At 48.8% G+C, this 56,444-nt stretch overlaps 1 protein-coding gene across 2 annotated transcripts; it reads left to right on the forward strand.

The window, feature by feature from the left end:
• The first annotated feature begins 12,242 nt into the window (after positions 1–12,242).
• On the forward strand, positions 12,243–54,555 carry LOC138666998 (zinc finger protein 665-like). Of its 2 annotated transcripts, none has more exons than XM_069755211.1 (7): positions 12,243–12,317; positions 18,680–18,828; positions 18,958–19,137; positions 19,220–19,343; positions 19,427–19,524; positions 25,605–25,695; positions 52,321–54,555. In XM_069755211.1, exons 2-7 carry the CDS (start codon positions 18,751–18,753, stop codon positions 54,162–54,164), a joined length of 2,415 nt encoding a protein of 804 aa, XP_069611312.1. In that variant the 5' UTR covers positions 12,243–12,317; positions 18,680–18,750; the 3' UTR covers positions 54,165–54,555. The 2 variants fall into 2 exon arrangements, with proteins under 2 accessions (XP_069611312.1, XP_069611313.1); XM_069755212.1 differs by having other exon boundaries at positions 12,253–12,324.
• Positions 54,556–56,444: the final 1,889 nt, after the last annotated feature.

A 56,444-nucleotide genomic window follows, 5' to 3' on the forward strand; every position in this document is an offset into this window, starting at 1 on the left:
ACCGGGGATTCGAGCTTGAGGAGGCTAATTTGCATATTCCAGGTGCCTTCCGGGAAGAGCGAAGCGTCTCCCTAAGCTAGAAGACCGTTGGGTACAGCCGGGACCAGCTGCTTGGAAAGAATCACCGAACCGGGGATTCGAGCTTGAGGAGGCTAATTTGCATATTCCAGGTGCCTTCCGGGAAGAGCGAAGCGTCTCCCTAAGCTAGAAGACCGTTGGGTACAGCCGGGACCAGCTGCTTGGAAAGAATCACCGAACCGGGGATTCGAGCTTGAGGAGGCTAATTTGCATATTCCAGGTGCCTTCCGGGAAGAGCGAAGCGTCTCCCTAAGCTAGAAGACCGTTGGGTACAGCCGGGACCAGCTGCTTGGAAAGAATCACCGAACCGGGGATTCGAGCTTGAGGAGGCTAATTTGCATATTCCAGGTGCCTTCCGGGAAGAGCGAAGCGTCTCCCTAAGCTAGAAGACCGTTGGGTACAGCCGGGACCAGCTGCTTGGAAAGAATCACCGAACCGGGGATTCGAGCTTGAGGAGGCTAATTTGCATATTCCAGGTGCCTTCCGGGAAGAGCGAAGCGTCTCCCTAAGCTAGAAGACCGTTGGGTACAGCCGGGACCAGCTGCTTGGAAAGAATCACCGAACCGGGGATTCGAGCTTGAGGAGGCTAATTTGCATATTCCAGGTGCCTTCCGGGAAGAGCGAAGCGTCTCCCTAAGCTAGAAGACCGTTGGGTACAGCCGGGACCAGCTGCTTGGAAAGAATCACCGAACCGGGGATTCGAGCTTGAGGAGGCTAATTTGCATATTCCAGGTGCCTTCCGGGAAGAGCGAAGCGTCTCCCTAAGCTAGAAGACCGTTGGGTACAGCCGGGACCAGCTGCTTGGAAAGAATCACCGAACCGGGGATTCGAGCTTGAGGAGGCTAATTTGCATATTCCAGGTGCCTTCCGGGAAGAGCGAAGCGTCTCCCTAAGCTAGAAGACCGTTGGGTACAGCCGGGACCAGCTGCTTGGAAAGAATCACCGAACCGGGGATTCGAGCTTGAGGAGGCTAATTTGCATATTCCAGGTGCCTTCCGGGAAGAGCGAAGCGTCTCCCTAAGCTAGAAGACCGTTGGGTACAGCCGGGACCAGCTGCTTGGAAAGAATCACCGAACCGGGGATTCGAGCTTGAGGAGGCTAATTTGCATATTCCAGGTGCCTTCCGGGAAGAGCGAAGCGTCTCCCTAAGCTAGAAGACCGTTGGGTACAGCCGGGACCAGCTGCTTGGAAAGAATCACCGAACCGGGGATTCGAGCTTGAGGAGGCTAATTTGCATATTCCAGGTGCCTTCCGGGAAGAGCGAAGCGTCTCCCTAAGCTAGAAGACCGTTGGGTACAGCCGGGACCAGCTGCTTGGAAAGAATCACCGAACCGGGGATTCGAGCTTGAGGAGGCTAATTTGCATATTCCAGGTGCCTTCCGGGAAGAGCGAAGCGTCTCCCTAAGCTAGAAGACCGTTGGGTACAGCCGGGACCAGCTGCTTGGAAAGAATCACCGAACCGGGGATTCGAGCTTGAGGAGGCTAATTTGCATATTCCAGGTGCCTTCCGGGAAGAGCGAAGCGTCTCCCTAAGCTAGAAGACCGTTGGGTACAGCCGGGACCAGCTGCTTGGAAAGAATCACCGAACCGGGGATTCGAGCTTGAGGAGGCTAATTTGCATATTCCAGGTGCCTTCCGGGAAGAGCGAAGCGTCTCCCTAAGCTAGAAGACCGTTGGGTACAGCCGGGACCAGCTGCTTGGAAAGAATCACCGAACCGGGGATTCGAGCTTGAGGAGGCTAATTTGCATATTCCAGGTGCCTTCCGGGAAGAGCGAAGCGTCTCCCTAAGCTAGAAGACCGTTGGGTACAGCCGGGACCAGCTGCTTGGAAAGAATCACCGAACCGGGGATTCGAGCTTGAGGAGGCTAATTTGCATATTCCAGGTGCCTTCCGGGAAGAGCGAAGCGTCTCCCTAAGCTAGAAGACCGTTGGGTACAGCCGGGACCAGCTGCTTGGAAAGAATCACCGAACCGGGGATTCGAGCTTGAGGAGGCTAATTTGCATATTCCAGGTGCCTTCCGGGAAGAGCGAAGCGTCTCCCTAAGCTAGAAGACCGTTGGGTACAGCCGGGACCAGCTGCTTGGAAAGAATCACCGAACCGGGGATTCGAGCTTGAGGAGGCTAATTTGCATATTCCAGGTGCCTTCCGGGAAGAGCGAAGCGTCTCCCTAAGCTAGAAGACCGTTGGGTACAGCCGGGACCAGCTGCTTGGAAAGAATCACCGAACCGGGGATTCGAGCTTGAGGAGGCTAATTTGCATATTCCAGGTGCCTTCCGGGAAGAGCGAAGCGTCTCCCTAAGCTAGAAGACCGTTGGGTACAGCCGGGACCAGCTGCTTGGAAAGAATCACCGAACCGGGGATTCGAGCTTGAGGAGGCTAATTTGCATATTCCAGGTGCCTTCCGGGAAGAGCGAAGCGTCTCCCTAAGCTAGAAGACCGTTGGGTACAGCCGGGACCAGCTGCTTGGAAAGAATCACCGAACCGGGGATTCGAGCTTGAGGAGGCTAATTTGCATATTCCAGGTGCCTTCCGGGAAGAGCGAAGCGTCTCCCTAAGCTAGAAGACCGTTGGGTACAGCCGGGACCAGCTGCTTGGAAAGAATCACCGAACCGGGGATTCGAGCTTGAGGAGGCTAATTTGCATATTCCAGGTGCCTTCCGGGAAGAGCGAAGCGTCTCCCTAAGCTAGAAGACCGTTGGGTACAGCCGGGACCAGCTGCTTGGAAAGAATCACCGAACCGGGGATTCGAGCTTGAGGAGGCTAATTTGCATATTCCAGGTGCCTTCCGGGAAGAGCGAAGCGTCTCCCTAAGCTAGAAGACCGTTGGGTACAGCCGGGACCAGCTGCTTGGAAAGAATCACCGAACCGGGGATTCGAGCTTGAGGAGGCTAATTTGCATATTCCAGGTGCCTTCCGGGAAGAGCGAAGCGTCTCCCTAAGCTAGAAGACCGTTGGGTACAGCCGGGACCAGCTGCTTGGAAAGAATCACCGAACCGGGGATTCGAGCTTGAGGAGGCTAATTTGCATATTCCAGGTGCCTTCCGGGAAGAGCGAAGCGTCTCCCTAAGCTAGAAGACCGTTGGGTACAGCCGGGACCAGCTGCTTGGAAAGAATCACCGAACCGGGGATTCGAGCTTGAGGAGGCTAATTTGCATATTCCAGGTGCCTTCCGGGAAGAGCGAAGCGTCTCCCTAAGCTAGAAGACCGTTGGGTACAGCCGGGACCAGCTGCTTGGAAAGAATCACCGAACCGGGGATTCGAGCTTGAGGAGGCTAATTTGCATATTCCAGGTGCCTTCCGGGAAGAGCGAAGCGTCTCCCTAAGCTAGAAGACCGTTGGGTACAGCCGGGACCAGCTGCTTGGAAAGAATCACCAAACCGGGGATTCGAGCTTGAGGAGGCTAATTTGCATATTCCAGGTGCCTTCCGGGAAGAGCGAAGCGTCTCCCTAAGCTAGAAGACCGTTGGGTACAGCCGGGACCAGCTGCTTGGAAAGAATCACCAAACCGGGGATTCGAGCTTGAGGAGGCTAATTTGCATAGTCCAGGTGCCTTCCGGGAAGAGCGAAGAGTCTCCCTAAGCTAGAAGACCGTTGGGTACAGCCGGGACCAGCTGCTTGGAAAGAATCACCAAACCGGGGATTCGAGCTTGAGGAGGCTAATTTGCATAGTCCAGGTGCCTTCCGGGAAGAGCGAAGAGTCTCCCTAAGCTAGAAGACCGTTGGGTACAGCCGGGACCAGCTGCTTGGAAAGAATCACCAAACCGGGGATTCGAGCTTGAGGAGGCTAATTTGCATAGTCCAGGTGCCTTCCGGGAAGAGCGAAGAGTCTCCCTAAGCTAGAAGACCGTTGGGTACAGCCGGGACCAGCTGCTTGGAAAGAATCACCAAACCGGGGATTCGAGCTTGAGGAGGCTAATTTGCATAGTCCAGGTGCCTTCCGGGAAGAGCGAAGAGTCTCCCTAAGCTAGAAGACCGTTGGGTACAGCCGGGACCAGCTGCTTGGAAAGAATCACCAAACCGGGGATTCGAGCTTGAGGAGGCTAATTTGCATAGTCCAGGTGCCTTCCGGGAAGAGCGAAGAGTCTCCCTAAGCTAGAAGACCGTTGGGTACAGCCGGGACCAGCTGCTTGGAAAGAATCACCAAACCGGGGATTCGAGCTTGAGGAGGCTAATTTGCATAGTCCAGGTGCCTTCCGGGAAGAGCGAAGAGTCTCCCTAAGCTAGAAGACCGTTGGGTACAGCCGGGACCAGCTGCTTGGAAAGAATCACCAAACCGGGGATTCGAGCTTGAGGAGGCTAATTTGCATAGTCCAGGTGCCTTCCGGGAAGAGCGAAGAGTCTCCCTAAGCTAGAAGACCGTTGGGTACAGCCGGGACCAGCTGCTTGGAAAGAATCACCAAACCGGGGATTCGAGCTTGAGGAGGCTAATTTGCATAGTCCAGGTGCCTTCCGGGAAGAGCGAAGAGTCTCCCTAAGCTAGGAGACCGTTGGGTACAGCCGGGACCAGCTGCTTGGAAAGAATCACCAAACCGGGGATTCGAGCTTGAGGAGGCTAATTTGCATAGTCCAGGTGCCTCCCGGGAAGAGCGAAGAGTCTCCCTAAGCTAGAAGACCGTTGGGTACAGCCGGGACCAGCTGCTTGGAAAGAATCACCAAACCGGGGATTCGAGCTTGAGGAGGCTAATTTGCATAGTCCAGGTGCCTCCCGGGAAGAGCGAAGAGTCTCCCTAAGCTAGAAGACCGTTGGGTACAGCCGGGACCAGCTGCTTGGAAAGAATCACCAAACCGGGGATTCGAGCTTGAGGAGGCTAATTTGCATAGTCCAGGTGCCTCCCGGGAAGAGCGAAGAGTCTCCCTAAGCTAGAAGACCGTTGGGTACAGCCGGGACCAGCTGCTTGGAAAGAATCACCAAACCGGGGATTCGAGCTTGAGGAGGCTAATTTGCATAGTCCAGGTGCCTCCCGGGAAGAGCGAAGAGTCTCCCTAAGCTAGAAGACCGTTGGGTACAGCCGGGACCAGCTGCTTGGAAAGAATCACCAAACCGGGGATTCGAGCTTGAGGAGGCTAATTTGCATAGTCCAGGTGCCTCCCGGGAAGAGCGAAGAGTCTCCCTAAGCTAGAAGACCGTTGGGTACAGCCGGGACCAGCTGCTTGGAAAGAATCACCAAACCGGGGATTCGAGCTTGAGGAGGCTAATTTGCATAGTCCAGGTGCCTTCCGGGAAGAGCGAAGAGTCTCCCTAAGCTAGAAGACCGTTGGGTACAGCCGGGACCAGCTGCTTGGAAAGAATCACCAAACCGGGGATTCGAGCTTGAGGAGGCTAATTTGCATAGTCCAGGTGCCTTCCGGGAAGAGCGAAGAGTCTCCCTAAGCTAGAAGACCGTTGGGTACAGCCGGGACCAGCTGCTTGGAAAGAATCACCAAACCGGGGATTCGAGCTTGAGGAGGCTAATTTGCATAGTCCAGGTGCCTTCCGGGAAGAGCGAAGAGTCTCCCTAAGCTAGAAGACCGTTGGGTACAGCCGGGACCAGCTGCTTGGAAAGAATCACCAAACCGGGGATTCGATCTTGAGGAGGCTAATTTGCATAGTCCAGGTGCCTTCCGGGAAGAGCGAAGAGTCTCCCTAAGCTAGAAGACCGTTGGGTACAGCCGGGACCAGCTGCTTGGAAAGAATCACCAAACCGGGGATTCGAGCTTGAGGAGGCTAATTTGCATAGTCCAGGTGCCTTCCGGGAAGAGCGAAGAGTCTCCCTAAGCTAGAAGACCGTTGGGTACAGCCGGGACCAGCTGCTTGGAAAGAATCACCAAACCGGGGATTCGAGCTTGAGGAGGCTAATTTGCATAGTCCAGGTGCCTTCCGGGAAGAGCGAAGAGTCTCCCTAAGCTAGAAGACCGTTGGGTACAGCCGGGACCAGCTGCTTGGAAAGAATCACCAAACCGGGGATTCGAGCTTGAGGAGGCTAATTTGCATAGTCCAGGTGCCTTCCGGGAAGAGCGAAGAGTCTCCCTAAGCTAGAAGACCGTTGGGTACAGCCGGGACCAGCTGCTTGGAAAGAATCACCAAACCGGGGATTCGAGCTTGAGGAGGCTAATTTGCATAGTCCAGGTGCCTTCCGGGAAGAGCGAAGAGTCTCCCTAAGCTAGAAGACCGTTGGGTACAGCCGGGACCAGCTGCTTGGAAAGAATCACCAAACCGGGGATTCGAGCTTGAGGAGGCTAATTTGCATATTCCAGGTGCCTTCCGGGAAGAGCGAAGAGTCTCCCTAAGCTCGAAGAACGTTGGGTACAGCCGGGACCAGCTGCTTGGAAAGAATCACCAAACCGGGGATTCGAGCTTGAGGAGGCTAATTTGCATATTCCAGGTGCCTTCCGGGAAGAGCGAAGAGTCTCCCTAAGCTAGAAGACCGTTGGGTACAGCCGGGACCAGCTGCTTGGAAAGAATCACCAAACCGGGGATTCGAGCTTGAGGAGGCTAATTTGCATATTCCAGGTGCCTTCCGGGAAGAGCGAAGAGTCTCCCTAAGCTAGAAGACCGTTGGGTACAGCCGGGACCAGCTGCTTGGAAAGAATCACCAAACCGGGGATTCGAGCTTGAGGAGGCTAATTTGCATATTCCAGGTGCCTTCCGGGAAGAGCGAAGAGTCTCCCTAAGCTAGAAGACCGTTGGGTACAGCCGGGACCAGCTGCTTGGAAAGAATCACCAAACCGGGGATTCGAGCTTGAGGAGGCTAATTTGCATATTCCAGGTGCCTTCCGGGAAGAGCGAAGAGTCTCCCTAAGCTAGAAGATCGTTGGGTACAGCCGGGACCAGCTGCTTGGAAGGAATCGCCAAACAGCGCGCCTTACGGCGCGCGAATTTTTGCCTGTAGGACATTAATGCAAGAAAGCTTGGCTGAGTAGATTACACAAGAAGGAAAACACACAGCAAGTCAGCAGGATCTAGGAGCAACATGGCAGATGTGACAACCTACATGGTGAGCTGCAGCATGTGCTACATGTTCACAGATCGACCAGAAGAAGAATTAAATTTCACCTGTCAGAAGTGTAGACTAGTGGCCCTTTTAGAAGAAAAGGTGCGGGGTCTGGAAGAAAGAATAGCAACTTTGAAACTCATCAAAGAGAATGAAGACTTTCTAGACAGAACAGAAGCATCTCTACTGGTCACAGAAGGTGAAAAAAGTGTCAGAGAACCTCCAAAAGTAGATGAGTGGAAGCATGTGACCAAAAGAAGCAAGAAGACCATGGAGAAATCACCAACCACACAACTGAAGAACCGATATCAAATCTTTGTAGAGGATGAAGATGGCACACCTAAGGATAAAGCAATACCAGCAAGCAAAAAAGAAAAGGGCACACAGCAACAAGTGACAGCAAAAAGTACAGCCAAGAAGCAACGAAGAGTGGTGGTGGTGGGAGACTCACTACTGAGAGGCACAGAAGCAGCCATCTGCAGACCGGACATAACTGCAAGAGAAGTATGCTGCCTTCCAGGTGCGATGATCAAGGATGTGACGGATAGGATACCAAAGCTCTTCAACTCCAAGGACGTCCACCCATTTCTTCTGATACATGTTGGCACCAATGACACGGCAAGGAAGGACCTACCGACAATCTGCAAAGACTTTGAAGAGTTGGGGAAGAAAGTAAAGGAACTGGATGCACAGGTAGTTTTTTCTTCTATCCTTCCAGTAGACGGGCATGGCACCAGGAGATGGAACAGGATCCTTGATGCAAACAACTGGCTAAGACGATGGTGCAGACAACAAGGATTCGGATTCCTGGACCACGGTGTGAATTACTTGTACGATGGACTCCTCGCCAGAGACGGACTACACCTCAACAAACCTGGGAAACACACATTCGCCAGAAGACTCGCTACACTCATCAGGAGGGCGTTAAACTAGAAGAAGAGGGGACGGGAAGAAAAACATTAGACTTGAACAAAGAAGATCCAGGAAAACATACTCAGAAGGGAGGTAAGAACATTTGTAAAACAATCCACAGCGAGGAGATTGGAACAAAACAAAATCCTCTAAACTGCATGCTCGCAAACGCCAGAAGCCTGACAAACAAGATGGAAGAACTAGAAGCAGAAATATCTACAGGTAACTTTGACATAGTGGGAATAACCGAGACATGGTTAGATGAAAGCTATGACTGGGCAGTTAACTTATAGGGTTACAGTCTGTTTAGAAAGGATCGTAAAAATCGGAGAGGAGGAGGGGTTTGTCTCTATGTAAAGTCTTGTCTAAAGTCCACTTTAAGGGAGGATATTAGCGAAGGAAATGAGGATGTCGAGTCCATATGGGTCGAAATTCATGGAGGGAAAAATGGTAACAAAATTCTCATTGGGGTCTGTTACAAACCCCCAAATATAACAGAAACCATGGAAAGTCTACTTCTAAAGCAGATAGATGAAGCTGCAACCCATAATGAGGTCCTGGTTATGGGGGACTTTAACTACCCGGATATTAACTGGGAAACAGAAACCTGTGAAACCCATAAAGGCAACAGGTTTCTGCTAATAACCAAGAAAAATTATCTTTCACAATTGGTGCAGAATCCAACCAGAGGAGCAGCACTTTTAGACCTAATACTATCTAATAGACCTGACAGAATAACAAATCTGCAGGTGGTCGGGCATCTAGGAAATAGCGACCACAATATTGTACAGTTTCACCTGTCTTTCACTAGTGGGACTTGTCAGGGAGTCACAAAAACACTGAACTTTAGGAAGGCAAAGTTTGACCAGCTTAGAGATGCCCTTAATCTGGTAGACTGGGACAATATCCTCAGAAATAAGAATACAGATAATAAATGGGAAATGTTTAAGAACATCCTAAATAGGCAGTGTAAGCGGTTTATACCTTGTGGGAATAAAAGGACTAGAAATAGGAAAAACCCAATGTGGCTAAACAAAGAAGTAAGACAGGCAATTAACAGTAAAAAGAAAGCATTTGCACTACTAAAGCAGGATGGCACCATTGAAGCTCTAAAAAACTATAGGGAGAAAAATACTTTATCTAAAAAACTAATTAAAGCTGCCAAAAAGGAAACAGAGAAGCACATTGCTAAGGAGAGTAAAACTAATCCCAAACTGTTCTTCAACTATATCAATAGTAAAAGAATAAAAACTGAAAATGTAGGCCCCTTAAAAAATAGTGAGGAAAGAATGGTTGTAGATGACGAGGAAAAAGCTAACATATTAAACACCTTCTTCTCCACGGTATTCACGGTGGAAAATGAAATGCTAGGTGAAATCCCAAGAAACAATGAAAACCCTATATTAAGGGTCACCAATCTAACCCAAAAAGAGGTGCGAAACCGGCTAAATAAGATTAAAATAGATAAATCTCCGGGTCCGGATGGCATACACCCACGAGTACTAAGAGAACTAAGTAATGTAATAGATAAACCATTATTTCTTATTTTTAGGGACTCTATAGCGACAGGGTCTGTTCCGCAGGATTGGCGAATAGCAAATGTGGTGCCAATATTCAAAAAGGGCTCTAAAAGTGAACCTGGAAATTATAGGCCAGTAAGTCTAACCTCTATTGTTGGTAAAATATTTGAAGGGTTTCTGAGGGATGTTATTCTGGATTATCTCAATGAGAATAACTGTTTAACTCCATATCAGCATGGGTTTATGAGAAATCGCTCCTGTCAAACCAATCTAATCAGTTTTTATGAAGAGGTAAGCTATAGGCTGGACCACGGTGAGTCATTGGACGTGGTATATCTCGATTTTTCCAAAGCGTTTGATACCGTGCCGCACAAGAGGTTGGTACACAAAATGAGAATGCTTGGTCTGGGGGAAAATGTGTGTAAATGGGTTAGTAACTGGCTTAGTGATAGAAAGCAGAGGGTGGTTATAAATGGTATAGTCTCTAACTGGGTCGCTGTGACCAGTGGGGTACCGCAGGGGTCAGTATTGGGACCTGTTCTCTTCAACATATTCATTAATGATCTGGTAGAAGGTTTACACAGTAAAATATCGATATTTGCAGATGATACAAAACTATGTAAAGCAGTTAATACAAGAGAATATAGTATTCTGCTACAGATGGATCTGGATAAGTTGGAAACTTGGGCTGAAAGGTGGCAGATGAGGTTTAACAATGATAAATGTAAGGTTATACACATGGGAAGAAGGAATCAATATCACCATTACACACTGAATGGGAAACCACTGGGTAAATCTGACAGGGAGAAGGACTTGGGGATCCTAGTTAATGATAAACTTCCCTGGAGCAGCCAGTGCCAGGCAGCAGCTGCCAAGGCAAACAGGATCATGGGGTGCATTACAAGAGGTCTGGATACACATGATGAGAGCATTATACTGCCTCTGTACAAATCCCTAGTTAGACCACACATGGAGTACTGTGTCCAGTTTTGGGCACCGGTGCTCAGGAAGGATATAATGGAACTAGAGAGAGTACAAAGGAGGGCAACAAAATTAATAAAGGGGATGGGAGAACTACAATACCCAGATAGATTAGCGAAATTAGGATTATTTAGTCTAGAAAAAAGACGACTGAGGGGCGATCTAATAACCATGTATAAGTATATAAGGGGACAATACAAATATCTCGCTGAGGATCTGTTTATACCAAGGAAGGTGACGGGCACAAGGGGGCATTCTTTGCGTCTGGAGGAGAGAAGGTTTTTCCACCAACATAGAAGAGGATTCTTTACTGTTAGGGCAGTGAGAATCTGGAATTGCTTGCCTGAGGAGGTGGTGATGGCGAACTCAGTCGAGGGGTTCAAGAGAGGCCTGGATGTCTTCCTGGAGCAGAACAATATTGTATCATACAATTATTAGGTTCTGTAGAAGGACGTAGATCTGGGGATTTATTATGATGAAATATAGGCTGAACTGGATGGACAAATGTCTTTTTTCGGCCTTACTAACTATGTTACTATGTTACTATGTGCGGCCATTAAACAGTATGGAGCATCATGTGTACCCATTATACAGTATGGAGCATCATGTGCGGTCATTATACAGTATGGAGCATCATGTGTGGCCATTATACAGTATGGAGCATCATGTGTGGCCATTATACAGTATGGAGCATCATGTGTGGCCATTATACAGTATGGAGCTTCATGTGCAGCCATTATACAGTATGGAGCATCATGTGTGGCCATTATACAGTATGGAGCATCATGTGCGGCCATTAAACGGTATGGAGCATCATGTGTACCCATTATACAGTATGGAGCATCGTGTGGCCATTATACAGTATGGAGCATCATGTGCGGTCATTATACAGTATGGAGCATTATGTGTGGCCATTATACAGTATGGAGCATCATGTGTGGCCATTATACAGTATGGAGCATCATGTGCAGCCATTATACAGTATGGAGCATCATGTGCAGCCATTATAGAGTATGGAGCACTGTGTGGCCATATTTTTTGGTTATAATTATTTTTTATGAAACAGTGTGATCAGCAGTGCTAAATCTGTGTGGTTGGGACGTGGATATGGGTGTGACTAGTTATGAATGGGTGTGGCCTAAAAGTGGCCGCGCGTTGCGCGCCGCAAACTTTATCCCTCTTTCCCGTCTTCAAAAGTTGGGAGGTATGCAGAAGATAGCAATCTTTGTGATACATATCTCCACTCACTTACATCGACAATGACCCTGTCACAAGGTATAAAAATCCACAGTGAATGTGCAATAACAAGAGAAGGGTAGTTGAATGAGGAAAATGTGCAGAAAAGGAAAAAAAAATGCAGTATTCACGATATTCACGGCCTTACAGACACAAAACGCCAAATGTCGTATAGTGAAGATTCTGGAACATGAGAAAGTTCTATCTGCTCCGACTGTGAATGATGAACACAAATATCTCCATAGATCCCAACCGTCCCGGAAACAGCGGACAGTCCTGGATTTGGGTCTCTGCCCTGCAGTCTCGGGGGTCTGCTGAATGCCCCTCATTGCCCTTATGCCCCCTCTGACATTTCAGAAAGCAGTGGGAAATGTCTTTTTCCGGGGGGTGAGGGGGCTAGGAGGTTAGAAACATTTGCCTGCTGCTGAGGAAAGTTTCTCCCTCTCTCTATTCTGTGACCCTTTGTAGTTCTGCTTCCAGGACCTGTGATGACCTCACTGTCATGTGATCAGTCACATGGGGGAGGAGCAGGATGGGGGCTTGTACTAGTAAGTGAAGGGTTTTCTGAATTGTTGAAAATGGTGACATGTAAGAGCTGAAGAGAGAAGTCTGCACTGGTGAGCGGTAATGGGGGAGCAGGGACTGTGTGATAGAGGGGACAGGACTCAGTCCTGGGGGGCACCGGAACTCTGCACATTAGGGTACAGCCGGCTCCACATGTAAGAGCTGGAGGGAGAAGTCTGCACTGGTGAGCGGTAATGGGGGGCAGGGACTGTGTGATAGAGGGGACAGGACTCAGTCCTGGGGGGCACCGGGACTCTGCACATTAGGGTACAGCCGGCTCCACATGTAAGAGCTGAAGGGAGAAGTCTGCACTGGTGAGCGGTAATGGGGGAGCAGGGACTGTGTGATAGAGGGGACAGGACTCAGTCCTGGGGGGGCACCGGGACTCTGCACATTAGGGTACAGCCGGCTCCACATGTAAGAGCTGAAGGGAGAAGTCTGCACTAGTGTGCACAAATCCCTAGTTAGACCGCACATGGAGTACTGTGTCCAGTTTTGGGCACCGGTGCTCAGGAAGGATATAATGGAACTAGAGAGAGTACAAAGGAGGGCAACAAAATTAATAAAGGGGATGGGAGAACTACAATACCCAGATAGATTAGCGAAATTAGGATTATTTAGTCTAGAAAAAAGACGACTGAGGGGCGATCTAATAACCATGTATAAGTATATAAGGGGACAATACAAATATCTCGCTGAGGATCTGTTTATACCAAGGAAGGTGACGGGCACAAGGGGGCATTCTTTGCGTCTGGAGGAGAGAAGGTTTTTCCACCAACATAGAAGAGGATTCTTTACTGTTAGGGCAGTGAGAATCTGGAATTGCTTGCCTGAGGAGGTGGTGATGGCGAACTCAGTCGAGGGGTTCAAGAGAGGCCTGGATGTCTTCCTGGAGCAGAACAATATTGTATCATACAATTATTAGGTTCTGTAGAAGGACGTAGATCTGGGTATTTATTATGATGGAATATAGGCTGAACTGGATGGACAAATGTCTTTTTTCGGCCTTACTAACTATGTTACTATGTTACTATGTTACTAGTGAGCGGTAATGGGGGAGCAGGGACTGTGTGATAGAGGGGACAGGACTCAGTCCTGGGGGGCACCGGGACTCTGCACATTAGGGTACAGCCGGCTCCACATGTAAGAGCTGAAGGGAGAAGTCTGCACTGGTGAGCGGTAATGGGGGAGCAGGACTGTGTGATAGGGGGACAGGACTCAGTCCTCGGGGGCACCGGGACTCTGCACATTAGGGTACAGCCGGCTCCACATGTAAGAGCTGAAGGGAGAAGTCTGCACTGGTGAGCGGTAATGGGGGGGCAGGGACTGTGTGATAGAGGGGACAGGACTCAGTCCTGGGGGGCACCAGGACTCTGCACATTAGGGTACAGCCGGCTCCACATGTAAGAGCTGAAGGGAGAAGTCTGCACTGGTGAGCGGTAATGGGGGAGCAGGGACTGTGTGATAGAGGGGACAGGACTCAGTCCTGGGGGGCACCGGGACTCTGCACATTAGGGTACAGCCGGCTCCACATGTAAGAGCTGAAGGGAGAAGTCTGCACTGGTGAGCGGTAATGGGGGAGCAGGGACTGTGTGATAGAGGGGACAGGACTCAGTCCTGGGGGGCACCGGGACTCTGCACATTAGGGTACAGCCGGCTCCACATGTAAGAGCTGAAGGGAGAAGTCTGCACTGGTGAGCGGTAATGGGGGAGCAGGGACTGTGTGATAGAGGGGACAGGACTCAGTCCTGGGGGGCACCGGGACTCTGCACATTAGGGTACAGCCGGCTCCACATGTAAGAGCTGAAGGGAGAAGTCTGCACTGGTGAGCGGTAATGGGGGGCAGGGACTGTGTGATAGAGGGGACATGACTCAGTCCTGGGGGGCACCGGGACTCTGCACATTAGGGTACAGCCGGCTCCACATGTAAGAGCTGAAGGGAGAAGTCTGCACTGGTGAGCGGTAATGGGGGAGCAGGGACTGTGTGATAGAGGGGACAGGACTCAGTCCTGGGGGGCACCGGGACTCTGTACATTAGGCTACAGCCGGCTCCACATGTAAGAGCTGAAGGGAGAAGTCTGCACTGGTGAGCGGTAATGGGGGAGCAGGGGCTGTGTGATAGTGGGGACAGGACTCAGTCCTGGGGGGCACCGGGACTCTGCACATTAGGGTACAGCCGGCTCCACATGTAAGAGCTGAGGGGAGAAGTCTGCACTGGTGAGCGGTAATGGGGGAGCAGGGACTGTGTGATAGAGGGGACAGGACTCAGTCCTGGGGGGCACAGGGACTCTGCACATTAGGGTACAGCCGGCTCCACATGTAAGAGCTGAAGGGAGAAGTCTGCACTGGTGAGCGGTAATGGTGGAGCAGGGACTGTGTGATAGAGGGGACAGGACTCAGTCCTGGGGGGCACCGGGACTCTGCACATTAGGGTACTGCCGGCTCCACATGTAAGAGCTGAAGGGAGAAGTCTGCACTGGTGAGCGGTAATGGGGGAGCAGGGACTGTGTGATAGAGGGGACAGAACTCAGTCCTGGGGGGCACCGGGACTCTGCACATTAGGGTACAGCCGGCTCCACATGTAAGAGCTGAAGGGAGAAGTCTGCACTGGTGAGCGGTAATGGGGGAGCAGGGACTGTGTGATAGAGGGGACAGGACTCAGTCCTGGGGGGCACCGTGACTCTGCACATTAGGGTACAGCCGGCTCCACATGTAAGAGCTGAAGGGAGAAGTCTGCACTGGTGAGCGGTAATGGGGGAGCAGGGACTGTGTGATAGGGGGGACAGGACTCAGTCCTGGGGGGCACCGGCACTCTGCACATTAGGGTACAGCCGGCTCCACATGTAAGAGCTGAAGGGAGAAGTCTGCACTGGTGAGCGGTAATGGGGGAGCAGGGACTGTGTGATAGGGGGGACAGGACTCAGTCCTGGGGGGCACCGGGACTCTGCACATTAGGGTACAGCCGGCTCCACATGTAAGAGCTGAGGGGAGAAGTCTGCACTGGTGAGCGGTAATGGGGGAGCAGGGACTGTGTGATAGGGGGGACAGGACTCAGTCCTGGGGGGCACCGGCACTCTGCACATTAGGGTACAGCCGGCTCCACATGTAAGAGCTGAAGGGAGAAGTCTGCACTGGTGAGCGGTAATGGGGGAGCAGGGACTGTGTGATAGGGGGGACAGGACTCAGTCCTGGGGGGCACCGGGACTCTGCACATTAGGGTACAGCCGGCTCCACATGTAAGAGCTGAGGGGAGAAGTCTGCACTGGTGAGCGGTAATGGGGGAGCAGGGACTGTGTGATAGAGGGGACAGGACTCAGTCCTGGGGGGCACCGGGACTCTGCACATTAGGGTACAGCCGGCTCCACATGTAAGAGCTGAAGGGAGAAGTCTACACTGGTGAGCGGTAATGGGGGAGCAGGGACTGTGTGATAGAGAGGACAGGACTCAGTCCTGGGGGGCACCGGGACTCTGCACATTAGGGTACAGCCGGCTCCACATGTAAGAGCTGGAGGAGAAGTCTGCACTGGTGAGCGGTAATGGGGGGCAGGGACTGTGTGATAGAGGGGACAGGACTCAGTCCTGGGGGGCACCGGGACTCTGCACATTAGGGTACAGCCAGCTCCACATGTAAGAGCTGAAGGGAGAAGTCTGCACTGGTGAGCGGTAATGGGGGGGCAGGGATTGTGTGATAGAGAGGACAGGACTCAGTCCTGGGGGGCACCGGGACTCTACACATTAGGGTAGAGCCGGCTCCACATGTAAGAGCTGAAGGGAGAAGTCTGCACTGGTGAGCGGTAATGGGGAGCAGGACTGTGTGATAGAGGGGACAGGACTCAGTCCTGGGGGGCACCAGGACTCTGCACATTAGGGTACAGCCGGCTCCACATGTAAGAGCTGAAGGGAGAAGTCTGCACTGGTGAGCGGTAATGGGGGAGCAGGGACTGTGTGATAGAGGGGACAGGACTCAGTCCTGGGGGGCACCAGGACTCTGCACATTAGGGTACAGCCGGCTCCACATGTAAGAGCTGAAGGGAGAAGTCTGCACTGGTGAGCGGTAATGGGGGAGCAGGGACTGTGTGATAGAGAGGACAGGACTCAGTCCTGGGGGGCACCGGGACTCTGCACATTAGGGTACAGCCGGCTCCACATGTAAGAGCTGAAGGGAGAAGTCTGCACTGGTGAGCGGTAATGGGGGGCAGGGACTGTGTGATAGAGGGGACAGGACTCAGTCCTGGGGGGCACCTGGACTCTGCACATTAGGGTACAGCTGGCTCCACATGTAAGAGCTGAAGGGAGAAGTCTGCACTGGTGAGCGGTAATGGGGGAGCAGGGACTGTGTGATAGAGGGGACAGGACTAAGTCCTGGGGGGCACCGGGAGTCTGCACATTAGGGTACAGCCGACTCCACATGTAAGAGCTGGAGGGAGAAGTCTGCACTGGTGAGCGGTAATGGGGGGGCAGGGACTGTGTGATAGAGAGGACAGGACTCAGTCCTGGGGGGCACCGGGACTCTGCACATTAGGGTACAGCCAGCTCCGCATGTAAGAGCTGAAGGGAGAAGTCTGCACTGGTGAGTGGTAATGGGGGAGCAGGGACTGTGTGATAGAGGGGACAGGACTCAGTCCTGGGGGGCACCGGGACTCTGCACATTAGGGTACAGCCGGCTCCACATGTAAGAGCTGAAGGGAGAAGTCTGCACTGGTGAGCGGTAATGGGGGGCAGGGACTGTGTGATACAGGGGACAGGACTCAGTCCTGGGGGGCACCTGGACTCTGCACATTAGGGTACAGCCGGCTCCACATGTAAGAGCTGAAGGGAGAAGTCTGCACTGGTGAGCGGTAATGGGGGGGTAGGGACTGTGTGATAGAGGGGGCAGGACTCAGTCCTGGGGGGCACCGGGACTCTGCACATTAGGGTACAGCCGGCTCCACATGTAAGAGCTGAAGGGAGAAGTCTGCACTGGTGAGCGGTAATGGGGGAGCAGGGACTGTGTGATAGAGGGGACAGGACTCAGTCCTGGGGGGGCACCGGGACTCTGCACATTAGGGTACAGCCGGCTCCACATGTAAAAGCTGAAGGGAGAAGTCTGCACTGGTGAGCGGTAATGGGGGAGCAGGGACTGTGTGATAGAGGGGACAGGCCTCAGTCCTGGGGGGCACCGGGACTCTGCACATTAGGGTACAGCCGACTCCACATGTAAGAGCTGAAGGGAGAAGTCTGCACTGGTGAGCGGTAATGGGGGGGCAGGGACTGTGTGATAGAGGGGACAGGACTCAGTCCTGGGGGGCACCGGGACTCTGCACATTAGGGTACAGCCGGCTCCACATGTAAGAGCTGAAGCGAGAAGTCTGCACTGGTGAGCGGTAATGGGGGGCAGGGACTGTGTGATAGAGGGGACAGGGCTCAGTCCTGGGGGGCACCGGGACTCTGCACATTAGGGTACAGCCGGCTCCACATGTAAGAGCTGAAGGGAGAAGTCTGCACTGGTGAGCGGTAATGGGGGGCAGGGACTGTGTGATAGAGGGGACAGGACTCAGTCCTGGGGGGCACCAGGACTCTGCACATTAGGCTACAGCCGGCTCCACATGTAAGAGCTGAAGGGAGAAGTCTGCACTGGTGAGCGGTAATGGGGGAGCAGGGACTGTGTGATAGAGGGGACAGGAGTCAGTCCTGGGGGCACCGGGACTCTGCACATTAGGGTACAGCCGGCTCCACATGTAAGAGCTGAAGGGAGAAGTCTGCACTGGTGAGCGGTAATGGGGGACCAGGGACTGTGTGATAGAGGGGACAGGACTCAGTCCTGGGGGGCACCGGGACTCTGCACATTAGGGTACAGCCGGATCCACATGTAAGAGCTGAGGGGAGAAGTCTGCACTGGTGAGCGGTAATGGGGGAGCAGGGACTGTGTGATAGAGGAGACAGGACTCAGTCCTGGGGGGGCACCGGGACTCTGCACATTAGGGTACAGCCGGCTCCACATGTAAGAGCTGAAGGGAGAAGTCTGCACTGGTGAGCGGTAATGGGGGAGCAGGGACTGTGTGATAGAGAGGACAGGACTCAGTATTGGGGGGCACCGGGACTCTGCACATTAGGATACAGCCGGCTTCACATGAGAAAGCCTATCAATCACTAGAATTCAGTCACAGCTATATACCTAGTGTGCGCCTCTGCAGGTGGAGGTCTATGCATGGAGAGTCTGTGTGTTGTGACTGTTACACAGCCGCAACACATGCAGCTGCGGCTCGTAACAGCTGATTATCGGGATCACTCCAGGTATCCGGATTCCTGATGCAGCTATTTGGGAAGGAAGCACTATCGTTATCCGGATAAGCATATATGCAAAGCTAATCGATCAAACCTAGATTTCTTACATTGGATCTTTATGATGTTACATTGTCATCTTCTCCCTATTTAGGTCCCTACAATATCGGATCCTGTCAGTGGAGATCTTCTATATAAGAGAATTCTCCCGACTGACTGTCAAGGATGGATAGGGACAGGAACAAGATGGCGGAGAGGATATTACACCTCAACCTAGAGATCCTCTTCCGGCTTACTGGAGAGGTGAGAGATGCCCATGATGCGACATTAGATTGTACTTATCTATGGGGATAACAGATGGACAGAACTGGAGAGGTGAGGACTCTGGGAATGTCTGTAGTGAGATTTATTAATGTGTCTCTCCATAACCAGGATTACACAGTAGTGAAGAAGACCTCTAGTGAGCGCTGTCGGGACCCTGTGTCTGAGGGATGGGGAAGACCCCTGAGCCCAATCACAGGACCTCCACCTCACCCCCTTATACATGAGGACATCAATGACCAGAAGATCCTAGAACTCACCTACAAGATGATTGAGCTGCTGACTGGAGAGGTGACACTGGTGGGAATGCTGGGACATTATACAGTAACACTATGGAGGGATCCGGGGATGACGGTATCATTGTATGTGGCAGGTTCCTATAAGGTGTCAGGATGTCGCTGTCTATTTCTCCATGGAGGAGTGGGAGTATTTAGAAGGACACAAAGATCTGTACAAGGACGTCATGATGGAGGTTCCCCAGCCCCTCACATCACCAGGTAATAGACAGGACTAAATACACACGGCCTATAATTATCTGTATGTAAAGAATGAATTCTGTCCCTGTATGTGTTTCCTCCAGTTCTATCCAGTGAGAGGACAGCACCAGAGAGATGTCCCCATCATCTTCTTTCACAGGACTGTAAACAAGAAAATCCTGATATTCCTCAGGATCATCAGGTAGATGGAGAGAAGGTTTTATCAACCAAAAAAGAACCAAAAAAATGCCCCTAAAATATAACTTTTATTCTATTAGGTAAAAATGACCTAAAAAAAGGGTCCGGAGACAATAGTTAATCTTAACAATATAACTTAACACTAAAAAGGATAGAGGTATATAAAGTGAGGGGATGCTCTCTCCCTTGCTCACCCTACCTTACTGCGGAGGTTGGCACCCTAAATTCGACATGGCGCCCCCACTCGACGACGGCTCTCCCTTAAGACCCTAAGGGGGACTAACAAAGAAACACCATCACCAACACCAGTATAATTAAAGTGCTAATGTGCTTTAAAACTGCTAAATAAACACCTGCATAGGTATATACCAATATTTTCATATACCAATTTGTTCTTGTTTCAGGATTCCTTTTAGTATGAGTCCTGATACCTTTTATAACTAAGGTGAAGCTGTGAGCAGAGATATATGGAATAGTATTTTAACAATAGGCTTACTAATTGTGCCGTATCTTAAATCATCACATATAACCTCATAGTAGAGATGCAAAAAAATTTAACCAGACACAAACACCTCCCAACCATGACTCAGCCTCTCCGTGCCAGCCGGACAGACTAAAGGTATGGCGGGCAAATTATAAAAAGTGATATTGCAGCGTTGGAAGGGTGAACAAAAATAAGAGCCACCTTCACAGAATGCAGCATTAGTGCTGCACAAGGTGGCTCTTTTAGTTAAAAACGCCAGGGGGTGACAGGTTCCCTTTAAGGCTACTGTTTACTATGGTACAAGGATAATGACCCCTACCATGACTACGTGACCCTTGTTGTTTAGTCATGGATTGCTTCCTTCCCTGACCTATTGTCTTTTTCCCCAATACCCTGTAGACGGTAAGCCTTTGTGGGTAGGGTCCTCTGTCCCTTAAAAGTTTCTCTATATACTGTATGTTTTGCATGTAATCCTTTATTCACATGTACAGCACCCTGGAAATATGGGTGCTTTAAAAATAATTCATGCTAAAATGCCTCCAATGTATCGGTTGTATGGGTAAGGGTAGAGGTGTCTTATAACGACATCAGTGAAATGGCTACCTGAGGAGGGGAGTTGTTGGTATTACTTTATAGATCATCAGATCACCCAGATATGTGTGTGTGAATATATATATACAGACCAAAAGGTTTGGACACACCTCATTTAAAGATTCTTCTGTATTTTCATGACCATGAAAATTGTACATTCACACTGAAGGTATCAAAACTATGAATTAACACATGTGGAATTATATACTCAACAAAAAAGTGTGAAACAATTGAAATTATGTCTTATATTCTAGGTTCTTCAAAGTAGCCACCTTTTGCTTTGATGACTGCTTTGAACACTCTTGGCATTCTCTTGATGAACTTCAAGAGGTAGCCACCGGGAATGGTCTTCCAACAACCTTGAAGGAGTTCCCAGAGATGCTTAGCTTTTGTTGGCTCTTTTGCCTTCACTCTGCGGTCCAGCTCACCCCAAACCATCTCGATTGGGTTCAGGTCTGGTGACTGTGGAGGCCAGGTCATCTGGCATAGCACCCCATCACTCTCCTTCTTGGTCAAATAGCCCTTACACAGCCTGGAAGTGTGTTTGGGGTCATTGTCCTGTTGAAAAATAAATGATGGGCCAACTAAACGCAAACCGCATGGAATAGCATGCCGCTGCAAGATGCTGTGGTAGCCATGCTGGTTCAGTATGCCTTCAATTTTGAATAAATCCCCAACAGTGTCACCAGCAAAGCAGCCCCACACCATCACACCTCCTCCTCCATGTTTCACGGTGGGAACCAGGCATGTAGAGTCCATCCGTTCACCTTTTCTGCGTCGCACAAAGACACGGTGGTTGGAACCAAAGATCTCAAATTTGGACTCATCAGACCAAAGCACAGATTTCCACTGGTCTAATGTCCCTTCCTTGTGTTCTTTAGCCCAAACAAGTCTCTTCTGCTTGTTGCCTGTCCTTAGCAGTGGTTTCCTAGCAGCTATTTTACCATGAAGGCCTGCTGCACAAAGTCTCCTCTTAACAGTTGTTGTAGAGATGTGTCTGCTGCTAGGACGCTGTGTGGCATTGATCTGGTCTCTAATCTGAGATGCTGTTAACCTGCGATTTCTGAGGCTGGTGACTCGGATAAACTTATCCTCAGAAGCAGAGGTGACTCTTGGTCTTCTTTTCCTGGGGCGGTCCTCATGTGAGCCAGTTTCTTTGTAGAGCTTGATGGTTTTTGCCACTGCAATTGGAGACACTTTCAAAGTTTTCCCAATTTTTCGGACTGACTGACCTTCATTTCTTAAAGTAAAGATGGCCACTTGTTTTTCTTTGCTTAGCTACTTTTTTCTTGCCATGATACAAATTCTAACAGTCTATTTAGTAAGACAGGACAATCAGCTGTGTATCCACCAGACTTCTGCACAACACAACTGATGGTCCCAACCCCATTTATAAGGCAAGAAATTCCACTTATTAAACCTGACAGGGCACCCCTGTAAAGTGAAAACCATTCCCTGTGACTACCTCTTGAAGCTCATCAAGAGAATGCCAAGAGTGTGCAAAGCAGTCGTCAAAGCAAAAGGTGGCTACTTTGAAGAACCTAGAATATAAGACATAATTTCAGTTGTTTCACACTTTTTTGTTAAGTATATAATTCCACATGTGTTAATTCATAGTTTTGATGCTTTCAGTGTGAATTTACAATTTTCATAGTCATGAAAATACAGAAAAATCTTTAAATGAGATGGTTTGTCCAAACTTTTGGTCTGTACTGTATATATATATATATATATATATATATATATATATATATAAATAAGAAAGAGAGAATAGCAGGTACATGACTTCTAAATAAAATTCTCAGCTACCAACAACAACAGTTACTTAACAGTTTTAGGCAGTGGCACATATTTTATACAATATCCTGTAGTTATTAGTTGTTTTTGGCTTTCCTTCTGTACTTTCGTTGACTTCTTTTCCATTCAGTCCAGTGCCTCTGTACAAGCCGAGTACTGGCTTGGCTATCTAGACTTTTCTAAACTGCAACTATTATTATTATTATACATTTTTATAGCGCCATTTATTCCATGGCGCTTTACATGTGAATACGGGGCAAATATAGACAAATACATTAAACATGAGCAGATAACAAGGCACACGAGTACATAAGGAGGGAGGACCCTGCCCGGGAGGGCTCACAGTCTGCAGGGGGTGGGTGAGGATACACTAGGAGAGGGTAAGGCCGGGGTCACACTAGCTCTATGGCATTCGATGCAAAAGCATCGGATTGGATATGCTAACGACCCTTGGCTCCTGCTCTGCTGCGAGTGGGAGCCAAGTGCCATGCGTCTGTGCGCTGAGGCTCTCGCATCAAGCGGATCGGAGCACAGCTGCGGAGGAGGCGGAGAAATAAATTTCTCCATCTCCTCCATTGCCGGGGTCAGCGTATATCGCACATCACTCAGATGATATCATAGAGATGTGCGTTGTCTCACTCGCACCCATAGGCTTATATGGGTGCGAGCGAGCTGCGGCTTGGCTGATGTGAGGTGCCTCATAGATGAATACTAGTCCGAATGCTATGCATTTTTTGCTGCATAGCACTTGTCCATATTCATTGCTAGTGTGACCCCAGCCTTACACTTAGCCTCTGTACTCGCCATCTCAGGGTCATCACAGGCCCTCGGCTATCTTTCTGGACATCCAGTTCAGTAGCAGCAGAGTTGCTTGTTCCTTACCTGGTACCAGGTCCTGACAGCTGCAGTCTAGTTTCTCAGCCAAGTATCGGGATCAGGTTAGAAGCACACTGTCCCCATCCTTCCTTATCACACACACCCTGGTTCGGCCTTCTTGCTTCCCAATCTCTCACTTCTCTCTTCAACTCTCAATCTACAACTGAACTCTTCACAACACACAGGGGTGTATTCATAGACCAAAGTGTGTGAAAGAAGTTAAGCGGCACTCACCAGAGATGTCTACTCTGTCTCTCCCCGCATGCCCCTGTAACCTGCTCGTCACTTTTTATGTCCAGAAACCATGAAATCGAATAAAGGACTAGCACAATTTTCGCAATGGAGAGTGCCAGATAACATCTTTCACATACTTTGAATACTGTTTACATTTATGCAGATCACCTTGTACCATTCATTCAGCTGCTGAAGCTCTTCTATGTGGGATCTCCTCTCCTTGCATGGGATTTGCAGTAGTGTGAACTGGTGCCACAGTCTACTCTTTTTTTTCTTTTTTTTTTTGGGACACTCTATTCATAGATCAAGCCTCTCCTCTCTTGCAGATTTTTCTTCATACCTAATATCATGTCTCAAGTGTCAGCAATGAGCAGTAAATGGTGCCACAACCTCAGTCTACAGAGCCCCACATAGGAAATTTACACTACAACTACAGTGTGTATGTATGTATGTATATATATATATATATATATATATATATATATATATATATATACAGTGTATATATCTATATATCTGCCAAGTCTCCTCCCAGCTGCAGATCTGACCCTCTGTAACTCTCCCCAGCCCAGCTGCAGGGTTGACCCTCTGTAACTCTCCCCTGCCCAGCTGCAGGGTTGACCCTCTGTAACTCTCCCCTGCCCAGCTGCAGGGCTGACCCTCTGTAACTCTCCCCTGCCCAGCTGCAGGGCTGACCCTCTGTAACTCTCCCCTGCCCAGCTGCAGGGCTGACCCTCTGTAACTCCCCTGTCCAGCTGCAGGGCTGACCCTCTGTAACTATCCCCTGCCCAGCTGCAGGGCTCACCCTCTGTAACTCTCCCCTGCCCAGCTGCAGTGCTCACCCTCTGTAACTCTCTTCTGCCCAGCTGCAGGGCTCACCCTCTGTAACTCTCTCCCCTGGCCAGCTTATGGGATGACCCTCTGTAACTCTCCCCTGCCCAGCTGCAGGGCTGACCCTCTGTAACTCCCCTGTCAAGCTGCGGGGCTGACCCTCTGTAACTCTCCCCTGCCCAGCTGCAGGGCTCACCCTCTGTAACTCCCCTGTCCAGCTGCAGGGCTCACCCTCTGTAACTCCCCTGTCCAGCTGCAGGGCTGACCCTCTGTAACTATCCCCTGCCCAGCTGCAGGGCTCACCCTCTGTAACTCTCCCCTGCCCAGCTGCTGGGCTCACCCTCTGTAACTCTCCCCTGCCCAGCTGCTGGGCTCACCCTCTGTAACTCTCTTCTGCCCAGCTGCAGGGCTCACCCTCTGTAACTCTCCCCTGCCCAGCTGCTGGGCTCACCCTCTGTAACTCTCCCCTGCCCAGCTGCTGGGCTCACCCTCTGTAACTCTCTTCTGCCCAGCTGCTGGGCTCACCCTCTGTAACTCTCCCCTGCCCAGCTGCTGGGCTCACCCTCTGTAACTCTCCCCTGCCCAGCTGCTGGGCTCACCCTCTGTAACTCTCCCCTGCCCAGCTGCTGGGCTCACCCTCTGTAACTCTCCCCTGCCCAGCTGCAGGGCTCACCCTCTGTAACTCTCCCCTGCCCAGCTGCTGGGCTCACCCTCTGTAACTCTCTTCTGCCCAGTTGCAGGGCTCACCCTCTAACTCTCTCCCCTGGCCAGCTTATGGGATGACCCTCTGTAACTCTCCCCTGCCCAGCTACAGGACTTGACCCTCTGTAACTCTCCCCTGCCCAGTTTCAGGCCTGACGCTGTGTAACTCTCCCCTGCCCAGCTGCAGGGCTGACCTTTTGTAACTGTCCCCTGCCCAGCTACAGAGAGGAGAGGTTTTGGTCTAGTGTATGATGGAGAGAGACCACTCCGACTGGCCCCGGGGTATGTATAATGCATACTTACCCTCCTTTCCCGGGTCTGAAACCGCAGTGCGTACGCTGGTCTCACAGAGGTTTGGACCGGACAACCCCTTTAATTGCTAAGGTTCTGAAGGGCAAAGAAGATTCTAGGTACTGCTAGATAGGTGTCTCCAGTAAAGTGGATATTCAGTGTATATTTTAGACTTGGAGGAGATGACCGTATAACGTTGATCATACACATTAGATGTTCTTTTCTGTTTTTCTAACGTCTTCCCCATCTGTCTGTGACTTTTACAATATTTCTTTCAGGGTGAAGATCTGCCCCATATTAATACTACAGAGACATATGCGAGGGGTGATGAGCGGTGTAAAGAGGAGATTCCTACAGATAACCACACAGGTGAGTAGTGACCACTAAATGCTGAGAAGTCACAGGCTTGTAGAATAATTATAGTATTGATTTTTTCAGAGTATGTTTACATGGAACTCTTGATGTGGATTTTATGGTTAAAGATTTAGGGGATGATTCATTAAGAATAGCACTGTGCACATCAGTTTGAATCAATGTGTGAGGTGGGCTAAGACAGACACCAATTCACCAGAATTGTTACTTAAGTCAGAGACGGCATAACTGTTTTTATCAGATAAATTTTTATTGAACATAATAAATGTTATCTATTCATACAACAAAGTGCATTTGTGTTTTTCATTTTAACAAGAAAATATACCCCTTCTCCCCCCTCCCTCCTTCAGATAACCAACCCCAACTTTCCCCCCTCCTCCCCAAGAAGATCATTTTTATTACAGACAAATTGTATTATTAACATTATTTACCACAACCTCTTAATCATTCCCATTTAGCCATGGCTGCCATAGCTTTTGAAAAAACCCCATCCTATTCCTCTTGGTATAAATGCTTTTTTCGAGCTGGACAATATGATTCACCTGTGCGGTAAATTCTCGTCTGGTTGGAGGTTCCTCCCTAATCCAGTATCTCGCAATCACTTTCCTTGCAACGAAGAGCAATCTAGCTATTGCCATTTTGGCAGTTTCATCGGCCGACAACTCCTCCACATACCCAAGTATACAAACCACTGGATCCCTGGGAATCGCACATCCATAAAGCACTCCAATTTGGTTCAACACTGCTACCCAATATGAAAAGAGCCTGGGGCACACCCACAACATGTGGAGCATACCCGCCTCAGTCTGAGTGCACCTAGGGCACTCAGAATCCAATCTCACTCCGGCTTTGAACAACAAGTCAGGTGTCCTATAGGCCCTATTAACCACATACAATTGCGAGAGTCTCCCAGGCTCACTCATTGACAATTTAGGTATGTATTCCAGAATAGACCCCCATTTGTCATCGTCTATTTCCCCCAGTTCGGCCTCCCATTTTCCTCTAGCTTTAATCGGGTAATCCTCCAAGAATGTGTGTAGTAAATCCCCATATACTTCCGATATAGCCCCCTTTGTTCCATTGTTATTTAGAATACAGTCTAACATGAGATCTTTCTGAACCACTATGGGCCCCCTCTTCCTCTGTGCCTGAAAAGCGTGCTGAACTCTCCTATATTGATACCATTTTAATCCCGGAAACTGAAATTCCTGCCGAAGCGCATCATAAGATCTAAGACTCCCACTGTGAATCAATTGTCCTAATAGCCTAATACCCTTTTCTCTCCATTCTCCCATTCCTTCCATATGGTTAAATTCTTGAAGAGATGAGTTATCCCAGATAGGTGAAAATTCCGTGAAGCCCCCAATTCCCCTAATACGCTTCAGCATCTGCCATACTCTATGAATTAAATTCATGGTGGGAAAGCCATTCCCCAATTTCCTAAATAGTCCTGATTCCAGACCCAAACTCAAGGGCCATACCCCGCTAATATGCACCAGACTACTGTGACCCATTTCTTCCACTAACCCTTTCCCCCATCCCCTAAGATGTTGGCTCTGTGCAGCCAGAAAGTATAACCATGGGTTGGGTAACGCAAGCCCCCCCTCATCTTTGGGTCTCTGCAAAGTCTCCTGCCTAATCCTCGGGCTCTTCTTTCCCCACACCAACTCTCCAAATATCGATTTCAGCTTACGGAATGTTCTCATCGGGATCCATACCGGAGAATTATGTAGGACATACAGGATCTGAGGCATCACCACCATCTTAAGGAGATTTACTCTTCCTACCACTGACAAATTTAGCTTACTCCAAGCTGAGATCTTAGTGCGTATCTTAGTTACTAAAGGCTCGAGATTAAGTTCCTCAAATCTAGTTAAGGGAAGAGCTACCTGAATCCCCAAATATTTAAACTGAGTGACCACCCTTAATTTTGTATCTTCTTCCACCTCCCTTGTACAATCCACTTCTCTATCTATCTGCATAACGCTCGATTTGTCCCAATTAATAACTAGCCCTGAAATTTGCCCAAATCTCTCGATTAATGCTATTACATTTCTTAGTGGTTCCCCAGAGCTCTCAAGGAAAAGCAGTATGTCATCTGCATATAAGGCGATTTTTTCCTCCATCTTCCCATATAAAAACCCTTTCACCATTTGAGACCGTCTGATAGTCGCTGCCAGCGGTTCCACCGCCAAAGCAAACAGCAGCGGGGACAACGGGCACCCCTGCCTTGTACCTCTAAAAAGCTGAAAGCTGTCTGACATCATATTGTTCACCCTGATTTTGGCCACCGGAGAGGAGTATAGGAGTCTCACCCATGACACAAAGACTGGCCCAAACCCACAACGACTCAGCACCGACCACAGGTATTGCCATTCTATACTATCAAAGGCCTTGTGTGCATCGAGGGAAACCACCACTCTCTTGCCAGCATTATCAGCCGGTATTTGCATATTAAGAAATAGCCTTCTCAAGTTAATGGCAGTTGATTTATTAGGCATAAAGCCTGATTGGTCCGAATGAACCACTTTTTCTATCACCCGGGTCAGCCTGTTCGCCAGGGCCTTAGCCAGAATCTTGACATCTGTCGTTAGGAGTGATATCGGCCTATATGACTCCGGCAATCTTGGGTTCTTGTCTGGTTTGGGGATGACCACAATAATGGCCTCCCTCATGGAATCAGGCAATATACCCCTCTCCAGTGACTCCTCAAAGACCTCCAACAACTGAGCCATCAGCTCCTCAGCAAAGTTGCCGTATATTTCGACAGGAATGCCGTCCGCCCCCGGCGCCTTCCCTCCCGCCATGGACCTCAAGGCCCCCTCCAATTCCTCCACCGTAAACGGCCTATCCAACCAGTCTCTATCCTCTGTCTCTATTCTAGGCAAGTCTGCCACCTCTAAGAACCTGTCAATTTCTTCTTCTCCCTGTTCCAATCGTGATGTATATAGTTTGCTGTAAAAACCCTTAAATCCTTCCATAATTTGGGCCCCCTGTGTAACAATACTGCCATTTTCCAATTCTAGGGCATGTACATGTGCCGATTCCCTTTGCGCCGATGCCACCACCGACAGCAGATGCCCCACTTTCTCTCCCTCCGCATAAAATGCCTCTCTTTGGAAATTCCTTGTCCTTTCTGCTCTACGTAAGTGTAACTTATTCACCTCCTCCTGAGCCTTCTTCATACGTTTTATGGTGTCCTGTGAGCGCAGATCATTCAATGCAGCCTCCGCTACCTTCAATTCTTCCATTATCGCTTTATCAGATTCCCTGACGGCATAACTGTTGATGAATTTGGTGGCCACCACCAATTCCTCTCCGCCCTTCACTTTGGAGGAGCTGCTGGGACTGGCATGAAAATACCAAAAATTGCAACATTTTTGCATAACTTCACACTTTGTAAAAAAAAAAATCCCTTCTCTTCAAAGTTTTATTTATTTATTTATTTATTTATTTATTTTTTTTCAAAAAACTGGTGTAAACACTTTACGGGATTGGCTCCTTGTTGCTAAAAGTGAACCTGACAAATGCTGCCCAAACCGTGAGCAGCATGTATCATGCACTGGCTGTACGATCTCGGCCATGTACAGTTAGGGCCAGAAATATTTGGACAGTGACACAAGTTTTGTTATTTTAGCTGTTTACAAAAACATGTTCAGAAATACAATTATATATATAATATGGGCTGAAAGTGCACACTCCCAGCTGTAATATGATAGTTTCCACATCCAAATCGGAGAAAGGGTTTAGGAATCATAGCTCTGTAATGCATAGCGTCCTCTTTTTCAAGGGACCAAAAGTATTTGGACAATGGACTCTAAGGGCTGCAATTAACTCTGAAGGCGTCTCCCTCGTTAACCTGTAATCATTGAAGTAGTTAAAAGGTCAGGGGTGGATTCCAGGTGTGTGGTTTTGCATTTGGAAGCTGTTGCTGTGAGCAGACAACATGCGGTCAAAGGAACTCTCAATTGAGGTGAAGCAGAACATCCTGAGGCTGAAAAAAAAGAAAAAATCCATCAGAGAGATAGCAGACATGCTTTGAGTAGCAAAATCAACAGTTGGGTACATTCTGAGAAAAAAGGAATTGACTGGTGAGCTTGGGAACTCAAAAAGGCCTGGGCGTCCACGGATGACAACAGTGGTGGATGATCGCCGCATACTTAATTTGGTGAAGAAGAACCCGTTCACAACATCAACTGAAGTCCAGAACACTCTCAGTGAAGTAGGTGTATCTGTCTCTAAGTCAACAGTAAAGAGAAGACTCCATGACAGTAAATACAAAGGGTTCACATCTAGATGCAAACCATTCATCAATACCAAAAATAGACAGGCCAGAGTTAAATTTGCAGAAAAACACCTCAAGAAGCCAGCTCAGTTCTGGAAAAGTATTCTATGGACAGATGAGACAAAGATCAACCTGTACCAGAATGATGGGAAGAAAAAAGTTTGGAGAAGAAAGGGAACGGCACATGATCCAAGGCACACCACATCCTCTGTAAAACATGGTGGAGGCAACGTGATGGCATGGGCATGCATGGCTTTCAATGGCACTGGGTCACTTGTGTTTATTGATGACATAAGAGCAGACAAGAGTAGCCGGATGAATTCTGAAGTGTACCGGGATATACTTTCAGCCCAGATTCAGCCAAATGCTGCAAAGTTGATTGGACGGCGCTTCATAGTACAGATGGACAATGACCCCAAGCATACAGCCAAAGCTACCCAGGAGTTCATGAGTGCCAAAAAGTGGAACATTCTGCAATGGCCAAGTCAATCTCCAGATCTAAACCCAATTGAGCATGCATTTCACTTGCTCAAATCCAGACTTAAGACGGAAAGACCCACAAACAAGCAAGACCTGAAGGCTGCGGCTGTAAAGGCCTGGCAAAGCATTAAGAAGGAGGAAACCCAGCGTTTGGTGATGTCCATGGGTTCCAGACTTAAGGCAGTGATTGCCTCCAAAGGATTTGCAACAAAATATTGAAAATAAAAATATTTTGTTTGGGTTATGTATATTTGTCCAATTACTTTTGACCTCCTAAAATGTGGAGTGTTTGTGAAGAAATGTGTACAATTCCTACATTTTTTATCAGATATTTTTGTTCAACCCTTCAAATTAAACGTTACAATCTGCACTTGAATTCTGTTGTAGAGGTTTCATTTCAAATCCAATGTGGTGGCATGCAGAGCCCAACTCGCGAAAATTGTGTCACTGTCCAAATATTTCTGGCCCTAACTGTATGTTTTACTTTGAAACGCTGCAGCATTTCAGAGAAAAACAGACATAGTGGCCTCCAGGGAAAGAGCCACATTGGTGATTAGCCGTATTGGCTGCTCCCTGACGGCTTCTCCCCGCCCGCTGACAGTGACTGACAAGCCTCTGCCTATACGCGCACGTAGGCCACTTATAAGACTAGTCAGCCGTGCGGCTCAGTCTCTAGCAAGATAGATTGGGCAGAATGTATCAGGTAATCTCTGAGGTACTGTATCAGGTTCACTTTGAAGGAAATGCTTTAGGCCTACAACAGATACCTCACACATAACAGATACTTCACACACACACACAAGTATCACAGACACACTACAGATACCTCACAAGCACACACTACAGATACCTCACACACTACAGATACGTCACACACACACAAATGTCACAGACACACTACAGATAACACACGCACACTACAGATACCTCACACATACACACACACACTACAGATACCACACACACACTACAGAAAACACACACATACTACATATACCACACATACACACACTGCATATACCTCACACACACTGCATATACCTCAAACATATATACACACACACTGCATATACCTCACACACACTGCATATACCTCAAACATACACACACACACACTACATATACCACACACACACACACACACACACACTACAGATACCTCACACATACAAGTATCACACACATTAGATACCTCACACACACTAATATCTCTCTCTCACTCACACACACATATCACAGACACACTACAGATATCTCACACACTAATATCACACACATTACAGATACTTCACACACACAAGTATCACAGAGACACTACAGAGTCATCACAAAAACACACTACAGACTCCTCACAAACACAAACTACAGATACCTCCCACACACACACACACACACACACACACACACTACAGATACCACACACACACACACTACAGATACCTTATACAAGTATCACATACACACTACAGATACCTCACACACAGTCCTCTGGGCAGACCCTCAGCTTCTCCTGCTCACAGAGCACTGTTCTAGGACCTCCTTTTTTGCTAGGGCTACAGACCAGAGCAGAAGAATATGTGACCAAGTGGACTGCAGCTGCTTCCCTATTCCCTATCTCTCCCTGGGAGCACACATAGGTAGTTACGGCTGACCTTACAGATTGGTTAAAGGTAGAAATCGGTCAAAGGAGCGCTGAAAGGAGACACTGACACGGGATACAGTTTAGCCACAACGCGTTTCAATGGTCATGCCGTCTTCATCAAGTGGGAGTTTATTGATGGTAGTAAGGAGGCAGTATTTAAATGAAAGACAGCCAATCACGTAAGAGTTGACATTGTCAGTTCAAATTTAAAGGAACGGTTACATATAATGCAAGTGGTCACCTAATATGGCTATGGGCTAGTAATAAACAGTAAAATAACAGTAAGGAACCTTTTAATAAATATAATAAAAATCAATTAGAACAATTAAAACAATAAAGTGAATAATCCTTGATAAAAAAAAACCTGGATGAAAAAGTAAGACCTATAATACTAAAAATAAAAAATATGGATATTTATCTGGTTGCTTTCTCTATCATTAAGTTCAGTCCTTCGGGGGCCAGCGTGACAAGCTTAAATATCCAAAAGCTCTCTCTATTTATCAAGCTACTAATACCATCTGCCACAGTGTCAGGTATGTGATCAATGATCTTTAATTTCTCCTTCGCCTCATTGGGGGACACAGGACCATGATTATGCTGCTGTCACTAGGAGGCTGACACTAAGCTGAGACAAAAAAAGGTTAGCTCCTCCCCTGCAGTATACACCCTCATGCTGGCTTCCAGTTCAAGCTTAGTGTCCGTAGGAGGCACACTGTTTTTTAATTCTACCCGGACGAAGGGGGCGACGGATTCTTTCATGGTCCGATCTCCCCCAAACCAACAACAGGCGAGCACGGGAGTTTTACCTCTCCGTATCCTCTCCTGCGACGTGGGAGCCACTGCCTGAGCTGACCTTTTTTGGGCGACGGTTTTTTCCCTAAAAGGGCGCCGATCTCCCCACTTTGTACAGACGAGCACTGGTGTTTTACCTCCAGTACCCTCTTCTGCAGCCAGGCCTTTTTATTGCCGGACATCTGCCCTGTCCACCAGGTTTCACCCTCGGCTGTACAGAGGCACTAGTACCCGTGGCGTCCGTGCAGCACACCCTGCATCACCACTGCATGCGGCTGATTCAGGTGGTGGACGGTTCCTCTCCACCCCCCTTTCTGGGGCTGGTGGATGGAGGCTTCCCAACCCCTGCACCGTCCCTGTCTTTCACCCCAGACACTCCTACCTCAGCCCCTTGTGCGCTGCTCCATCAGGGTAAGTGTCTCGTGGGAAGGGGGGGTGGTCGCCGGTTCTGCGGTTCGGAGGGCTCCCACTTACTAGTGGCACACTTTATTCCTGGGCCCCTTGTTGTCCCGGCCATCAGCGGCCGCGCGCCAGGCCGAAGCCGCAAATTTAGTCCCCGGCTTCGGCCTAGCCGGCTGGGGATCTGGCGCTTCCCGATAGGCTCCGCCCCCTTTTTCGCGTCATCGCGCGGCGGCGCCCCCCGGTCATGGCGCTTCTCGCTGTGTGCGAGATCTCTCCCCCAGGTCTCGGCGGCCATCTTGGATCCTCTCTGCACGCCGCAGCTCCAGGTCTCCCAGCCGCAGCGTCCTCCACGTGCAGCGCTGTGCACGCCGGCTGTCGCCTAGTCCTCCTGCCGTCTCCCTCTTCCTCTGTGGGACACAGGACCAGGGTAAGGAGACCGTCAGCTCTCTCCTGCAGAGCCGCCCTCGCTTCCTTAGGCTAGACCCTGGGTATCTGGCATTAGTGTACACCATGTCTCAGTCTAAGACTAAAAAATCCTCAAAGGTGCACTCGAACTTTTTTTCTGCGTGTACCACCTGCCAGGCTCCACTTCCCCGCCCTCAAAGCTCTCCCCTCTGCTCTGCCTGCGATGCCCCATGTGCCCAGGAGCCCTCCACCGCCACCAACTCCGGCGTACCTAGCCCTCCCCCCCCCGTGGGTCGCTTCACTTTCGCAGTCCGTGGATTTTTTAGCCAACGCCATCAAATTCATTCAAAATCCTCCCGGGGAACGGGGCAATCCGTTACAGGTCCTAAGAAATCCCTCTGTAGCAGGGGAATCGTCGGCCAGCAGGGGCCGCTCTCTCCATAAAGAGGCACGGTCATCCAGAAAACGGACCCGCACTACCTCTCCTGAGCGCTCACCTCGCCACTCAGACTCTGGCAGCTCCACCTCTCGCTCACCCTCTTTGGGGGCTCGCAGCGTTCACGACTCTGAACATGAGTCCGAAGTTTCATTGGACCTGGAGGCTTCGGAGTTCAGAGCTACGGTTGACTCCCTCATTGTAGCAGTCAATCACGCACTTAAGGTGGATGATGACTCTAATTCCGCTCCGGAACACGCTGTCTCTTTTACCAGAACCAAGCGTTCCCACAAAACTTTTGCCTCTCACCCAGATTTTCTGGATATAGTCAGGCGACACAGGGAGCGTCCAGATAAGCGTTTCACGGGTAAGAAGGACCTGGTATCCAAGTATCCCTTTTCAGCAGATCTCGTGAAAGACTGGACGGATCTCCCTATAGTAGATCCTCCGGTCTCGCGCCTGGCTTCTAAAACGCTTCTTTCAGTCCCGGACGGCGCTTCAATTAAGAGTCCCACCGAACGCCAGCTAGACTCTCTAGCTCGCTCTGTGTACGAAGCCTCAGGCTCTTCCCTATCCCCCTCCTTCGCCGTGGCTTGGGTGGCCAAGGCAATGGTTTCCTGGGCGGATGCTCTAGCGAAATCCATTCATGAACAGGACCTCCCGTCTGAGATGGCGGACCTGGCTAAACAGATAACCATGGCTAGTGATTACGTGATGTACGCCTCCCTTGATGCAGCGAATTGCGCAGCATCGGCGGCTTCTAACGCCATCTCTATCAGAAGGGCTCTTTGGCTCAGAGAGTGGCGCGCAGATTCCTCCTCTAAAAAATCTCTGATCTCTCTCCCTTTTCAAAGTGGGCGCCTTTTCGGTGAAAAGCTTGACCAGCTGATTTCCGGCTCCACAGGGGGAAAGAGCAAGTTCCTTCCCCAACAGAGGCCCAAGGCGGCCTTCCAGCGCCAGCCTTACTTTCGTTTTCGGCCCTTTCGTACCAGCCCAGCCTGGTCCAATCCTACCGGTCTTTCAAGATCGGACCGATCCGCTCGCACAGACAGAGACGCTCGTTCCTCCTTCAGGCCGAATCCTTCCTGGCGCGGAAAGCCGAGGCAGTCCAGAACCAGAGGTGCGAGACCCCCCAGATTCCCGTCTCAATGACTTGGGAACGGCGCCAGTCGATACCACCAGAGTAGGAGGACGTCTACTCCTTTTTCGGCAAGCCTGGCTCTCCGTCATTCACGACGAATGGGTCAGGGATCTGGTATCGTCTGGCTACAAAATAGAGTTCTCCGTGCCTCCTCCAACTCGGTTTTTCCCCTCTCGTCTCCCCAGCTCGGGAGCTCAGTCTCGCGCCCTCCTTTGCGCCATTCACTCCCTCCGCCAAAGCGGGGTCATTGTTCCGGTCCCGGAGCACGAGAGGTTCAAAGGTTTCTACTCAAACCTCTTCGTCGTGCCAAAGAAGGACGGAAAGGTACGCCCCATTTTGGATCTGAAGCTCCTGAACAAGTGCGTAAGAGTACGGCACTTCAGGATGGAATCGCTCAGATCGGTCATCTCGTCGATGGAAAGAGGGGAATTCTTGGCATCAATAGACATCAAGGATGCCTATCTTCACATTCCGATATTCCCGCCTCATCAGAGGTTCCTCCGCTTTGCCGTTCTGGAGGACCACTTCCAGTTCACGGCCTTACGATTCGGTCTTGCCACGGCGCCCAGGGTATTCACGAAGGTCATGGCGGCTGTCATGGCCATCCTTCATTCTCGAGGAGTCGTCGTGTTACCTTACTTAGACGATCTCCTCATAAAGGGCCCGTCTTTTCAGGCCTGCGAGTCAAGCGTCCACATTACCCTGGATTCTCTTTCGCGCCTGGACTGGTTGATCAACTTGGACAAGTCCTCTCCCGTTCCTGCCCGTCGGATCTCCTTTCTGGGAATGATCCTGGACACTTCAAGGGGGCTGGTCTTGCTTCCTCGGTCCAAGGCCCAAGCGCTTCAGCAGGGAGCCCGAACGCTCTGCCATCCTCGCCCGCGAACCATTCGGTTCGCCATGAAGATCCTGGGAAAGATGGTTGCAGCAATCGAAGCGGTTCCTTTTGCTCAACTCCATCTCCGCCCCTTGCAACAGGCTTTGCTGGGCAACTGGGACAGGAGTCTCCCATCTCTCGACCGCCCTTGCCCCCTGTCCCCGCGGGTCAGACAATCACTCGTATGGTGGACCCTGGGTCAATCTCTTCTCCAGGGGAAGTCCTTCCTCCCGATCCGCTGGTTAGTGGTAACTACCGACGCCAGTCTTCTCGGCTGGGGGGCGGTGTTTCTTCATCACTCTGCCCAGGGCCGTTGGACAGTTCGGGAATCCAGGCTCCCCATCAACATCCTGGAGATTCATGCTATCAGACTTGCCCTGAGTCGCTTTCACACCCTGCTCGCGGGTCACCCAATACGAGTCCAATCGGACAACGTCACGGCGGTGGCTTACATCAACCACCAGGGGGGTACCCGCAGCAGGGCGGCGATGCAGGAAGTCTCTCACATCCTTCGTTGGGCCGAAACCAACCATTCCATCATCTCTGCGGTGCACATTCCGGGAGTCGAGAACTGGGCCGCGGACTTCCTGAGCCGCCAGGGCCTTGCCTCGGGGGAGTGGGAACTCCACCCAGAGGTCTTTCGACAGATCTGTCTTCGCTGGGGGACCCCGGACGTGGATCTGATGGCGTCCAGATTGAACGCCAAGGTCCACAACTTCATTGCTCGCTCTCGGGATCCCCAGGCCATAGGAGTAGACGCGCTGATTTCTCCGTGGCATCCGTTTCAACTCCCTTACGTGTTCCCTCCTCTCCCCTTACTGCCGAAGGTGATCCGGAAGATCAAGACGGAGGGAGTTCCGGTCATTCTGGTCGCCCCAGACTGGCCACGCCGCGCTTGGTACGCGGAACTCGTTCAGCTCGTAGCCGACGTTCCCTGGCGGTTACCAGACCGCCCAGACCTACTTCGCCAAGGTCCGATCTGCCACCAGAGCTCAGGGACCCTACGTTTAACGGCGTGGCTGTTGAAACCTGGATTCTAACTCGTGCCAGTTTCTCTCAGCAGGTCATTCCCACCATGTTAAGTGCTCGCAAGGCGTCTTCCGCCTCCATTTACCACCGCGTCTGGAAAACCTTCTTCTCATGGTGCAGGCTCCGAGGGCACCCTCCGCTCGTTTTCTCTATCCCTTGGATCTTGAATTTCCTGCAGTCCGGTCTGGACTCCGGATTGGCACTGAGTTCCCTCAAAGGCCAGATCTCAGCGTTATCCGTGCTGTTCCAGTTCAGGATCGCCGCCAACCTTCAAGTCAAGACCTTCATTCAGGGAGTCTCCCATGTGGTTCCTCCTTACAGGATGCCGTTAGAAACCTGGGATCTCAACTTGGTCCTGGGGGTTCTTCAGGAACCTCCGTTCGAACCCCTTCAAGACGTTCCGCTCTCTGTCCTCTCATGGAAGGTTGCCTTCCTGGTAGCGGTGACGTCCATCAGAAGGGTTTCAGAGCTCGCCGCTTTGTCCTGCCGGGCACCGTTCCTTGCCTTTCACCAGGACAAAGTGGTCCTACGCCCTTCTCCGGCGTTTCTTCCGAAGGTGGTCTCATCTTTTCATCTTAACGAGGACATCATCCTTCCCTCTTTTTGCCCGCAGCCCAAACATAGGGTCGAGAAGGCTCTCCATACTCTGGACGTGGTACGGGCCCTCAGGAGGTACATTTCCAGAACGGCTCATTTCAGAAAATCGGACGCCCTTTTCGTGCTCCCGGAGGGTCACAGAAAGGGTTTGGCTACGTTTAAATCCACGATAGCCAGATGGATCCGATCTGCTATCCAGGAATCCTATCGGGTCAGGGGCAGTCCTATCCCGGCGGGGATTAGAGCACACTCCACTCGGTCGATGGGTGCTTCCTGGGCCATCCGGCACCAGGCAACAGCGGAGCAGGTTTGCAAGGCCGCAACGTGGTCCAGCCTGCATACCTTCACAAAGCATTACAATGTCCACATCCATTCCTCTGCGGACGTGGCCCTTGGCAGGCGTATCCTGCAAGCGGCCGTTGCGCATTTGTAGTCAGATGGTACACGGAGTTATTTGGTTGTTTTGTTTCCCTCCCAGGGACTGCTTTGGGACGTCCCATGGTCCTGTGTCCCCCAATGAGGCGAAGGAGAAATAGGGATTTTTGTGTGTACTCACCGTAAAATCCTTTTCTCCGAGCCACTCATTGGGGGACACAGCACCCACCCTGGTAGCCTTACGGCTCGTTACCTTTTTTGGTCTTTGACTGTTTGTTTGACATGTTATATGCTAATGTTACTTGATATATTGTTGTTATTTTCCTACTGCTTTTGCACTGAACTGGGTCTCTGGAAGCCAGCATGAGGGTGTATACAGCAGGGGAGGAGCTAACCTTTTTTTTGTCTCAGCTTAGTGTCAGCCTCCTAGTGACAGCAGCATAACCATGGTCCTGTGTCCCCCAATGAGTGGCTCGGAGAAAAGGATTTTACGGTGAGTACACACAAAAATCCCTATTTTAGAGTTTTTATACTTTTCTGGTGTACCATTAGGAAATGCTTGGAGGGCTCTTCCAAAAATGTGGCCAACCCCACTTCAAGTGGACAAGACACTTTTGATAACCTTTCTCAATTATTGGTTTACGAGAATTTTTCTACTTCACAATCTTCCACCCAATCTTCACTTCCAATTTTCCCAGCCATTAGGTTGAATTCCCCCTCCACTAGTTTAAGCACCCCCACTTTGCTACCAGTGATCGAAACTGTAGAATCTAACATCATGGTGAGGAATAACGTGGTTGGTTCACTTCACTAAATCAGGGCTAGTCGGGGACAGCCGCCGTTGAGTGGGGGCACCAAAAAAAGTATCTATCAGGGTGCCAACCTCCACTGCTAGGAAGGGACAGCAGTCTAGTATAGGGAAATTGCTAGGTTATTGTTATAGATCTTATTGTATTCTTTGTCTGCACTGGGAAAAGGTGTTCTTTTTAAAATAATTTAAAATTAAAGTTTTCGCTTTTTAAGTGATTACATGTTTTAATATTAGTAGTATATCCCATCTGGTGCTTGGGGACAGGAATGGCACGGGCCTGTGTGTTTTCAAATGCCAGGGCTGAATTTCAGCCCCAGTCCGTACTTGTCATAATGAATAGGGGTTGTTATGTCCAAGAAGCTCTTAGACTCCTCAGTGACTCTGATTATTACTCTAAATTGAATTATAATTCGATTGATATATTCACTGAATATATCACTTTCATCAAGACTACTCACGCATTCTGAATAAAAAGGAGTTTAAGTTTCTCAACATTTCACGCTTGAAGACCCCATTCTTCTATTTTTTACCAAAAATTCATAAAAATCCGCTTAATCCTCCAGGTCGTCCCATCATTTCTGGCATTGGTTTAATCGCGAGTAACCTTTCTCATTATGTAGATCTCTTTCTCCGAAAATATGTCTTGAGTTTTTAGATTCTTACCTAAAAGATTCATCCCACCTTATTGACTCCATTCTCAAATTACCACCTATTCCTGGTTGTTTTTTAATCACAATGGATGTTCAAGCCCTTTAAACAAACATCCCCCATGAGAGGGGTATTGAGGCAGTGCACCAATTTCTTTTAACGGACTCTTCTTTACCCTCCCTTCAAAGAGACTTTATAAAGAGCGCCATTCGTTTTGTGCTCGATAATAATGTGTTTTCTTTTGAACATGTTTTTTACCCCCAGGTCAAAGGCTGCGCGATGGGGACAAGATTCGCCCCCAGTTTTGCTAATTTATTCATGGGGGCATTTGAGTTCGTCTTCATCGCGCAGTCCGACCTGGCATCTGGTAAACTAGCATTCTCTCAACGCTTTATAGATGATTTATTTATCGTTTGGACTGGCACAGACGGGGAATCACTTGAGTTCATCTCTAATTTCAATAAGAATCCTTGGGGTCTATGTTTTACAACTAATATCTTTAATTTATCTATTCAATTTTTGGATCTTCTGATACATGTTGACGGATCTGGTTGTTTCTCTACAACCACAAATTTTAAGAAAGTTGACGTAAACAGTTAATTAAGTTTAAGCAGTGGCCATCTGCCAAGGTGGATTCAAAATGCCCCGTATGGGCAATACTGGCGAATATGTAAAAACTGTACACAGGATTCTGACTTTCTGAAGGAGGCTAAGGTTTTGAATCAAAGGTTTCAACAGAGAGGGTATCCTAAGAAACTGGTTCAAAATGCCTTCCTGAAAGCTAAAACTCTCTTCCTAAAGGATTGCATTAACAGATCTAATAATGGATTCACCTTCGCAGGAAATGGCATTTGGGAGATGGAGCTTTGTCACAACCTATAATCAATCCTCTGGATTGATTAGGAAGCTTCTCTCCAAGTATTGGTTCATCCTTAAAGGGGACCCTATACTTTCGAGACATATCCCCGCCCATCTCAGCACGATATTTCGTAGGAATCGTACGCTACGGAATCTTGTTGCACCTAGTAATACCACGTTAATCCCAGCCTCTTCTTCAGTTTCCAAACGTCTGTGAACCCTGGCTGTTTCTCATGTAGATCCACTAAATGTCTCTGTTGCACTTCTATTCTGAATGGGGTACGAGAATTTAAATCAAACACCACAGGTACAACTTATAAGATTAACTTCCATGTGAATTGTCAATCCACTTACCGTATATACTCGAGTATAAGCCAACCCGAGAATAAGCTGACCCCCCTAATTTTGCCACAAAAAACTGGGAAAACTTATTGACTCGAGTATAAGCCTAGGGTGGAAAATGCAGCAGCTACCGGTAAATATCAAAAATAAAAATAGATACCAATAAAAGTAAAATTAATTGAGACATCAGTAGGGTAAGTGCTTTTGAATATCCATATTGAATCAGGAGCCCCATATAATGCTCCATACAGTTCATGATGGGCCCCATAAGATGCTCCATATAAAATACGCCCCATACAGGTACGGACTGGGGCTGAAATTCAGTCCTAGCATTTGAAATCACACAGGCCCATGCGGTCCCCGTCCCCAAGCACCAGATGGGATAAATTACTAATATTACCCTGGATGGAGGAAAGGAAGATTTACTACAAAACCAATATTTCTAATTATACCTGTGGCCTGCTGGGGTAAGTGACGAAGTCAGCAACTTTGTGCTCTATCCCAACTCTCAACAGTATGGGTATCTTGAGAACACCGATTCTGTTAACAATGTAGCAGACAAGGCAGCCCATGAGCAGACAGGCCCTTCTAGCATTTGCCAGAATTGCCATATGGCCAGTCCGGCTCCATATAATCCTGCATATTAAAATATGCCCCATATAATGCTGCACAAAGGTTAATAATGGCCCCATAAGATGCTCCATAGAAACATTTGCCCCATACAATGCTGCATAAAGGTTGATGGCCTCATAAGATGCTCCATACATTATGTCCCCATAAGATGCTCCATACATTATGGCCCCATAAGATGCTCCATACATTATGACCCCATAAGATGCTCCATACATTATGGCCCCATGAGATGCTCCATACATTATGGCCCCATGAGATGCTCCATACATTATGGCCCCATGAGATGCTCCATACATTATGGCCCCATGAGATGCTCCATACATTGTGGCCCCATGAGATGCTCCATACATTGTGGCCCCATGAGATGCTCCATAAATTTTGGCCCCATGAGATGCTCCATACATTGTGGCCCCATACGATGCTCCATACATTGTGGCCCCATGCGATGCTCCATAAAAAAAATCACAGACTCGCCTCTCTTCTCTCTGGCCCCCTGCACTTGCGATAGTCACCTTCCTCGTACCACCGCTGCGCGCTGCTCTGTCTTCCATCCTCTGCACTGACTGTTCAGGCAGAGGGCGGTGCGCACACTAATCACGTCATCGCGCCCTCTGACCTGAACAGTGCAGAGGATGGAAGACAGAGCGGCACGCAGCGGTGGAACGAGGAAGGTGACTATCGCGCAATGCTCACCTCCCCCGATATACTCACCTGCTCCCGGCGTGGTCCCTGGCAGCGTCTCACTGTCAGATGGTCTCCGGGAGCCGGCGGCATCTTCGTGTTCAGCGGTCACGTACCGCTCATTACAGTAATGAATATGCGTCCATATTCATTACTTTAATGAGCGGTACCACGTGACCGCTGAACACAGGAAGAGCTGCCCGGAGACCATCGGACATGCAGGGACAGCGCCAGGAGCAGGTGAGTATGTTACCGCGCCGCTCCCCCACTGACCTCCCCCCGCTGACAATAACTCGAGTATAAGCTGAGAGGGTCACTTTCAGCCCCAAAAAGTGGGCTGAAAATCTCGGCTTATACTCGAGTATATACGGTATGTGGTTTATTTGATTGAATGTGGTTGTGGTCTACAATATGTAGGCCGTACCATACAAACCAAGCACGCTAAGCTTAACAAACATCGCCAGAATATTCTAAATGGATTTCTTCCTCATAGTCTCTCCAAGCATTTCCTAATGGTACACCAGAAAAGTATAAAAACTCTAAAATTAACGATCATTGATCACATACCCGACACCGTGGCAGATCTTCTTAGTAGCTTGATGAATAGAGAGAGCTTTTGGATATTAAGCTTGTCACGCTGGCCCCCGAAGGACTGAACTTAATGATAGAGAGCAACCAGATAAATATCCATATTTTTTTATTTTTAGTATTATAGGTCTGACTTTTTCATCCAGGTTTTTTTTTTATCAAGTAGTATTCACTTTTTATTCACTTTACTCTGTCGCCTCATTGGGGGACACAGGACCATGGGTGTTATGCTGCTGTCCACTAGGAGGCGACACTATGCATAATCTGAAAAAGATTAACCGTGGCTCCTCCTCTGCAGTATACACCCCTGGACGGCGTCAGCCTTCTCCAGTTTTTGCTTAGTGTCGCATAGGACGCACACTTAAAAATTTTTATACTCTGTTTTTTTCCGACGGATTACAGATGAAGAAAAGTGAGTCTCCTGTGAGACTCCTGGCATGGCTCCTTCCTCGGCCCCCTATTATGGGGTGCCCGGTTGAAGTCGAGATGGCTATTCCCTATGTCGCTCCTTCCCCAGTCCCTCGGGTGCTGGTTCGAAGTCGAGACCCCCCTCTTTCCCCAATTCCTTTTGGTTTCTGGGTAGAGGTCGAGGTGAGGATAAAGCCCCCTGATGGTGACAGCATCATCCTCCCTAACCCCCCTCTGGGGGCATTAGGTTGAGACACCTCAGGTAGGGCCTGTACAGGCAACACTCTGCAGCTCCCAGCAATGGGCCAGTACACTGCGCCTGCATCCAGGGACCCCAGCCCAGCTGCGGGCTCCTGTCGGGGCCGGGGGGAGTGCAGGCAGGCATGACACAATAGAGACACAGGGCTCCCTGCTCCCCTGTCTCTGCAGCAGCACCAGCTCTATACTGCCTCAGGGGGACCTCTCTCAGGGCCCCCCCTTCCGCTTATAGCCCCACCACTATCCTGCCTTAAATCCGGGGGGTCCGGTTCAGATCCGTCCCCCTCCCAGACTTTTGCGCCGGCCTTGAGCAGGGACGCAGTAGACCGGCAGGTAGAACGAATGGCTCATTCAATTTTCGAGGCTGCAGGGGCATCCCTGGCTCCCGCGTTCGCTTCAATTTGGGCTGCCAAGGCCATTCTGGCCTGGGCCAAAAATTTACAAGCTGGCCTCTAAGCATCCGCTCCTGAGCTGTCGGACCAAGCGGTTCAAATAGCAGTTGTAGCAGATTACATGCTTCATGCAGCTCTGGATTCAGCAAGTGGTGTAGCGGGGATAGCATCAAACACCATCACAATCCGGAGTATACTCTGGCTGCAGGAATGGAAAGCGGACGTAACCTCAAAAAAGTCCCTCACGTACCTCCCCTACCTCAGTGGGCGACTTTTCGGTGAACAGTTGGACACGATGATATCCAATGCCACCGGGGATAAGAGTACCTCTCTTCCCCAACTGAAACCTAAACGCACTTACAAGAAGTGTAACCAAACTCGATTCCGATCCTTTCGGAACTCCTCGGGCTGGTCGGTCTCGCGTCCAGCACAAAATCGTATCCGTTCCCCACGTAGGGACAACTCACGATCGTCGCAAAGGTCGGACAAGACCTGGCAGTCAAAAGCAAGCCAGTCTAAACCCAGAGGAGGAAAATCTCAGACTTTCTCCTCATCATGACTCACGTACTCCGGAAGACACCACACCCGTAGGCAGCCGACTTTTGCTCTTTCATCAAGTCTGGCTGCCTATTACAGAAGACAGGTGGGTCAGGGAACTAGTGTCTTCCGGATACAAGATAGAGTTCACCTCCAACCCACCGGACCGATTCTTCCTCTCTGTCCCCCCAAAACCACCAGCCAAGGCTCGTGCCTTCCAACAAGCGGTCTCCTTGCTTTTTCAAGCAGGAGTCCTAGTACCGGTCCCCACAGCCGAGCGCTTCCGAGGGTTGTACTCCAATCTATTCGTAGTCCCCAAGAAAGGAGGAAGCGTGCGGCCCATACTGGACCTAAAAGAACTCAACAAATATATACGGGTCCGTCACTTCCGCATGGAGTCCCTTTGGTCCATCATTGTGTCCACGGAGAAGGGAGAATATCTCGCCTCCATAGACATACAAGACGCATACCTGCATATACCGATTGCACCTGCCCATCAGAGGTTTCTCAGGTTCGCAATCGACCAGGACCACTTCCAGTTCGTGGCTCTCCCTTTCGGACTCGCCACGGCTCCCAGAGTGTTTACCAAAGTCATGGCAGCCACCATGAACGTTGAACGTCCTGCACTCCAGAGGCATAGTAGTCGTTCGATACTTGGACGATCTACTCATCAAGGCTCCCACCTTCAAGGACTACGAGCTCAGCATCTCAATCACAATCGACTTTTGTAGGTTGACTAACCAGCCCATGCGACTCAGAGTGTCACCACCAACCCCGAGTCAGTCTCTGACCTTCCTGGGAATGCTATTCAACACCTCCAGGGGTCTAGTGCTCCTTCCCAAGGACAAGGCACTGGCTCTCCGCCTAGGAGTTCGCACCCTCCTCCGCAAACCCCCTCGATTTCTCTGGTTTGCCTCGGCAGGATGGGGGCAGCAATAGAAGCGGTCCCATTTGCCCAGTTTCACCTCATGCCTCTCCAACTAGCCATTCTCAAGTCCAGGGACAAGAACCTTTTCTCTCTCGACAGGGAGTTCCGGCTAACGTCATCAACCAGGAGGTCCCTGCACTGGTGGCTCAAGCCAACCTCTCTAGCAAAGGGGAAATCCTTTCTCACAGGTCAATGGAAGGTTCTGACCACCGATGCAAGCCTGACGGGTTGGGGTGCAGTGCACCTACACCACAGGACACAGGGCAACTGGTCCCCAGTGGAAGCGACCATGCCCATCAACATCCTGGAAATTCGTGAAATCCTCCTGGCATTGAGGGCCTTCCATCACTTACTGGCAGCCTCTCACATCAGAATACAGTTGGACAATGCTACGGCTGTGGCATATGTGAATCACCAAGGTGGGACCCGCAGTACTCAGGCGATGCGAGAAGTGTCACACATCCTCCACTGGGCGGAGGACACAGGGCCGGTTCTCTCGGCGGTCCACATTCTGGGTGTGAACAACTGAGAAGCAGACTTCCTCAGCCGACAAGGAATAGACTCGGGAGAGTGGTCTCTCCATCCTGAAATTTTCACCAGATCTGTCATCGCTGGGGGACCCCGGATGTGGACCTAATGGCATCCCACTTCAATGCCAAGGTCTTCAACTTCATGGCCAGAGCACACGACCCGCGGTCGCTCGGAGCAGACACTCTGGTTCAGGACTGGACCCAGTTCCAGCTCCTGTACATTTTTCCATCTCTCCCCCTGATATCCAGAGTGGTGAGGAAGATCAAGCAAGAGGGAGTTCCAACCATCCTAATCGCACCGGACTGGCCCAGACGTACATGGTACGCCGTCATCGTACAACTTACAGCAGATGCCCCCTGGCGCCTCCCTGACCGCCCAGATCTTCTATCACAAGGCCCGTTCTACCACCAGAACTCAGGGGCCCTCAATTTGACGGCGTGGCCCTTGAAACCTGGGTCCTAACCCAGGCAGGTCTCTCGCCAGACGTCATTAGGACCATGATCAGGGCACGGAAGCCAGCCTCTGCCAAGATTTATTACCGTACCTGGAAAGCTTTCTTTACCTGGTGCGAATCTCGTGACCAAACCCCATTCCCTTATTCCCTCCCCAAACTACTTGGTTTTCTTCAATCGGGTCTGGAGGCCAGGCTGTCCCTGGGCTCGCTTAAGAGCCAGGTGTCAGCCCTCTCAGTGCTTTTTCAAAAGGCACATTGCTACCAAGCCACAAGTAAGGAATTTTCTTCAGGGGGTTTCCCGATTGGTTCCCCCCTACAGACGACCACTAGAAACGTGGGACCTCAACCTGGTCCTGACAGCATTGCAGGAACCACCCTTTGAACCCCTTAAGGAGGTCCCTCTCTGCCTTCTCTCCCAGAAGGTGGTTTTCCTGGTGGCAATCACCTCGCTACGCAGGGTGTCTGAACTGACAGCACTCTCCTGAAGACGGCCCTTCCTGGTTTTTCACCAGGACAAGGTAGTTTTCCGTATGGTCCCATCATTCCTTCTGAAGGAAGGGCTCTCCATACGCTTGACCTTGTCAGAGCATTGCGTATGTATGTGTCTAGGACTGCGTCCTTCCGGAGGTCCTTTTCCTTCTTCCGGGAGGCGGCTGCAAGGGTCTGCCAGGTTCCAAAGCTACCCTTGCCAGGTGGATCAAATCCACCATACAAGAGGCCTACCGCCTTAAGAATTCTCCTCTTCCAGCCGATATTACGGCATACTCTACACGGGCGGTAGGGGCCTCCTGGGCCATTCGGGACAACAAGTGTGTAAGGTTGCCACTTGGACTAGCCTACACACGTTTACTAAACACTACAGGGTTCATACCCAGTCCTCAGTGGACGCGAACCTGGGTAGATATGTTCTGCAGGCGGCGGTGCCCCAAGTGTAGGGGACTGCCTGCACAATATTCGTCCATTGCTTCCCACCCAGGGACTGCTTTGGGACGTCCCATGGTCCTGTGTCCCCCAATGAGGCGACAGAGTAAAGGAGATTTTTGTGTACTCACCGTAAAATCTTTCTCTTAGCCTCTACTTGGGGGACACAGCTCCCACCCTGTTGCCTTTTCCGGGCCATTGTTACTGTTGAGTTCTCATATTGTTTTCTTAAGCTCGTACATAGTTGCCTTCTTATAGGCATGGTTATGTTATTCATGTTACGTTCCTCCTACTGCTTTTGCACAAAACTGGAGAAGGCTGACACCGTCCAGGGGTGTATACTGCAGAGGAGGAGCCACAGTTAATCTTTTTCAGATTATGCATAGTGTCGCCTCCTAGTGGACAGCAGCATAATACCCATGGTCCTGTGTCCCCCAATTAGAGGCTAAGAGAAAGAGATTTTACGGTGAGTACAAAAAAATCTCCTTTTTATTGTTTTAATTGTTCTAATTGATTTTATTATATTTAATAAAAGGCTCCTTACTGTTATTTTATTGTTTATTAGTAGCCCATAGCCATATTAGGTGACCACTTGCATTATATGTAACCGTTCCTTTAAATTTGAACTGACAATGTCAACTCTTACATAATTGGCTGTCTTTTATTTAAATACTGCCTCCTTACTACCATCAATATACTCCCACCTGATGAAGATGGCATGTCTGTGTAAACGCGTTGTGGCTAAACTATATCCAGTGTCAGTGTCTCCTTTCAGCGCTCCTGTGACCAATTTCTACCTTTAACCCTGTGTCCTCATTGGAGGTTTGTGGCTGGAGCTGCAGCGGTTCCTGGCACTTCCCTTATCCCTGGGGCTGCCTCCTCAGTGCTCCTAAATGACCGCCTTACATTGACTCTGGCTTACAGATTGGTTGACTCTCCCCCTGGTTTCCCTCAGACAGAGGAGAGGAGCTCTGACTGATCAACTCTTCTATCAGTCTGATGCTCATTGGCCATTGTTATTCTGCTCGGTACACCCCTGTATTGGTGTCAAGGTGTGAGAATAAAAATAATGTCACAGGGATTGTAAAAACTGATACACAAACTAAAACTGGATCAGGCACACAGTTATTCAACCATGACCAAAAAACATGATTGAGGCCTAAAGCTGCATTCACATTCTGAAGTGCTCTGCGCAGAGCAAGTGCCTCTGATGTGTCAATTTAGTGCAATGATGCAAACGTAGGAAAACACAATAGATAAGTGGAAGGTCATTCTGCATTTTTACACAGGGTCCTGTCTCTGCTTTAGGCTAAAGTTTGAATATTCATAGAAGGCAGTCAGACGTCCCGCTGCTGTAGAGATGGAGTTTGATAAAGCTGGATGCAGATGGATATGTCTCAATTTTTTTAATTGACACCTGTTTTGCTAGTTAAATTTCAAATAAATACATACCACACCAATACAACTGTAGTCGCTGAATTTTCAGACATGTACCTGGAGCGCCCCCAAACACAGGGCCGCGGGTTACTCGGTACCGGTCCTCTGCTGGCTCAGTTCTGGGGATGTCACGGTGACTAGACCTGGTCCGTGACCCTGCTAAGGGGCGTCCAATGAAAGGTGATACGAGTTTGTCAAGGTTTTGTGATGCCACCTGTGGTATTCGGTCAGGGTGACCAACGCTGCTTGGGGCCCACTGGGGTGATGTGATGGCAGCTAGATGGTATACCTTCCCACAGGTGAAGTATGTCCCCAGGGCTTCCTAGTAAGGTGGATGGTGATGCTGTGAGGTGCAGACAATAACGAGGACACAGGGTTGCAGTCTCTTTACCTCTTTACTGGTGACTTCAGGATCCTCAATCCAGAGCACAGTTAACAGGGCTGTCTGAGACCGGCCAGTCCGAAGGCACATCCAGAGTTCCCTTTGCAGGTGGAAATCGTTGCCTACCACTAGCGCCTGTGTGTTGTTGTGCTTCCCTGCTGAGCATTCGGGATAGTCCTCACAACTTCTATTCTCGTTCGTTCCAGTTCTTTCTAATTCTTTCTATTCTTCGTCCCCCAGGTTTGTTATGGCTAGGACGCACCCATTTGACGGGTAGGCTCGGAGCCCCTCTCCACGCGTTGCCCCCTATGTCTGCTTAGGTGATGTAAGGTAGACAGCCAACCTATAATTAACTGTCCTGCGGTATTTGAAGTAAGGCATAAAGTCAGTTACTTCCTCGGTGTTCCAGGCACCAGCTACGCGCCTCAGTAGGATGTTGCCGTTCTTCGGGCACGACTCCTACTGGCTCTCCTTTGTGCTTGATCTCGTTTCTCACTGTCCACAATATCCTTCGCTTTGTGTCCTTTCTTAGGATACCGCCGCAAGGTAGTGCAGGCGCGGTTCCGTAACGTTCTGTTCTTCTTCTAGGTACCTGCCATGTTCCCACGCCTGACAGGGACCCCCCTGAATCTTCCCCCTGCAACACCCCCTGCCACGGAATGTTGCCTGGACAAAACCCAGTCAAGCTTCTGACTAACTTCCTATCCAACCCCTAGTTTTACCAGTGTGAGGAGTGGCCTAATAAATAAAACCTTTTGCTCCTCCTAGTGGCCGGAGTGTGAAGTGTACTGTGTGCTGGTGATACCTGGTCAGATGAACTCCTTTAGTGCCATCAGACGTACCATCACTCCCCTTAGTGGCAGAGCGACGTTACTGCAACGACCAGGTCTCTGGGGCGCTGCATACCTACCTAGCATTTCTGGCTTAGGGGCTAACATTTTCATCTTCTTGCACTTTTGACCTGTACTGAATCATTAAGGATATTAATTAGCAATAAACAAGCACCAGTGTAAGGGCTCATACTCACTTGCGATAAACTTGGATGAGTCTCGCATGTTAATACCCAGTGCTGCTGCCGGCACTCAGATCAGAGCGTGCGGCCGCATAGGAATGCATGCAGCCGCACGCTCTACTCCTGAGTGCCGGGTATTGCCGTGCGAGACTCATCCGAGTTTCTTGCAAGGGAGTATGAGCCCTTAGGCTAAGTTATCTATAAGAGAATCAAGGACTGGCAACTATGTTTGCAGAGGACACTGCTGCAAATACTTTTTCAGATCCCCCAGTTCTTCCATATTCAGCCAATATTTCTATTGGCTTATGTCATATATAAGAATATGAAGGACTTGTTCTTCTTTCTTTTATCCACTGCTTAGTTACTTTAAAAAAGATTTTTAAAAAACTTACTTTTCCACCAAAGCCATACCTTGTGTACGTAAACAATCTGCTCCAATATGCTTTGCTCTGTATTAGGGGGCTTGTACCTCTCAGAGAATGTATGAGATGGAATCGCTTAATAAAACTGTTTACAGATCCCTTTTATGAGTCTCCTCTGAACTTGTAACTGGAAACGATTCATGACAGACACAGGGAAATGTACCAAGAAGATGGCTAAGATAGAGAAGTGAAAATTTGAAAGGACATAACCTGGTGACCTAACATTATAATCTATCAGTCCTCTTTTGTTGTCTGTCTTCGTCTGTCAATTGACTTCTCTTACAGTTTGCATAGAAATTCTATAAAATATATACCCGTATATACTGGAGTATAAGCCGACCCGAGTATAAGCCGACCCCCCTAATTTTGCCACAAAAAACTGGGAAAACTTATTGACTCGAGTATAAGCCTAGGGTAGGAAATGCAGCAGCTACCGGTTAATTTCAAAAATAAAAATAGATGCTCCATACCATTCATTATTGCCCCATAAGATGCTCCATATAAAGTTGTGCCACATATAATGCTCCATACTGTTCATTATTGCCCCATAGATGTTCCATATAAAGCTGTGCCATATAGTGCTTGCACCGTTCATTATTGCCCCATAGATGTGCCATATAGTGCTCTGCACCGTTCATTTTTGCCCCATAGATGTGCCATATAAAGCTGTGCCATATAGTGCTCTGCACCGTTCACTATTGCCCCATAGATGTGCCATATAGTGCTCTGCACCGTTCATTATTGCCCCATAGCTGTGCCATATAGTGCTCTGCGCCGTTCAGTATTGCCCCATAGCTGCCATATAGTGCTCTGCACCGTTCATTATTGCCCCATAGCTGCCATATAGTGCTCTGCGCAGTTCAGTATTGCCCCATAGCTGCCATATAGTGCTCTGCGCCGTTCAGTATTGCCCCATAGCTGCCATATAGTGCTCTGCGCCGTTCATTATTGCCCCATAGCTGCCATATAGTGCTCTGCGCCATTCAGTATTGCCCCATAGCTGCCATATAGTGCTCTGCGCCGTTCATTATTGCCCCATAGCTGCCATATAGTGCTCTGCGCCGTTCAGTATTGCCCCATAGCTGCCATATAGTGCTCTGCGCCGTTCAGTATTGCCCCATAGCTGCCATATAGTGCTCTGCGCCGTTCATTATTGCCCCATAGCTGCCATATAGTGCTCTGCGCCATTCAGTATTGCCCCATAGCTGTGCCATAGAAATCTGTGCCATTGCTGCTGCTGCTGCAATAAAAGAAAAACGCCATACTCACCTCTCTTGCTTGCAGCTCCCAGCGTCCGGTCCCGGCGTCTCTCTGCACTGACTGATCAGGCAGAGGGCGCCGCGCACACTATATGCGTCATCGCGCCCTCTGACCTGCACAGTCAGAGCGGAGAGACGCTGGGAAGATGGAGTGGCGCCAGGAAGATAGAGCGACGCCCGGCGTGTGGAACGGGGACAGGTGAATATGACATACTTACCTGCTCCCGGCGTCCCGCTCCCTCTGCCTGTCACACGGTCTTCGGTGCCGCAGCCTCTTCCTCTATCAGCGGTCACCGGCACCGCTGATTAGAGAAATGAATATGCGGCTCCACCCCTATGGGAGGTGGAGCCGCGTATTCATTTCTCTAATGAGCGGTCCCACGTGACCGCTGAAGAGGAGAAGAACTGCAGCACCGAAGACCGTGTGACGGGCAGGGGGAGCGCCAGGATCGCCGGGACTAGGTGAGTATGCCTCAGCGCCCTCACCCGCCGACCCTGCCGCTCACCGTGACTCGAGTATAAGCCGAGAGGGGGCACTTTCAGCCCAAAATTTTGGGCTGAAAATCTCGGCTTATACTCGAGTATATACGGTAATATAAATCGTAACATAATTCCAATGCAGTGTTGCTGAAAAATAATACAGTTTTTATTTTTGGCAGATGACTGTACCAGGAGCTCAGAGGGACATCTGATATTCTCAGATTTTTCTGCTGATAATTTTGGAAACACACCAGATACTTTTGAAGAACATGTCATTATATCAGATACACCTCAGGACCTTCTCAGAAAAAATCTGTCATCTGATTCTTTTCAGCAGGTCCTTTTTTCTGATTCATCAAAGACAAATATGCAAAGCAAAAATCACAGAAGGGCTGTTGACCACGAAATATCTGACATAGGGGAGCAACCATTTTTATGTTCAGATTGTGGAAAATGTTACAATGCTAAATCAAAGCTTGTAGCACATCAGAAAAGTCACACAGATGAGAAGCCATTTTCATGTTCAGAATGTGGGAAATGTTTTACAGAGAAGGGAAATCTTGTTAGGCATCAGAGAAATCACACAGGGGATAAGCCATTTTCTTGTTCAGAATGTGGAAAATGTTTTACAGAGAAATCAAATCTTGTTAAACATAAGAGAATTCACACTGGGGAGAAACCTTTTTCATGTTCAGAGTGTGGGAAATGTTATTGTGCAAAATCTGATCTTGCTACACATAAGAGAATTCACACAGGGGAGAAGCCATTTTCTTGCTCAGAATGTGGGAAATGTTTTAACCAAAAATCAAATCTTGTTAAACATCAGAGAAGTCACACAGGGGAGAAGCCATTTTCATGTTCAGAATGTGGAAAATGTTTTACAGAAAAAAGAAATCTTGTTAAACATCAGAGAAATCACACTGGCGATAAGCCATTTTCTTGTTCAGAATGTGGGAAATGTTTTTCAGATAAATCAAATCTTGCTAAACATCAGAGAATTCACACAGGGGAGAAACCCTTTTCATGTTCAGAGTGTGGGAATCGCTATTGTGCAAAATCTGATCTTGCTATACATCAGAAAATTCACACAGGGGAGAAGCCATTTTTTTGCTCAGTGTGTGGAAAATGTTTTAACCAAAAATCAAATCTAGTTAAACATCAAAGAATTCACACAGGGGAGAAGCCTTCTTCATGTTCAGAATGTGGTAAATGTTATTGCACAAAATTTTATCTTACTGCACATCAGAGAAGTCACACAGGTGAGAAGCCATTTTCTTGTTCCGAATGTGGAAAATGTTTTACAGAGAAATCAAATCTTGTTAGACATCAGAGAAATCACACAGGAGAGAAGCCATTTTATTGTTCAGAATGCGGGAAATGTTTTACAGATAAATCAAGTCTTGTTAAACATCAGATAAGTCACACAGGCAACAAGGCATTTTCATGCTCCGAATGTGGGAAATCTTTTAAACGAAAATCAGATTTAATTGTTCATCAGAAAATTCACATAGGGCAGAAGCCACATTCATGTTCAGAATGTGGGAAATGCTTTACAATGAAACACCACCTTGTTAAACATCAGAGAACTCACACAGGGAAGAAGCCATTTTCATGTCCAGAATGTGGGAAATGTTTTACTGAGAAATCGAATCTGGTTACACATCAGAGAATTCACACAGGGGAAAAGCCATATTCATGTTCGGAATGTGGGAAATGCTTTGCAGAAAAATCACATATTATTACACATCAGAAAATTCATACAGGGGAAAAACCATTTTCATGTTCAGAATGTAAAAAATGTTTTAAGTTGAAACCAGATCTTGTCAGACATCAGAGAACTCACACAGGGGAGAAGCCATTTTCATGTTCAGAGTGTGGGAAATGTTTTTGCGATAAATCAGATCTTTATAGACATCGTAGAACTCACACAGGGGAGAAGCCATTTTTGTGTTCAAATTGTGGGAAATCTTTTAAACGGAAAACAAATCTTGTTGCACATCTAAAAACTCACACAGGAAAGTAGCTATTTTGTTTTTTTAATTGTTTTATCGACAAAATGTTAAAGAAAAAACCCTTGTATCATCTGTTCTCACTCCATTTATGAATTTAATAACCCTCTCTGTACTTTTACACATACTGGTTGTTTACCGGTTCATGCAGCATTACATGAACACCCTTATTACATTGATGGCTGGACCATACAATACAAGCAATTGTTACCATCCACCTTTCGTGTCTCCCCTATTTCCTCATAGATTGTAAGCTTGCGATCAGAGCCCTCATTGGTATCTGTTGATTTATGTGATTATTGTTATTCTGTAATGTGTTTTATTGTCTGTACTACTCCTCTCTAAAATGTAAAGTGCTGTGGAATATGTTGGCGCTATAGAAATAAAATTATTATTACACATGAACAGTGTGTATAATATATTTTACATTTACATGATCACATCTGCTCAAAAAGGTTGTCCAGTGACGCTTTTTTCATCCAATTTTATATTCACAATGGAGAGATACTTCTATACATGATCAGGACGGTTGCTAAGGTCATCATATCATCTAATACCCGCTTTTTTCATCCAATTGATAGGGTGATCTGATAATTTGATGTGACCAGGGGCACTCATAGAAATTATGGGATCCCAAATCAAAATTCTGAATTAGAAACTCCTCACCCCAAACAAAACAATTATTTAGTGGGTTCATGAAGAATATAATTCACAAGGAAGAAATGTATTTTGCACGCAAAATAAGTGATGTTCCTCTGTGTTCCACCACCTACAAAATACCTTTCATTTTGTGTACATGGTATGACACCCCCAGGATGGCCCGCCACATAGTTTGATCCTCCCACAATGTGTTTTCCTATACAATATTAAGCCCCCTCAGTCTTACATCATAGTATGTTTACCTTCCACCATGACCCTCATATGCCCCCAATAAGTTATGAGGCTCTCACAGTGGCCACTATCATCTACCTACTACAATATGATGTCCTCACTGCGTCCCCCAATTTGATATGAGTCCACCACTCAGCTCTCCAATAAAGTATAATTGGCTCTCTGTACCTCTCAATACAGTATGAGGCAACCACCGTGCTCCCCAATACAATTTGGTGTTCCTCTTCCCCTTGAAGAAAAATGCACAGACACAATAAAATTGTGCTGCACCATTCTGTACTGTGTGTGGACTTAGGCTCCAAGCAGAAGGAACGATGATCGCGCTAGCCACACCAGAACTGAGACACACTGGCTAAATGGTGGGGCAATAAGCTGATTGTTACATGTTCCAGCATTATATGCAACTGTATCTATAGCTGGAGGATGCAAATACCATTGGAATTGATCCATGGTTTCCCCCCCTTTTTTTTTCCTTTTTCTCTGTTGTGCATAAATATGAGATTCTTCAGAATTTGTTTTAGTCTTTGCCTGATGAAGAGACCTGTGTAGTCTCGAAAGCTTGCAATTTGTTACCATCTTTTCAGTTAGCCATTAAAAGGTATCGGCCACTGAGGACTCTCAATTCTAAATATTTTTCATTGGAATTGAGACACCAGGGTTAGTCGCTCAGCGCAAGGTCCCCATTCCAACCCGTGGCTCACAGGCACCTTATAGGTCACATGGTCTGCCAATATTGACATTACGTTACTATATGAGACAAGTTAAGAAACAAAGAGTTGTCCTGATCATTTACAGTAGAGTCTCACATCGCCTGATATCAGATCATGTGGATCAGGGAGGCGTAGAATAACCCATTTTCATACTTTTTATACATAGGTGCTACATATATGCTTGCAAAACTTTGTGTTTTTAACTATATCCATTTATTGCTTAAATGGAACCTGTCAGGTATAGCAGCTACACTCCCCTCCAGTGAGTGATGTGAGCACTGGCTCTTCCGGGGCTCACAGTACATTGTTCTGTCACAAGATCCTTGTAGCTAGTCAGTGGCTGCTTCGCTCTTCCCTCCTTCAAATGTAACTGACATCTGGAGGGAGTGAAAGAGCAGCCCCAGCTCTGACTTCTTTTGGATATCTGTTTTATCCAAAAGAGGAGACAGTAAAGGGGACGCTGTTTTGACTGCTAGTATCTCGTTGCAACTATGTCATGTGAGCCCGAGAGAGACAGTGCTGATGAAACAGGCCAGGGAGGTAGTTGTGGCTGAGTGTGGCAGTACTGGAACACCCTGGCCCTCCATCACTTAACTCATTGCAGCACACTCACTTGTAAGTCAGGGTCCATTCCACACTGCCGGAGTTCCTTTTTCAACACCACACAATGACAGTCAGAGTCCAGGGTCCAAT

This window comes from Ranitomeya imitator, chromosome 2, assembly GCF_032444005.1.
Source record: "Ranitomeya imitator isolate aRanImi1 chromosome 2, aRanImi1.pri, whole genome shotgun sequence".
NCBI classification, from domain to species: domain Eukaryota; kingdom Metazoa; phylum Chordata; class Amphibia; order Anura; family Dendrobatidae; genus Ranitomeya; species Ranitomeya imitator.

What these genes read in the sequence shown, in the direction of transcription:
- LOC138666998 (XM_069755211.1), top strand. Translation starts at nt 18,751, where the DNA reads ATGGATAGGGACAGGAACAAGATGGCGGAGAGGATATTACACCTCAAC. An exon ending in TTGAGCTGCTGACTGGAGAG is followed by an intron (nt 19,138 to 19,219) that starts GTGACACTGGTG and finishes TGTATGTGGCAG; the next exon opens with GTTCCTATAAGGTGTCAGGA. An exon ending in TCCTACAGATAACCACACAG is followed by an intron (nt 25,696 to 52,320) that starts GTGAGTAGTGAC and finishes TATTTTTGGCAG; the next exon opens with ATGACTGTACCAGGAGCTCA.